Source organism: Labeo rohita, chromosome 11 (assembly GCF_022985175.1).
Source record: "Labeo rohita strain BAU-BD-2019 chromosome 11, IGBB_LRoh.1.0, whole genome shotgun sequence".
Lineage (NCBI taxonomy): Eukaryota > Metazoa > Chordata > Actinopteri > Cypriniformes > Cyprinidae > Labeo > Labeo rohita.
The window spans coordinates 9,540,610-9,612,698 of record NC_066879.1 but is presented as its reverse complement, the minus strand read 5'-3'; the positions used below and the strand labels follow the sequence as shown (position 1 = coordinate 9,612,698).

At 38.8% G+C, this 72,089-nt stretch overlaps 1 protein-coding gene across 2 annotated transcripts; it reads left to right on the top strand.

The window, feature by feature from the left end:
• The first annotated feature begins 26,638 nt into the window (after positions 1-26,638).
• Positions 26,639-69,639, top strand: col2a1b (collagen, type II, alpha 1b). Of its 2 annotated transcripts, XM_051122201.1 has the most exons (54): positions 26,640-26,961; positions 29,491-29,697; positions 32,484-32,500; positions 32,794-32,826; positions 33,084-33,116; positions 33,226-33,279; positions 33,852-33,953; positions 34,451-34,528; positions 38,117-38,161; positions 38,708-38,761; positions 39,102-39,155; positions 40,108-40,161; positions 40,366-40,419; positions 40,939-40,992; positions 41,093-41,137; positions 41,684-41,737; positions 42,323-42,367; positions 42,483-42,536; positions 42,727-42,825; positions 44,835-44,879; positions 45,103-45,201; positions 46,071-46,124; positions 46,553-46,660; positions 46,899-46,952; positions 47,424-47,522; positions 47,607-47,660; positions 48,345-48,443; positions 48,631-48,684; positions 51,285-51,338; positions 51,435-51,488; positions 52,956-53,009; positions 53,128-53,172; positions 53,262-53,360; positions 54,854-54,961; positions 55,237-55,290; positions 55,564-55,617; positions 55,698-55,751; positions 56,277-56,330; positions 57,370-57,477; positions 57,568-57,621; positions 57,697-57,750; positions 57,958-58,119; positions 58,332-58,439; positions 58,962-59,069; positions 60,194-60,247; positions 60,383-60,490; positions 64,023-64,076; positions 64,240-64,347; positions 64,456-64,509; positions 64,922-65,029; positions 65,505-65,793; positions 65,918-66,105; positions 66,219-66,461; positions 68,013-69,639. In XM_051122201.1, exons 1-54 carry the CDS (start codon positions 26,868-26,870, stop codon positions 68,157-68,159), a joined length of 4,473 nt encoding a protein of 1,490 aa, XP_050978158.1. In that variant the 5' UTR covers positions 26,640-26,867; the 3' UTR covers positions 68,160-69,639. The 2 variants fall into 2 exon arrangements, with proteins under 2 accessions (XP_050978159.1, XP_050978158.1); XM_051122202.1 differs by lacking the exon at positions 29,491-29,697 and having other exon boundaries at positions 26,639-26,961.
• The last annotated feature ends 2,450 nt before the right edge of the window (positions 69,640-72,089 follow it).

Sequence of the window (72,089 nt, the reverse complement as noted above, 5' to 3'; positions counted from 1 at the left end):
AATCTCCATCAGCTTCCCCCTTTGTGTTGATTTCTGTTGAATTCATGTTTATTACTGCCGCCTGACGGTAATGGACTATGAGCACAAGCGCAGCGTCAAACTTCCGCTGTCTCCAGAAGTCGGGATACCAGTTTCCGGTTTACTTAGCTGGAATGGCTTTTAGCTGCCACAGGCATGCCTAACAAAATCTGTGGTGATGCTGGAGCCAATTATTGTTGCATTTCAAATGAAAATTTTAAGAAAAAAGTGTGCAATACTAGAGTTTTATTTTATCGTCATCATCATTTATATACATATATAACATATAACATTTAATATTTAATTGTGGATTCCCTAATGTTTACATTTAGATTACTGTCATCTTCATATCATGTTAATTATAGTATCATGTTAGTATCATGATATATACTTTAAAGTTAGATTAAAAGTGAAAAGATCTTGTTCTTATCAATTTTAGAATTATACTAATTAATTAGTAATATCAAATAAAATTTTTGGAAGTAATTGTGAAATTACATATAAAGATGTACTTAAGTGGTTCAACAAAAGTGCACATTTTCATTTAATTATGATTAACATGCAATTAAGTGTCCAAAAGCATTACATGTAGTTTCACATAGGTATATTATTTTAAATGGTTTCCATGGTAAGTACTTTTAAATGGACTCGTAGCACAATGATCTGACAACGACTTCACCTGTGCCCTGATCTTTATTAGAAACTGAGAGAGGGAGAAGATTAATACAATTGATAATACAAATACCAGCAAAAAAAAAAAAAAAAAAACAAAAAAAACAAACAGTCTGCATTTACCATGAGCACATTGCTAACTATCTTAGCCGCTAGCTGCCTATCGGCACCACAAATTAGATTAAACTAATTCAGATAATAGTTTGAATCCCTTGTTCCACCTGCATGTTGGAGCAGGAGACCAGGCATCAACGATACGATGGACATCACGGATGCTTACTTAGACAGACGTCGGAGACATCTAGTAAATACTGACATTCTGGGCGACGCGAAAGTGATAATCTGGTATCCCGACTTCTGGGAAAAGTGGGAAACTGGTATCCCGACTTCTGGAGACAGGGGAGGTTCGATGCTGCACCAGTGCACATAGTCCATTCCACTGAAACATCGTTTCATCTTTTCCTATACGTATAGGTCCAATACAATCTAAAATACCTGTAATACATGTAACATGAACTCTAGTCAGCATTATTGATCAATCCACAACCGTTTTCATCTAAATATTTTAGGTAAACATGCTAGCAATTACAAACCTCCCGGTGGAGAGTTTCGCAGGCCTGGACAACACGGTAAACCATCTTTCGTCATTTTGCTTCTTGAAATAAACGTGTAGGGTGATTAAAAATGACAATGGTTTAGGAAAAAGCATTTAGGTAACTACAATGGTTTTACACAGTACCCTATGTGTAACGTGGGAGTCGTTAGACAAGTTGGGGATCCAAATGCAAGGCTTTATTAAAAAACATGGTCAAAACAGGCAGGGTCGAACACCAGCAAACAGTACAATCCAAGGCAGAGCCAAAAGAGTAATCCACAAACAGACAAGGGTCAGGGCAGCAAACGATGAAGAAACTAGGAAACAGTCCAGGGACAAAAACACTGGGTAAAAAGAAAAGAAAAACATGGGAACTAGGAACAAGGAAAGGCTATTCAATAATCAGCGATCTAAATGACAAAACCAACCTATGAGAACATGACACATGCAACCAAGGAACCAATAAAAACAAGACACACAGACGTAGGTTGCACATGACATAATCACATGCGGTCCAGAAAACAATGGCAAGAGTCTGGGGTAGAGTCTCTGTTTTTCATTTTGCCAGTGTTGGACCATGTTCGGTCATGTTCGACCCAGACCACCGCTGATGGACAGCCAGAGCCCGCTGCGACTGACGAGCCATTGCCTAGGATTGCGACAGAGCACCTGCTTCGTCTGACCCACCTTTTCTCCTCCTGTTTTCTCCTTGGCTCCTCCCTCTGTTGTCTCCACCCTGGACTCTGTTTGTCATCCTCCTCCTTCTGGGTGATCTGTCCTCCACCTGAACTTCACCTGTATTATTAGCGTGCCTTCCTGCCAGCCCCCTGCCCTCCCCTGTCACCATCCCACATCCACTCCTTTGCCCTCCTCCTAAGTCCCCTCCGTCCCTCCTTTTGTCTCTGTGGCACAAGGTCGCGCCTTCCGGAAGAGAGGTGAATTGTCACACCTATGGACCTGTTTTGTTGTGTTTTCCTGTTACACATTTGCACTTACACATACTATTCAGTTTGTTGTTACATGTGTGTAGTTACACAAGCATTAGAGCTGTAGATACTATGTATCAATGTGCACTTATACTGTGCTTACATACTAAGTACACATCTAGAAACCATGTAAGTTTACAGGGATTAGGGTCACTCAATATAATTGCGACTGAAAATTGTAAATAATGAGAGTACGACAACCAAAATATAAACTTTTAATAATCATAAAATAAATTCCAAATTCCATTGCCCATCTTCTCAGCATACCTGGAATCAGTCTTACAAGTGCCCCAGGCATATTGTTTTACCATTTTTGTAACCTAAACACCATTAAACCGATGTGAGTTTCAGATCTTCTAATGTTTCTCTATGACACTGAAGCCTAAAGATGTCCGAGTTCTGGTCCCCATGTAACTGATATTCAACTGCCATTGGCTCATCTGTGTTCAAGGGGAAGGGCTTACCGGTAGGTCAATTCAGAGCTCAGAGAGTTCATAAATGGTCTTCGTTACCGTGAGTTCAGAAAGTTCAGAAAGAGAGTTCAGAAAGTTCAGAAATGGCTTACGTGCCCATGATAGAAAGAGCAGAAATATTTGGAAGAGATAAAGCAGATGCCACTGTTTCAGGAAAAGCAGTGGCAGGCATTGTCTCCTCCACCAAAACAAACAAACAAACAAGACTGGCTAGTTTAAAATTTTGTAAGAGTTCTGTTGTTGTTTTTTACTTCATCCAAAAAAAACACTGACTTTTCTCAACATGTATGTTAAAACTGCTAGACGTACAGTAAATCAAAAGGCTTTAATCTGAAGCTCATCTGGTAATTTAAAAACATAATGATGATGTCAGACAGTGGATGTAAACTGTCAATCAAATATAGCTGAGGCTTCTGACGGGTTAAAAAAGATTAATTGTTAAAAACATAACGGTAACTTTACAATACATGCACATTATTTCATGCATTAATTCATGCTTAATTAATGCACAGATAATCACGAGTTAATGGATAATTAATTCATAAGAAACTAAACCTTTTATTAATGATTACTACATCAGCAACTATTGAATATTCTATATGATTCATAGATTAAGTAATCAATAAATTGTTATTAGTTAAATGTGTCATAATGTATTAATTCCCTAATAACTTATTTTATTAACTATTGATGTAAATTCATATGTTAATTACCACAGTAGTCAAAGCTATGTACTTCAACTTCCAGTTGTCTGCTTTCAATACTCATTAGCCAATGATTTGCAAATGTATCATTATGTTGTGACTTTAAAACACTTACCAACCAATTTACCAATTTATGTTTGAGGAACTGAATTTTTATTGCTCACAGTGCCAAAGCTAACCGATGACTTAGCCTACACAAGCTACTTAAACACACACTTTACATAAAAAAGCACTCACCTTTCTTGTATAAGAATGCTGTCATCCTCATTCATTGATAGATAGTTTTATGCAATTAAAAAAATAAAAATAAAAAAATAAAAATAAGCATTATACATTAATACAATAAAATAAATTACAGAATCACATGCTATTTCATGATTTATAGATAACATTTAACAAACTACACTTTAATGAAAACATTTGCAGTTGGTTAGAACAATGAAACCTTTTACAGAGTTTTCATTGCATTTATACTTTTATGACCAGCAGGTGTCTCCAGTGTGTGGTGTTTCAAGTGCTTCAAAACAGTAGATCATTTTGCAAAACAAGTGGCTCAATTGTGTCAGTTTTGAAAAGCTCAGTTTTCCCATGTACAGCCGTTTTTAATATTCCAAAGCAGAATAGCCTTTTGTTTCAAATTATTGTAGGTAAATATCATCTTCATCCAGTACTATGTTTGTTCTCTGCGTTCTTCTCAATAGCATTTTACTGACTGAGAAACCATTTCAAATGATTTTGTGAGAAAGCAGTTTAAACAACTTTACAACACAATCACAAACCACTTCACTAATGATGATTTTGTGCATTCATTGACATCGCCAGTTGTGATTTTAAAAAGAAATACCATGTCAAAACAGCTGAAAATGCAAAAATATTGTTTGTTTATAATTATTTGGGCCATTGGACCTCATTCACTACATTTTCATAAATATATAATTTGCATGTAAAACAGACCTTCATAAAAAATCTCCAGATTCACAAATGCATCGTAAGAGACTTCAGAATTGATACTTAAATGTGTGTATGGTAAAGACTTTCAATCAAGTGTACAACAACTGGCATAATCCCTGCCTGTGAACTGCAACTCTGTGAATTACATGTACAGGAATTATGTGACAGACTTAAACTTTACTGGGGAAATCAAAAGCATGTGACTTTTACATGACAAATGTTTATACAATGAATACAAAATGAATTCTTATGCAATGTTGTGTGTTTATTTTGTTATTGAGAAGAAAGCATCTTCAGTACAGTATTCTGTCAGTCAGGTAGCATTCTCACAGCACTGCCAAGTATAGTTCTTCACAGGTCCACCTGGATCCGAAAGTCCCTTTGGACACAGGTCGGGTTCAGTATTAGCGGCCTCGGGTAATTAAAATAAATGTTCTTTTTCTGAATGACCCCGATAAGACCCAAATTCTTTTAAACTATCCTGGATGCGTAGCCTACTTTTTCGTTCATATTAAGTTAATTTTTGAGAAACGCACATAGAAAAGGAAAATTCACTTGCTTCATTACGCTGCATGTTCATGCAGGGCTTTTCTTTTTTGTGTGCAAAAGCCTTTCACCAGAGATGAGGTAAATAATGTTGCAGACACACTAGCGAATGATTTAAGGCTGCCGATTAAATTTTGATCAAATATATCAAATCTACTGGTAACAACTGAAAGCCGAGCTCAGGAATAACATGTATCTGTCAGGCAGGCAAAAATATAAAGTAATAATAAATAAGTAAATAAATAAATGAAAGTAATGGTGCAGTGGCCAAATCAGTCAGCAGTACGGCATGATTTTTCCTGACTGAGTGTGGGGCTGCAGGCTGTCCATACATCAATGCCATTTATGTTCGGGTCCAGTCAGGTTCGAAAATAGCCTAAATGTCATTGGGGTGGACTCGGGACTTATTTTATCACGTCTATCTCGGGTTGGGTTTTTCATCAAAAAAATTAATGCACGTCGGGTTTGGGTAAGAAGTGATTCAGGTTGATTCGGATCAGGTATGGATTTTAGGACCAGAGAAGACCTCCACTGCCAAGTCCCACTTCAATAAGCTTGTTATGATCTGAAACATCTCTTACCAACTACACATGGCATTTAAAGCACAAATATGTGGTTGGGCACATAATCAGTTTTATTTGGCCATCTGTCTAGATTTTCTAACATTACATCCCCTGGTTGATGCAGACCTGCTGGCCACTTTCTGAAATGTGCTGTATGGAATGGCCTGTGACTCGTGAGAAGTTGCCAGATCCTCTATAACAACATGGGATGAGTTTAAATACGCTTTCCTTTCTGCTTTCCTCACTAAAGAATATAAAGATAATCTGGCTGATCAGGTCAAAACTAGAATCCAGGTAGAGAAGGAAACCATCAGGGATTCTGGGTACACGTATTTAGGTGGAAGCCTGCCCTAACAGAAAATGACACAGTAAAAATGATTCCTAAAAACATCAATTCCGACTTCGACAGCCAGCTACACAGGTAAGTAAGTTCTGTCAAGGAGCTAGTCAAGCTGGTTCATCAGCTGGAGAAGGATTATGCTCAACAACTACAATATAAGGGACATAAGGGTATTAAACCACCTACAGTGCAGCTAAGACCTAACTCTAGCCAACCTATAGAGAAGCCTCTCATACAGTACTGAAGGTGCAAAGGTTACTATTCACCTGGAAATTTCCCTCACTTTATTTTTGCTTTTTCCAATCAGGCATCTGAACACCATCAACCCACCAATAGCATGTGTTCCTTCCAACCTTTGAAGTCTGGTGGTCCACCTCGCCAGCCAACTACACCTTCTAGCAACACAGTGTCTGCAACAACTACACCCTGGTCACTTTCAGTATTGGAAGAAAGTGCTACCACTGGTTTCAATACCTCAAATCAGCCAACAGCTGTACCACAACAATTGGTGGTACTATGAGGATTGGTATCCGGAGAAAGCCATTATTGGAAGTTACCCTCTTCCTAGTCTCACATAGTCAGCTGAAGGTCTGAGAACTTTGTCCGCTTTTAATGGCCAAGACACGCCCAAGAGGCCATTTGACTGACAGGTAAAGCAACCAATTACGTTTCGTTTTGTGGCACATTATAGTTATTATTTATATATTACATTTAGGGGCGTGAAAATGATGCTACAATAACAGACCTGTGTGTAAAAATCTTGGACATATTTTTAAGATTCTATGCAGCGGAATTTAAATATTTCACATTTTTTTGAAAATCCAGAGTTTAGATGATACTGATAAGCGCTCGTTGTCACAGTTGTAAACACGACAGCTTTCTTCTTTGATGAGGGAGTTTGGCGTCACGGCACACGTCTCCCTGAAATCCTGTATAATTTAACCAATCCGATGACGACTTCAAAACTCCTGAAGTGTTTCCAGATAAGTGTGCCATATGCATCAGACATTTTGCCAACGTTCCGTGGCTGTGATGCCTGAGGCTGAGACTACCCTCTTCCATGAGAGCCTTTGGACTGAACTCAACCTACAAGACAACCTTCACCCTTGGACCCTTAGTCCTCTTTCTTTAGCTAATGGCAAAGCAGAAGCTTCATTAGGATAGATAAATCTGCCTATTATTCTCAAATAATAATTTCAAAATCATTGAGAAATAACTCTTAAATTAAATGTATTCTTATATCAAATGTATTCTTCTGAGAAAATTACAATGTTTTCTGACCTTAGATGCATTTAAGCCTGATGTAGGGTACTCCATCACAATATTAGGACACTTTTACCTGCTCTGTAAAGGCGGGTATTGTGGAACTGTCTCACCTGGTCTTGGCACCCCCTGTTGTCTTGGTTCCAAAAAAAATGGTAATAAGACATTGTGTGTTGATTACCAGAAGGTAATGCTATAACAGAGAGTGCTGCCTACCCTCTCCCTATCATCACAAAAATTCTTGAATCCCTCTCTGGTGCAGCCATCTTTTCTTCCATTGACCACAACAGCGGCTACTAGTAGGTGACAAACCCATAAATGCCTTTATCACTCCATCAGGGTGGCTATATCAGTTTAGAGGCATGCCTTTTAGGTTAAAAAATGCCCCAGCAACTTTCCAAAGACTAATGGAAACAGTTTTGGGAGAACCAGGGCTCAAGTTGAGGGGGGATGGCATCCCCCTCGTTGAAAAAAAAAATGACCTAAAGCATCCCCTCTGTAAAACCACCATCCCCCTTACCATCCCCTTTAGATGAATAACATTGCATATTATGTAAACTTATCGTGCAAATGAAATGTTAAAATTCTCTACAAATTATAGAACGGCGATTGACCAATAATGAAAATTCAAGTTTTTGTAATTTTTCACACAAAATGATTCAAGTGCAACTTTTTAAGTTCTTTAAAAAGAAGATAACAGAAGGCATGATGTTTCCTTAATAGAGTTGCAGAGAGAACATACTGTGAGATGACATTATTAAGTATGTCACTGACTCTGCAAAAACAAACAAAAACACGTCTTGAGAATCCAAAAGCATTCACTGCATGATGAAGTCCAGCTATAAGAATGCAGTTGAAATGCCCTTATAATTCAAGTAATAAAAGAAAACATAACCCTGTACCAGAGTTTTTATTTTTTATATTTATCACACAAGCAAGAGTGCTTTCCTGAATATCAGCACGTGTGCATGATCGCAAATGTGCTATTAATTTGATACAACAGTGCTGGGAACTGTTGTGAAATTGAACTTACTGTGTGTGGGAATCGTAGTGTTTTGTGACCTGTGCCTTAAAGTGCTATTCTGGGTGAAAACAGTAATATTCTTATTCTTACTTTTATTCTTATTCTTAATAATAGGTGCTGTTGGTTATATGTTTCGCGTGTTGTGCTTTTTTGAGTAGGTCATCCAATAACAGAAATTAGTGATTTACACCAATAATATGATGTGGCTGCTGGGCAATCAACCCAGGTTGTGGAAAAATTAAGACACTATGGCAAATATATTGAGATAATATAAACAAACCTTTCAAAAGCCAGTGAAGGCATATTGCCAGTTAGTATAGCTTGAGGCATATGTTTGGGCATGAGGTTGCAGGTTTGACAAGTTGGTATGATTCTTCAGGGTCTTAATGAAAAATCTATAATATACTTTGGTTAAAAATTCTCAATGGTTGTGTAAAACAACAGCCTTTTTACCTTGCCAAAATAAGCTCTGAAAAATCATCTCATTCTGGTCGAGGCTGCTTTAAATGCAAACGAGCTCTGCTCGCCCAGCCCCTCTCTTCTCTCTGTGGAGAGACGAGTCTGTTTACTTTAGTCTTAAGCCACTAAACTTGCTAACTAGCACATTATTAGTAAAGGCGACTGCAAAGATTCATAAAAAAAACCCTTATACTCACTTGCTGTAAGTGAAGCTGGATCATGAATGATTCCCGCAAACATAGACGGATATATGTAGATCGGGAAGTACATTCCCTTCACAAACAAACGTGATCTATTGCATCTTCAGCAGCTTAGATGTCGGGAGTAAATGACGACCACTATGCTCATTATTACATCCAGCAACACAACACCTCAATCGTTCAATCAGAGATATTCTTGTCTAACTTACATCCCTGCTCTGGCATTGAAACAAAGAGGACGGACTGTTACAGCTGATCTGAGGTAAAACGCTCAAGTCAATCAACTATTGTGGAAGAGGCCTCTGTCGGTGTAACGCCACAACGACAGGCATCTGAGAATGGCTCGATTGGAAAAAGGGAATATTATTTTTACAGATTAATTAAAAACCACTGCATGGATTTTTATCATTATAGGGTAGATTTGTACATGCACTGCTAACACACATTAATGTTCAAACAACATGTAAAAGTGAACTTTGCATCCGATGACCTCTTTAAAAATATTTATCTGTCTGGTCTTTCTGATGGACTTGACAATTTTTTTAAGAAAAATGCATTTTCTTCACCAGGTGCTTTGGTCTTCTACTATAATGACAGACTGTATAATGTGCTTGATATACTTGCACCTGAAAACTCAGATTGTTTATTTTACTCACTCAGCACCTTGGTTTACTGCTTGAAAATCAACAACTTAAAACTAAAGGACACCGGTTAGAATATTTAGGCTATACAACAAAACTTACTGTTCAAAAAGACGTATGAAGAGTTCAGATCCAAAACCAGCTAAAAGCCATCTCAGTCAAAAATGAGATAATGATACTGAGTGAATGCTCTCGACACATATTATACATTCATCAAATACTTTTTCTTCAAACTCGTTAAATACCAGCCTGATAAAAATGCATTTTTTAAAGAAAGACGTCAGATGGATTTAGCTGGTTTTGCATCTGAACTCTTCGTATACTGATCATATCATATTATAAGAATGCTCTTTTTAGTGGCTAAAACTGATTATTATTGTATGTAATCAGGTCAAATGAAGGGAATATAAGAGCTCTGTTTACTACAATAAATAACTGATTCTCTTCCCATTTACACACCAGATCTATGTTACAAATTTCTGATCTTTTTTAATACTAAAATTGACCATATTCACCACCAACCAAATTCTCAAAATAATATAACAAGTGATCAGTTGTATCTATTTTATGATTATCTCCTTCTTCCATTTTGTAGTTTTGAGCTTCCAGCTGTTGAGAAAATTGCCACATTGCTACCTTCGTTATCCAGTGTAATAACAGATATCATACACTCTTCCCTTGCCTGAGGTGTTGTTCATTTATCTTTCAAGACTGCTGTAATAAATTAAAGGCTTAAGAAATTTGGTGGTGACTGTAATAATTAAGCCACCTTTCATCAAAACTATTTTTCCTGGAGTGAGAAAATTAATGAAGTAAAGGATTTTAAACTATGCTTTCATTTTGATATACACATTTACTTTAAAGGGGTGCTATTATGCTTTTTCACTTTTTGAACTTTAGTCAGTGTGTGGTGTGTATCTTTGGGCATAAAAAAGATCTACAAAGTTCCAAATGTCAAAGTCCACTCCAAAAGGAAATATTTCATTTTTAAAAAAAATCCCTTTTCAAGAGCTACAATGAACGGTTCCTTTGGATTACAACCTTTGTTTTCCCCATGCAATGATGTCACAACGCAGTCCATTAGAATTAAATCATTAAATTAAATCACGCCCACGGAAATTCGAATTGTTGGAGGGAGGGTAGAGAGGGGTTGGGGGATTAGCCTAACTTTAGCATGCAAGGCGGAGAACCGCTTCAACGAGCCACAGCGTGGCGGGTATCAGCACAAGCATTGACTACTTCAGAGTGACCACTTCAGAGCTGTAACACGCCGCAGACGTGTGCAGTACAGAGAGGGAAACACATGCCAAAGCTGCGATCTACTCCGGTTGCCGTGTTGGAGCCGTAGCGTGCCGCAGACATGTGCAGTGTGCGGTAAGAGACTTATTCATCATACAGTGTAAATAGCTTCACTTATAACGCTGGTGTTTTTTTAATATGCATGAACTTGCACTAGAATAGGCTAGGCTAATCAGTGTTGATGTTCTTCGATAATCTTAGGCTGCTTTTAGTCTTATGCTGGAGCTGGTTTCGGGCAATGAAACTAAGTATGTAAATAATTAAATACATTAGCACAATAATATCATGTATTTGCAATCTCACAGGCTGATGATAAGACCCAACACTACTGTAGCGTATTATTTACTCACCCTCAATGCATCCTAGGTGTATATGACTTCTTTCTTCAGATGAATGCAATCGGAGTCATATTAAAATTTATCTTGGCACTCCCAAGCTTTAGAATGGCATAGATGGGTGTTTCTCTTCATCAGTCCAAAACAAGTCCAATAATATGCACCCATCCATAATAAAAAGTGCCTCGCATGGCTCCGGAGGGTTAATAAAGGCAAATCAATGCGTTTTTTAAAAGAAAAATATCCATATTTAAAACATAAGAATCACTTTAATCTAGCTTGCGCTAACAGTTGTACACAGAACTTGCTTCTTTGACAAGGGCGTGGCAGTACTGAAATACCATCTAAGCTGCTCGCCAATCATAACGCAGTGGGACAGCTAACCAGTCACAACACATTTTATTTTTTGGAAGGCTGGCCTTCATTAAACCCATAACTACCCGAGCCTTATGTGCCAGGCTGGGAGAAATTTATTGTAATAATGTATATTATGTTAAAAATAATGAGAACCACCAAGCATGAAAGCATGTTCTAGTACACCCCCAAAATAAAATAAAGACTTTATAAAAGACCATAATAGGACCCCTTTAAATATTCCATTCTGATTAATGGATATAAGCACTGAAATTACACAATGTCAATAATGTCAAAGTTAAAAATTATATGAATTTAGACATATTTGTAGTTGATGCTCTTATTCACTTTTCCTGTGGTACACTATGTTTTAATGATAGCAAGGAGTGCTGTAGGTGCACAATAATTCATCTTTAACCCTCCTATTATCCTTGGGGTCAATCTGACCCCATGCAATGTTTAACATCTGTAAATATATTATTAATAGGGATGTCACAATACTCAGTATAATATCAAACTGTTCGGTACAACATTTTGCATTTAAATAACTTCCTTGTTTTATTTCTCTCAAAATTTGCTGTGTGTGTGTGCCCGTGATTTCATGTGCTGAGATGAGGAAACGCCTCCCCGTTTATATTTGAAAAAGCAACACTTGCAGAGCATCTTTCCTTCTAATGAAATGCAATGATAAGCCTTTCTAAACTTGTTGTCCAACAAAAGAGAACATTATGACTTATTTTTTACTTCACAGCATCAGTCGAGTGACCGAGTTTCGAACCGAAAACCGTGGTTAAAAACCAAGGTACATATTGAACCATGGACTAACTGTATTGTTGCATCCCTAATGATTAACATAATTTTTTTTTGCTTCACATTACTTTTTCTAATTTAATGGGAACAACTCCGTAAACATAAAATTAACATCATGATATTTGATGATATGTCCTCTACCCATTTTGTCACATCGGTTTTCCGTAAACTGCAGATCTCATGTTATGAGAAAATATTTTTAGCGAGAACAATGATAAATGATTTGCACTTACTTCAATATTATGGCAGACACTGCTGGATTTGGTGGTCAAATGTCCATTGCCTGGTTTGAATAGGACCTGTGATAGCTTACTGTACAACTGCAACTACATGGAGGTGTTGGTGTCGTGGCATGTGAAGGTATCTCCACAACATTATGACAAAATACCATTGTATTTGAAGGATACAACTTCACAAAAGCAGTAAGATTTTCCTTTATAAAATACTTTTACAATTGTATTTACACAGCAATAAATATAGACCTATGTTTCAACTAAAAATAGCTAAAAAGATTTTTCAGCAAAACTGCATACATTTAATTTGATTTGAATTGTTTAAAACAATTGAAATACTATTTGGCCAGTGGAAAAGAATGAGATCAACTCTGTCCTAAAATATTTAACTGGAAACTATTTTAAACAGTTATGTTTTTATGGATATTTTGATATATTTATTCTAAAACATCACAAAGATACTGAATGATTTTTAGCAATAAAAAAATTATGCGTATGGAACAAATGGCATTTATAGTCTGTATCTCATATTTGAATATGCATGGAAATTTTCACTGCTATGCGGATTGCACCCAACTCTACTTGTCCTCTAAACCTAATCCTACTCTTCTTTCCTTTTCTCTTCTGTAATGTTAAGATGAAATCAAAGTTTGGTATTTACTGGAATTTCGTCCATTGAGCGCATCTCTCTTGTTCTTTATCATTTACACAAGCTTCCTGTTAAAGACAGTGTAGAGTTCAAAATTTGTGTAGAATACAAGATTTGTATTCCCACCCGCATTCTTAAATCTTCATCATGTGTTTTGCTTGTAATGCCTCCTGTTGGTTTAACCATGGTCCAAAGTGTTAAGCTGTTCTGCTCCTCACCTCTGGAAACTTTGCATGTGAAGCAATTTGTATGTGAAAGTGATTAGCTAAATGTACAAAAATAAAGCATCAACAGATGCAGCTTTTTCCCAACAACATATGAGTAATGACTTTATGAAGTTCACACTAACATACAATGAATAGAGTAATGTTTATGCATACTTGGCGTGCTGTCCCCTGCCCCTACAGGTTAGGACAAGAAGTTTTTTTGATTTGGGATCTCTTACCTAAAATTAAACTATTCCACCTTCTTAAGCTAAACAAAAAACTTACCTGAGTGGCTATTGAAATTGCTTCATGCATCAGGCCACATATGCTTTTCGATGTACACAGGTGTCAGAATCCAAATTAGACAAAAGGGTCTGGTAGAATCCAGACACTTTGTTCCAAACACAGTACACAAGACTCAATGGAAATGGAAACGAAGGCAATTCGTTGACACATAGAGAGAAGAATGTAGCAGTAGACACATGGCAGGACAATGCAAACAAAAGGCTTACACACATTGTTCTCATGTTCTCACACACAGTTATGAGAAGGGGACAAAACAAGTAAGAGACAACTCAGAGACCAGTCACCAATACCTAAAAATAATCTCACAAAAGCGACAGTAGTCAGTGAGTGCAGTTCTAATTTTGTACAAAAAGTACTACAAAATGAATTTCCTGCAAAAGCCTGTAACTTGCTCAGAACCCTTAGTTTATCTCTCAAAAGTAAATATTTATGTCAATGAACATATCAGTGGCATCAGAATCAGAAGTCTTTGTGTCATAGTTCACAAACAAGTCAACAAGTCAAAGATCAACAAGTCAAAATGTTTAGACGTTCTCAATATAACCATGCACTCTGATGGTATTTTCTGACGTGTGCTATGGCTGCAGTTTTGATGACAATGCACATTTAATGTATGACATACCTATGTATCAGTTTCAACATTACAAAGTTAAACATTACTGTAAGTGTGATATTGATTGCATAAGATTAAACCAGATTCACATTTACGCTTGTACTGATGGTCTGTCAGCAAATTACAGTACAATGTATTTGCAATACAGAAAAAAAGACAAAATATGTCAATGTGTGTTTAGATTTTACAGTATGTATCTGTATAGTGTATATTTACTGTATATTGTACAATGCAAGTGGACTACTGTATTATGAAGCATTACAGTAAGTAAACAGTATTACTGTCATGGTGTGGTTCTCAGAGGAAGACAGAAAGCAGGACTGCAGTAAATAAAACAACCTTTTAATAAAACAAAACAAAAGCAGGATTCCACTGTGAAAAGCAAATGAACAGCATGCTCTTAAGCACAAACAACACTAGACAAAGACAAACACAAGACCTTAAATATACTGTGACAAGGCTGGTGCAACACTAATCAATTAAACCATGATACAATAAATAATCATAGCAACAAAGGAAACAGGAACTGGAAACACAAGAACTAAAGGCAGGCAAAATAAAACCAAGAAATATCAAAGTAAGAGTTCAAGGACACAGACACAATACAGTGCATATTTTTGGATAACATAACTATTTTGTCTATGAAACGTTTGAAGACACAGTCATTCTTCCAACACTGAAACCACAGCCATTGTAAAGCCATGACTAAGAATGTGGTAAACAAAAGTGGCCTCTTTTACCTCTTCCTCTGTATTACCTCCCTACACTTCTACCACACTGGTGAAAAAACCAGCATATGCTGGTAGGCATGTTTTGATGCTGGGATGCTGGTTAGGTATGTTTTGATGCTGTTTTTTTTTCACCAGGGCACTCATCCTCATTCCACTTCTTCCTCCTAGCTGCTGACCCAGTTTGTTTCCTTATTATTCTTCCATTGTCAGAAATTGTAACGCTGTGTTGTGCTACCAAGAAAAAAAAATCACTACTGTTTATTACAAAAATAAATTTCTTCACGCTCAAAGGTGAGTTTATAATGATTTGTGAAGCGTTCAAGGGCCAGAAATGTAGTAAGGACATCAAAATCAAAACAATGTAACATAACTAGTTCAACTGTAATTTTCTGAAGCTACGAGAATACTTTCTGTGTGCAAAGAAAACAAAAATAATGACTTTATTTAACAGATTCTTGTCCTCCTTGTCAGTCTTCAACATGCGTTCATGAGAGTACCACGACGCATGTGTGTGGTGCTGCTGACACAGGAGCCAGCGATTTGTTTTACAAGGGTAAATGGAGTAATGTAATTTTACCACAGGACATCTGTAATATTAATGGCCAGTTCGCACGGGATAAGAAATATCAGTAAAACTACCAGAAGTGGGAAAGGTAACTCCCTGTTGTCATGTGCGTTCCACATTGCTTCCTGTGTGTACTATATAGATATAGTATGGTCTGGTCAAACGATTTATTGATTAAATTAATTAAATTCTGATTGTATTCTGTAGGTAATAGATACATACCTAAAGCTAACAGAAGGTCTGCCATACACTTGTTACACCGCCTAGAACACAATTAAATGTTTCTTGAAGCACCTCCATACTTGAAAAAACATGGAAAATGGCTCAGGTTACTTAACGTAACCTTGGTTCCCTGAAGGGAGGGAATGAGATATTGAGTCATCGCTAGAGGAAATCCCTTTCTCTGAACTTTCCTGAAGCCTCACTGAATCTTGGTATTACACCACAATAGTCAATGGCGTTTGAGCATTTGCCCAGTTGGCGGGCTCAACTCCAAGGCATCTCCCATCTCCAACTTACCATAGAATCTTTTGACTGAGTGGGAGCTTCCTGTAAATGCTGCTGGGATTTTTAACACACCAACTTACACAACATCTTGTTCCCGCGCTTCAGGGAACCAAAGTTGCGTTAAGTAACCTAAGCCATTACCTTTTAGGTTGGTCTCTCGACATTGCTCCATCACTAGGGGAACATGTAAAATGCCCACTGTGTAAAAAATCCTGTGGCATCCCTTAGCCCAGCCAATTTAACATGGAGAACACAAAATAAGTCACTATGGCTGGATATGGTGAGGCATGCTTGCCCTGCCCCCTCTAGGTCTGGCACCAGACCTGGTCGAAACACCCAGAGAAGCATCTGGCAAGCTGCCAAGATGGTGCCAGTGGCTAAACGCAGTCATTTATGGGGTCATAATAAAGCAGCAATCGAATTGGTTCATACAGTATTTGACCAGCTCACATGAGCAGGTTATATAGACATTGTTAAATAAGATGCAACATTGAAATGGTGCATATAGGGTGAAACACATGCCAGAGAGGGCCACATGCCAACTCAATCGTACAGTGGCTGCTCAGCCGTTTTCCCATGCACAGATAAAACATGCAGTGCTAAGGAGGAAATCTCCAAGTTACAAAGACATACTCCTCATGAAATGGGCTCAAACACCTGATTGGCCAGTCGACTCCTCTGGAGGCATAGGACAGGAAGCTTCCACTATCCAGAGCGACATTCTCTGCTTCGAAACTGGGTGGCCCTTCTTCGCGCCCACAAAGCAAAGCACATTGGGCCATTTTAGCGTTATCAGCAAGATGTTTGCTGTTATCAGTGAGTCATTTTCCTCCCTGATCTTCTGCAGCACTAGGTGTATTATCTAGATGAAGGAAATGCATATTTGCATCCCGCTAACTAGCAGTTCGACATCATATCCCCCATCAAGGGCACACTCTTCGGAGAAAAGAATAATGGGCAATGGGCATTCTCTACTGATGCAAAGAAGTCAATTTCTATTTCTACAAAGAGTTTCCAAATCAGACTTACCTTTTGGGGGTACAACCTCCACTCCCTTGGAACAATGTCCTCTCTGGACAGCAAGTCCATTCCACAGTTCAGCCTGTGGTACATGGACTGCCCAGACTGAAAGGAATACTTGATCTGCCCAAAGAAGCAGTCACCGTATCCCCCTCTGCAGGGCATGTGAGCAAGCTCCTACTTGATGGTTGATGTATGCCACCACCACTGGATTGTCTGTCCAGATGAGAATGTGGCAGTCTCTCATAAACATCAAGAATTCCTAAAGAGCCCGATGGGCAGCCTTGATCTCCAGGCAATTTGTCTGCCACCGTTTCTGGACGCTCATCCAAGAGCCATACGCTAGTGTGCCACTGCAAAGGGCTCCCCAGCCAGACAGCAACATCCGTAGTCATTACTTTCCATCTGACCACTCTGCCCATTATGACTCCCCACTTGCACATGCTTGTGTCGAGCCACACCACCGGCATGCTGATACATGTGTGTTACCACAATGCGCGCTGTCCCTGCTTTCCATGTGCCCTGTAGCATGCAGTCTTTTAACCAGATTTGTAATGGCTTCATATGCTGCAAACCAGACCAAGCAAGCTGCCATCAGACCAAGCAGTCGCTGGAACTATTTCAGAGGAATGGCCCTGCCTGACACAAATGAGGTCAAAGCATTAAGGATGGCCTAAACTCTCTTGTGTTTAGGGTCTTCTAGCACTCCCTGGGACTGAGCGATGATAAGACAGTCATTGATGTAGTTTAGCACCTGCATTTAGCGCTCTTTCATGCACTTCGTAAAAGTGTGGTGCCAAAGCCAGGGTGAATGGCAGGACTTGTATCTGATAAGCAATGCCCTAAAAAGAAATTCTTACAAAGCTGAGATGAGGGGCTATCCAGATATGAAAGTAGGCATCTTTTAGCTCTACCGCTATGAAGTAGTCCACAGGTGTATAGTGAGTGTATAACCATTCTTTACGGTATTGACAACCCACTCTGACATTGCTGGGAGTACCGCTCATGTGCTCAGCACTCTTTTTCTCCAAACAGAAGCATGCCTAACACGGTCTGCCTTTGTGCTATCACAAAGACGTCATCAGCAAGGAGTGGCCCGTGGTAAATTCAGGAATTATATTTACTTAATTGTTCTGTAAACTGATATGTTATTGTGAATATTATTGTTACTTTTTTATATCATTCATCGTTCAACAGTGTGTTATTCACAAGAATAAAAGTTCAGTTCTGCTACTTTTAGTTTTAAAAAAATTATGATAAACAAGACACTCAAAGTACTTGCTATTTAATCCCATTTGAAAGACATTTATCATCCATTTTTATTTTAATACAAACAAGTATTTTAGATTTTTTTTCTCACACAGATTGCACTTTTATAGTTTTTAGGATTATTTGTGGATAATTTAAACACATAATCACATGATATTAGATAAAAAATAAACTATTTTAGAAGAGAATGCAACATCACTGTTGTTTGAACCAGTGAGTTTTAAGGTGTGTCCTCAACCCAGTCTCATTGCAATTCGTGACATAGTCACAAAAATGTAATCTATTGATTCGTCTTCACAGACACAAATTTCTCCTTTTTTCGTGCCACTTAGCATGATTTTCAATATAATGTATTTCAATAGGGAATCATTTTTGTGCCTGCAACACGTTTTTCTTTCTGCCACTGCAACACGTTCTGTGATTTCGGTTTAATCATCCACCATATAACGTTATTATTTACATTTTATTTACACAATTTAGACGTATTTGAGCACCTAATACAACCCCACCCCTAAACCTACCCATTTGTATATTATATGAAACACAAGATATAACAGACACACATGACAACAAACTCTGTTTATTTAAAAGTAAAAAAAAAAAAACAATCATCATCTCCATCAATTTTTGCAATAAATACATTTGCTTGTACTTACATTTGCCTGTGTTTATGTAGTTGATCGGTTCTGTGCAAATTTTGCTAATCTCAAAAGAGCCTAATGTCTTCAGACTCACTAGAAACTTTCAAGTGTGTTAGAGCTAAACTCTATAGGATGCTGGCCCTCCAGGAGTAGGATGGCATAATGATAATATATGAAACAGTGGACAGTTATACATAATCAGTTACCATGAATTTACCAAAATGATGTGACTAGAGCAGTGGTTCTTACTTCCAGTCCTCGTATACCACCACAAGAAATCCGTTGAAGTTTATTTCACTTTGCAACATTCATTCATGGATTCATGACAAAACGTACTAGAGAATTGTTTAGTGTGTGACATAATATACCTCTGTAAATAAATACAATTTAAATTCACGTCTCGCACGCTTTAATGCCCACTGAATGGAACATATACTCTCCTTTCGAACTGGAATCATGGTGGAATATCTTGTGATGATCCACTTCACAGTGCACTTAGAGTTGAATACAACAAACATCTGAAGTGATAGGAGATACATACAAAATGATTGGTTATCAGTCAGCAAGGGTGGAATCCTTGCTTTAACACCAAATACAGTTTTTTCTCTTTCTGTTAATGTCATACAGTAGAAAATGTGTCTTCAATTTTTAATGACTTGATGGAACTTAATGGCTCATGTTTCCATCTCTGAATATAACTTTCCCACATTTCTTTTAATGATAAGAAATGCTTCTGAGCAAACAACGAAAATGAAGTAGCACCTTCTCCTTAAGATGTGATCAGAGACACTTGAAGAGCAGATGTGAGACAGATGGTGGAACATCACAAAGAGGACAGGTTAAGTATTCAAAACGCTCATCTTGCATTATCCTCACATATACCCTGGATGAGGTCAGCCAGATTAGTACTTGTACATTCACAAATTCATAGGTTATGGATACTTCAGTGGCAAAAACACACCTTGCTAGCATATTTGAAATCATGAATATAGAGAAAAATGCAAGGCAGTCAACTCTCTGGAGACTGTATAGCTCAAAACTATTTCAGCACATGCAACAGCACACACATTTTCCATTCCCCTCTCCTTCTGTCTTTCTCTCTTTGAGGCTGTACTACTGTAGCTGGTGGACTAACAATAACATGTGCTTGAGCTGCTGAAACCTAAGCTTGCCAGCGATTCTGGCTGTTTTGTTAAAGGCCCCACTCCCATCTACAACCATGGAAATACATAGTCGCAGCCCAAAGACAAGCAGTGCTAAGCAGTATGTGTATGTGCACACATATTTTTATTTTTTATCCTAAGATCATAAGAATCCCTGAATAATTATAAAAATATCAATAATATAAAGTATCAGTACTGATACTCTTGTGCTGGGAAGTCATCACAGATTCCGTAAATGGGTGTTAGCTATACTCATAATGTGAGCTAAACAAATGAGAACACCCTACCTGACAGAGTATGCTGTTCAGCTTCAAACTCATCCTAAAGGCCTACTGCATCCTTCCAGCTTAAACAGTGCAGTGCCCACGTCACACCTCTTTTAATTACACACAACTGACTTCCTGTAGCCTTATGCATATACCTGTTTATGTACATGCCCTGCTCTAGTATCAGTGCAAAGCACTGACAAAGATGTCAATTACTTTTGACCTTTGCAGTAACGCACTGCAGTAGCTCACTGTCCAATCCTGCTCCTGGAGGGCTACTTGCCTGCAGGTTTAGGCTCAACACATCTGCCTGAAGCTTCTTTTGATCCTGATTCTGGTGTGTTTGGGTTGTAACTGAACTATGCTGGATAGTGGACCTCCAGGAGTTGGACTGGTCACACCTGAGCTAAAGGATCGACTCTTATGTTTTTGGGGCTTAATTAATGAAAACATTCTCAATTCTTTCTAATGCTCTGCACCTATGTTGCACACATCTCATACCTCTGCTGAAAAACGTGATGTTAGTTATTGTGCGACTATCTGACTGGGAAAAAATGGATAAAAATGAAAAAAATTTTGTCAGATAAAGACAAAGATCCAAAAAAGAAAATTACAATTGCTGTGAATGGAAGTGTTACCATGACCTACTGTGCAGATGGCAACATAAACTGTCAGGTTAGTGGTACTGTAGCAATACAATTCTATACATGTGGACAAGAGGACAACAAAAAATAATACACAATATGCAGACAATAAACGCACATACATTAAGCATTGGGTAATTTGGCTAAGCTGGCCCAGACAGTTAACAAGTTGCTTTCAGTGTATGAGAAAGAATGGCACAATGTCTCCTTCTGAGTTTTGCAAATAAAGTTATTAAGGTTTGGAATGGCGTTGAGAGTCAGTATGATGATAGAACTGTCACGTCTGTTCTTTTTGCTTTGTTTTTTCTATAAACAAGTCTCAGTATAAATGAGCCTTTTCAACCAACTTCAGACAACTTATAACTTAGAAAACTTATCCAAAATGAGGGCTACTCAATATTGGTCTGTTAGCTACAGCCATATCACCTTGTAGCCCAAGACTGGTTGCCCACTGAAGCCAAGCAGGGTTGAGCCTGATCAAAACTAGGTTCCTGCTGGAAGAGGTAATAGTGAGACCAGCAGGGGGTGCTTACCCTGAAGAGAGAGAGATAAAGATCTATAGAAACAAACATAGCTGTACAAAAATGTACAAAAAGAACTCACTGCTGTTCAGCACTTCCTGCAGTAGGCTACTTTTTACAGAATCCAAAAAACTCACAAGAAAACTGTTTTTGGGTGCAGGTAGACTGTCTCGCTTTTATCTCCTCCAATGTGATTTTGTGTGCCATCTTTTTCTTCTTTTATTTATTTATTTATTTTCTGTTTAATGATAACTGACAGTCAGCATTGAAGTGAAATAACACCACTTTGTTGGAGTGTCAACCAGATTATCATGTGTACTATTAACATGTTATCATTATTTTCTTTTTTACAATATTTTAAAGCTAACTGCTTGATTTAATGTAGTATTTATTATTATAATTTATTATTATCTGTTATTATTAAAAATAATTATTATAAGTATTAATTATAATTATACTCATTTAATTTTTTTAAATAGCTTTTTATTTTCAAAAAGCTAAATGTAATAGTTCAAATATTTTAGTTCATGGTACTGAAACTGATCATCATTAATGTTCCTCATCTAAGATCTATCATTCTGCAAGTTAAACTTGGAGCACTTGCTACATGAATGTTATGTAGTTTCCTGTAAGATGTAGTTTACAAACTTATGTTCCCACCACATACTAGTCCTGCTAACAGGTGTCTAATCCTGCTCATGGAGAGCCACCTAGTTCCCATTCTCCTGCCTGAGTTTCTAGTGATCCTAGACATTGATTAGCTGGTTCAGGTGTTTAATTAGGACTGGAGTTAAAAAGTAATGCTTTACTTTAAGCCTTTATATATAATGCATTATGAAAGTAGTTATAAATTTTATAAAGTAGGCTAGTTATAAAGTACATTATAAATTTTATGTTAAATCAAATAAAATATTTCTTTCTAAAGCTCCGATTTGTAATGTCTTGATACTTTCTCATTTAACACAAAAATAGCTTTAAATAATCTTTTGGGGGTATTCTCACAGTCAAATTTATGTTCTGATTAATTAGATTACACATCAAGTAATTAATTAGATAAAAATTGTTAATCGACTGACAACCGTAATATACAGTGCACAGTATAAATGAGTACATCCCCCTCTGAATAAACATAAAAGTTGTATTTTCTTGTATTTCCATAATTCATGGAAAGATGGCAAAAATGAAATATATTAAACATATACTTAATAATAACAACAAAATATATGCCAATATTTTCTGTAAAATAACTAAATTAGCCAATTTTGTTTAAATGACAGATTGCAGAAATGAGTACACCCTAGATTTAATTCAGCAAATTTATAATATTCTAGTACTTAGTATGACTTCCAGGAATTTAAGTATACTGCTCCAGTGTTCAAATTGTGTCAAAGCTCTTGGGGGTCCCCCTAACCAGACCACCCAACCAAAAAAATAAATAAATAAACCATATATAAATATGATTTTTGTCTTGTCCTTGTTATCATTGAGAAAACCTTATGTTAAGATTAAAGCTTATTTTATTAAGTAAATATCTAGCCGAGGAAATTAATATTTTCAAACAAGTTTGAAGTGATTTTTACCTTTTATGGGCATTATCTTTTGCGTCAAATTCTTATATTTAATCAATAAAGTCACTTAGAATAATCAAACATTTTAGGCTGTTACCACACAAATAAAATTATTATCAACAAAATTCATCTTTTCAATATAGAGGAAACACAAACGCTGCATCTGAATTGGCATTTAGATGTATTTACCCACTGTTTAATGCAGGATATGAATGCATTTAACCTGCAGTTACAAATGCAAGAATAATGTTTTGATATTTTAATCCCAAAACGTTGAATGCTGATATTTGAAATTATTTTAATAAAAAAGAAAAGGTACTTTAAGGGTGGAATTAAAATCGCCAGTAGGCAGCAAGGCAATGTTAATAAGCGAGTTATTGTGATTGAACTGAATCATTTAAACGTTTAATTTTGGAACAAAACACCATCATGTTACTCTAAGATGCAAAACAGTGCTGTGGCTGCGTTTGGAATTATTTTTGTTGGCGAAATTGAGCAAAAACAGGAAATACGCTGTCTAAAACGTAAGTCTCTTCATATTAACTTCTTGTTTATTGAACTTTTGTGTAAAATCAAAATCACATTTGTGGTTTTTGCAAAAAATAGCGCTTTTTGTGTGATATTGATTAACTATGAAATTATATAAATATACATTTTCTGCCCCCATATCCTGAATTTTGAGAAAATGCATTTTTTAGACTGAATCACGCAGTGAAAGAATGCATTCTAAATGAGCACAGTCAGTCTCGCTAGTGTTTAAGCACTCATAACTCCTCTTATAATCAGTTAAGCTGTCCATATACTGTATGGTAAATTAATCTCTTGCTTACATAGTTTGTACATTTGCACGTTGTTGCTTATAATGAGGGAATTCGTGAGTTTGAGTCAAAACAAAACTCCAGGTTTCAGCAATGACTTTTCTGAACGCCTCTGGATTGGTTGCTGCATTCTGAACTCAACGGAGTCTTGTGTAATTGGTTATAATGCGTAACGCTGTAAAAAAATTAAATATGATTTAACATGAGCAGGTCTAAATTTAATACAGCAATTGAATCTTTTCATTTTATTTTCACTAGTTTCTTTTTTTAGTTTTAAGTATTATAGTTTTTATTGAAAAACCAGGGGACCCCCCAATTATTTTTTTTGGGGTGTTATGGGGTGTCCCTTATTGCTTATGGGAGGTCCGGAACTCCCCTAGCCCCCCCCTCAATTCGAACACTTGCCCTTCTTGGCACTGAGTGTACAAGTTCATGACAAATTTTCACATCTGTCCTATTTAACTCCTGGAGGATGACCTCCTTAAATGCCTTGGTCTTTAATGGGAGTTTTGCTCAGCTAGTCTCTACAGAATCCCTCCAGCCACTCAAGAGTGTTAAGACTGAGTGAAATACAAGTCCACTGAAGGATTTTCACCTTAGGAGAATGAATGTCTTTATTGTCATGCTGAAAAAAATGCCCAATAATGCAGGGAATGAGGAGAGGGTGGCATCTTCAGTTTCAGTTTTTTTGTATTACATCACACAGTGGTGAGTGAATTCATGACAGCATCGATAAAGCACAACTCCCTCACACCTTCTGTACTCATAGATCCCTATATAAGAGCTTTACTACCACTGAACGTCACTGTGGGAGCCAGGCACTTCTCACTGTACTCCTCCTCTAGCAACACCAGAACATTTTGGATGCTTTTAGATCCAAAATGATTGACTTGGTCTCTTGAGACCAGAGTATGGATTCCCAGAAGTTTTGTAAATATGGGCCTTGAAAGAGGTTAAATGAGTTTATTGTGCTTTGGCTACAGTATGTAATTCTAGTGGTGACAACAACCATGCATGTCACTTCTGCAGGCTGCATCATACTCTGTGAGATAAAGTGTCACTCTGTTCATAGCTTTTGTCGGCTCTGAGACACTTGCATGTTATTTCTACAGCTCTATTTCTAGCAAAAATTCACTCATCACTAAATGAAAATTTAAAGTGAAGACCTGATTATTTCAGGAGCCTTGTCACAAGTCCATTGTTTTTGAATATTAGTGCTACTTCTGCTATATTTTCACACTTAAAACAATAATTTATGCTAAGAAATAAATGACCTGGCATTGATGACAGCATTAAATGCACTGTTTAATTAGCATGTAATGTTTGGATCAAGTGATTGCTGTCTTAAGGCTGAATGCAGCTTTATCATGTCTGACACAAGGATCTAGTGATAACACCTGGCCAGATGACTTTACAAGATCAGCATCAACATTTTCCAACCTTGTCAGGCCATTCATAACCAAAAAAAATTCTTTTGCTGCACTTTGACCTTTTAACACCCTAACCCTGCATCTCTACAATATCTCTAACCTACACACAACACACACACATTGGGTTTCCATGTTTTTAATGGGTTCATTCCATAGACATAATTGTTTTTGTTTTTTTCTATACAAACTGTATTTTCTATCCCCTTGGCCTAAACCTACCCCTCACACAAAACTTACTTCATTTGTAGATTTTCAAAAAACATATATATAATTCTGTATGACAAAACATTTTCCCACAATGCCAAAATTTACTGTTATTACTGTCCTTGTGGAGACATTTGTTCCCCATAATGTAGGGAATACCACAACACACACACCTTTCACTTTATTGCAGGTTCCCTCTGTTATCTAAAAGTAATAATCCAGTGTTGGGGAAAGTTACTTTTAAAAGTAATGGATTACAATACTAAGTTACTCCCTGAAAAACTAACTAATGGGACAAAATACATAAAGGATATTTGTATTTAACATATATTCTGAGTTGAATTTCACTGTTTTTATTCATTTTGAGGAATACTGAATCTGTGAATACTGAATAGTGAGATGAATTAATGCGTGTTCACATTTATTCTAGAACTAACATATTACTTCGGATTTCTCTCAACATGGGGACAGGAGAACTTTTAATCAATAAATGGGGGAAAAGTAACTGGCGTTACTTATTTGAAAAAAGTAACAGATATTTTCCTCTGAATTGCACATCTTCTATACAATTTAACAAAAACAAAAAAAAATCATTCTAATAAAATCAGCATTGTGATATTACTGGAGGGATATGTGTGCTCAGAGAAATACCCTGGATAAGCATCATGGATCTGCAATAAGAAGGTCTGCATTAAACGTTCTGTTTAATGTGAAAGCTTAAGGCTTGTCTAACTTCAGTTGTTAAAAGATTCTAGATTTTTAGATTTAGACTTAAAATCAAGAAAACGTAATAAACATGCTAACAATGTCTTTATGAAAATGTAGAACTGTAATATTAATATCCACTTTAAAACACTTATGCCTTTTTTTATAAGTTTTGCTTAAGAATGACTGTAATGCGTAAAACGTGAATAATTGCACTTAAAAGACTGTTTTCTTGGCAGAGGTTTATTGGGCTCCTGTCTCTCAGCTGCACGTGAAAGGAGGGCTCTTAAAGAATGGGTGCGAGAGAGGAGAGCAGGGCAAAGGTTCTCCGATTTCAGCTTCATGGGGGGTAAAAGGGGTGGATTTTTATATCCGAATGCACGCTCTCCATTCAGAGCTGCATGGACTCAAATTTGCGGGCCCCTGGATTAGTCCGCACGGAGTTTCTGCAGGAGTCTCGAGCTTCACCGTCCACCATTCTGGACTAAATGCTTCATGCCCGTCACTAGGAGAAAACACTAAATTCAAGCGCTTTCTCTTCTGCTCCTGAAACGCCGCATGTCTGCAGTTTAGACATGATCCTGTCGGCGGATTCAAGGACTTTACTGCTATTTGTGGCAACACTAGTCGCATTTTTGGCCGTTGTCAAATGCCAAGAGGAGGATGACCGTGAGTTTGCCCACCATTTTCTTATTTTACGCTCAAAAGTTTCAGCAACGTTTCGGTTTAATGCACTTTTGCTTTTAGGCTTGTTAAATCTCTTTAAACGGCAATGCTTAAATATATTGCGTAAATAGTAATGAAAGATAATACTTTGCGCTCTGCCAGGTTGAAAGTCGCGGGGCAAAGGTATTGGGAATAATATATGCGTATTTGAAATGACAATACTTTTACTGGAAAACAAAGAAAATAAGCACGACTAAATAAATATTTCTGTTTAAAAAAATGTTTTTTTTAAAAAATAGGAAAAGTAAAAGGAAAATGGAAAAGAAAGAAAGAAAAAGAAAGAAAGAAAAAGAAATGAGAGAAAATTGGGAATAAACAAATTTTATTTATTTAGTCTAGGGCATCTCTTAAGTGGATTCATAGTGCCTGGTCAGAATGTGTTTATATTGAAGCGCAAAGTCTAACGAACAGCATTAAGCGGCAGTCTGAAGGTATTCAGGGTATTTCATCCATTAGGACACCTGCGGGACATTCCCAAGTCCTTTAAACACACAAGCACACAGCGCTGATTTATTCTTTTTATCATTGTGTTTTTTTTATTATTGATTTATTTATTCATAGCTGGCTGAAGCCCTCTTGATGGCCTGGAGGCTCAGCTGGTCAGGCCCTGTAAAAGAGCGCATTCCACTGCTGTCAGGGGGCACCAGGGCGAATCCAGGCTTGCTTGAAAGGCAGATGCTCCAAACGCCTTCGAATTATGAGAATTTTAAGCTGGAGGGATTCAGAAAGCACTGCTTTTCTATTTGGCTCATCCAGAGTTCTGACTAATTGTGAAAGGTTCAGAGGTGTATCAGCAGTTGAAGCAGTGGTGGGCCTCAGCCAGAGTTACTGTTCCATACAGTTAAAGTGCTTCCATCTGTTTTCTAAATTACCCAGGGGCTACGATAGTCCGGGGAAAGCAGGAAAGACTGTCTGGCAAAAAGCTATTGGAAAAACATGAAAAGGACAGAGGCAGCTTTTATAATTCAGCAAGCCACATTCCTTTGACGGTATTTTGGAAATGTAGGAGTAATAAGCTCACCAGTAAACAAGTTAAAAGATATTTCACAGTGAGTTTTAAAATGGCAGTAAAAAGAACAATAAAATACATTTGAAAAGAAGCAATTAGGCAGGGGAGAGAGAGAGACTGAAAAAAAAACTGAGCAAAAGCTAACAATTGGGTTATTGTAGCAGAGAAGCGTATGAGTGTTTCCTTAGAGCTCCCAGTAGTGAGCGGGGTCATGGATCGGCTCGTCTGGGTCGGCAGCTCAAAGGCCATTTGTTAACCTATCAGTCATGGCATCATTTTACGTACTGCAGAGGCATCCAAACTGACCTATAGACATCCTAACTTGCTAACATTAACTTAAACAGAAATTTAAACGAGAGAAAGGAAAGACCCAATCCGAAACCAGAGACCTCCCCTCACCTGTGTCCAATTTGGAGTTTTCCTCCATTTTCCACTTCAAAAAAGAAAAGGAGCTCATGGTTCCTGTAGCTAAGACAGTAGAGCAACAGATTTAGAAATAGAATGGAAGGAAGACTGATTAAGACTGAAGGCCTGAAGCGTGTGTGTGGAGTGAAAGCTGTCCGTTCTGCGCTCTCTCTGGCATGTTTGAACTGGCAGCGTACAGACACACACTTCCTGAGCCGTGTGTTTAGATTAGTCAAAAGCTTGTGAATTGCTCAGTCTTTACTTTTCAGAAAGGCGCCATTCATCACCATATGGGGTCTGTTGGAATTTACAGAAAATAAACAGGCCTGTAAGGTAAACAAACATAGTGCTTATTTGGTTGCCCCTCAATCTCTCTCCACTGCCCCATTTTTCCTGTGAATTCATGAGCTCAAATAACCTGCTACTCACTGAAGGAAAAGTCATTTAAGTATATAACGAGTTTTGTGTTTAAACTGATTCAGATGATATTGAACAGACCGCAGCTCATCTTTTAGTCACAGTGTTTCATGTGGTATCAGTAATCATGGCAGGCTGTGTGTCTTAAACATCTTGGAAGTGTTACGGCTGAGGGCAGAAGTAAATGAGGCCAATGTTGTGAGATCTGAACTGCACTTTGAAATGATTGTTAATTAGTTTGATTCTTTGTTGGATCAGTTTTGTGCTGCCATCTTGTGGTGTGCATTTGAATGAGCGTGACAATGCTAAAACCCTTTGACAGCAAAGACAAAAGCGCCAAATGGATTATGCACTGATCAGGTGGTTCCTGTGCATTGAAATCTGAATTGATGCACTTTTTAATGCTTTATACTGTACGCATTCCACTAATATGATTTACCTGAAACATGTTATACTAATTATGAAGCTTCTATGGTTTGGGATTTCAAATCCAAAGCATGGATATAATGGCCTTTTAATGTCATTTTGACAGTGATTCCTATGTTTTACCTGAAGCGCTGTGCTTTAACTCTCCACCCACTCACCCAGCCACCTCCTGCTTCTTCCTCCTCCTCCTCTTCCTCTGCTCACGCTCCTCACAGAAGACCCAGGCAGCTGTACGCAGGACGGCCAGTTCTATAGGGACAAGGACGTGTGGAAACCAGAGCCGTGTCGCATTTGCGTTTGCGACACCGGTGCGGTCCTGTGCGACGAAATCATCTGCGAGGAGCTGAAAGATTGTCCCAAACCCGAGATCCCATTTGGGGAGTGCTGTCCAGTCTGTGCCGCTGACCAGCCTTCTTCCCCTGGTCGTAATTTATTTATTTCTCACTTTTATAAATAAATTACATTTGTATTCATATTTGTTTGATGGATTTGGGTTTTTAAAAAAAAGCACCTTAACAATTTATGGATGCCTTTTTTTAAATGAACCCAAAACAACCTGACAAACAATTTGAAATGAGAAAAGACTAACCCGAATGAGACACAGTGTTGGCTTTGTCTGGAATGGATATCACTGGCAGCAGGAGTGTGATGGACACATATGGGAATCATTTAGGGACAGCCTCACTTGAACAGACATGGTATAGAGTTTCATCTCTGACTTGGTGTCATGGAAGGAACTTTATATTTTGAGTAATTTCTCTTGGTCACCTTTACAAAAGTTCCTTATTTCTTCACAAAGAAAGAAAACAACAAAACAAATCTGGCATGAGCGTGCATTTGTCTCATCAGCCTTTAAATGTGTTAGCAGACAGACCTGGGGCCAGTTGCGTAAACATAGCCTCTATGTTAAGACTGTGAAAAAAAAAAATGTTTTAATGGTAAAAGACTACAATAATACAACGGTCAAAACCTGTTAATTGGTTAACAAAGTTTTCTATACTATATATGACAAATAAGTGTAATTTTAACTGTAATCAAACCTTTTTTTAAAACTTTTTTGGGGGGGGCTTTTAATTGCAATAGGACAGTAGAGAGATGACAGGAAACAGCAGAGCAGGACAGGCAAAGGACCTTGAGACAGGAATTGAACTCAGGTCGCCGTGAGCACAGTTGTGCTCTATATCAACGCACTAACCACAAGGCTATTGGCACCAACTGAAACTTACGTTTAATGTAATTTTACAGTAAAAAACTGTTAACAGTTGACTGTTTTTCAAAGTGTAAAAGAATAAGTCATTTTGTAAGGGAAACCATAAATTGACATTCCCAGAATTCCCTGAAATACACTTTACATTTGATGTGCATTAGGGTTTTGCATTAGGGTTTTGTTTTACATCTAATGCTGTTAAATGAATGTTTATTGCATTGTTTTAGTGTCATGGTGGTGTTTTGTATTTGTGCGTATGACACATATAGAAGCTCTGGCAACCACAGGTGCTGTTTTTTTTTTATTATTTCACAGATTTATTTACTTACTTACTTGCTTACGTATTCGTTTATTTAACCAACTAGCAGTTTACAAAGGGGTAAAGAGTCTTATTTCTGAATTTAAATGAGACCAATCCAAGTTTTCTTTGTAACTGACTTTAAAAATTAATAAATAGTTTAGAAGAAAAAAAAAGTAGGTGACTAACTTGTGAAACTGGTCTAAGCATTTCATGCATCCCACCATTGGGCAGCGTTTCCTGAATTTATCATAGCTTAAGTAGATCATGGAGACCATTGGTGCACATGAGAAATTGCAGCTCTGATCTCGTCTCTGAATACACAATCTGGCGATTTGAATAAGCGGAGCCGGTGCATCAGCCTCCTGCCACTGACATCTGCTTCAGATCAAAGCCCTTGCTCAGAGTTTCTCTGTGTTTGCTATCATGTCCTGCGGTCAGATGTGAACGGCACACCAATCTCTGTCTGTCACGTTAGTGGCAGGTTGTAGCTTGCCCTCAGTTCATGTATGAGTAAACTGTGATCTTTTTTATTATCTCTCAAACTCTTAAGCATTATAATGTCAAATTTATTGTTTACATTTCAATGCAGACATCGGCATGTACTTTGAAAGAGTGGTCCGGTGCCTGGTAGTGTCAATCCGGCCCTTACCACTCATTTACTCTGAAGCATTAACAGTTGTTAGGAGTGTCCAAACCTGTTCCTGGAGGCCCACTGTCCTGCAGAGTTTAGCTCCAGCCCTAATTAAGCACACCTGAACCAGCTAATCAAGGACTTTAGACTTACTAGAAACGTCTAGGCAGGTGTATCTGCAGGATGTCGACCCTTCAGGAGCAAGATTGAACATCCCTGATTTATCTGCGTACTATCAGCAGCTCCTTTTCTCAGCATTCATTACATTCTTGTGCCATGCAGACAAACAATTCAACTTAATCATATAATTTTGATTAGCCAGTAATTCTTGAAGCTAGAATACAGGTAACCTAAAAGTGCTTCATGACATTCATGAGCATCACTAAATGGACAAAACTAAGTGTATAACTAATCTTTAACTTATGCACAAAAAGTAACAATCTTTTTTTGTTAATAGTCCACGTGATGTTTTGATCTTGGTTTGTGGCAGATTCACAAAAGCTGAAATGCAAACAATAGCATTATAACTGGGACTGCCAGAAGATTATGTAACAGTTGTGTGTTATGTAACACACTGAGTGACTTGCTTTAATCAGTTCTTTTTATCTCATTACAGTATAGTTATTTGTGGAAACCATCTTCTCACTGAAAAGCCATAGATTTGTGCACGTCTGAACATGTATGTCACTGGTAAACAGAGAACCGTCTCAGATAGTAGACAGAAGTTTTATTGCCTGTGGGAAACATCTAAATGAACAGGTTAAAGTTAAATCATTAGTTTTATAAAGATTATGAAGTGTCTGAATACATACATTGGTTGCAGCTGCACTGTTTACTGTGAAATACAGTCTGATAAAGCTCTGACAGTGTGCTGCAGGTAATAGTCTTCAAGACTCAGACTATGATGGTGGAACCTGAACTGGCTGAAATGAATGCAGTGGATATGGTTGCTTCTTTCTTTGACCTATAAAGTCATTTTGACTCTGACAAAAAACACAGAGCTTAGGATTGCTTTTATATGATGCTCTTTTAACACTGTTTTTTGTCTTTCATGCCGTGATAATAACAGGCTTGCCAGGTGCTAAGGTGAGTCTGTGTTTAATGTCTGTTTGAAAGTGTTGTAGGTTATGATTAAGTCTCAGGATCATCCTGTCTAGAGATGCTGTGTTTGGTCTGAAATGTTAGTTAATGTGTGCATGTATGACGTAGAAGTCAATCTCTTAGGCCATGCTGTCTGTGCACTGTTTTGAATCTAAATAATGCCATTTAAGATGCGACTCAATAGCGTAGTGATTTTGAATAGGTCCTAATTTCTTGCTTTTTTAAGGAAATATTTTCTCTAATGTGGCTAATGTCATCATTTCCCCATTGTGCGACAGGGACAAAAAGGGGAACCAGGAGACATAACAGATGTAAGCTTCAGACTTTTGTCATTGATGTGTGTGTGTGTGTGTGTGCTGTCAGTGGATTTACAGTGGCAGACACAGTTGAGGTGTGTGTCAGCTATTTCACCCTGAAACTGCCGCAGTGGTCTGTCAACACAGCACTAATGAAGTCTGCCAGATTTTTGAGTGGATTCTGTGGATTTTTATCTTCTTTTCATGTTTGTTTGAAATGGAAAAGCCTCTCCCAGTAATTAACACTGACGTACTGTTGATTTTTCCCCCAGGTTGTGGGACCAAGGGGACCAGCTGGTCCTATGGTACGAATACTTCTGGCATTCTTGGGATTCTCTGAGTTTGCTTTAGCAGTGGTGTTGCAGCATGCTCAGAAAAACACACACCATTAACTTTCTCTCCTTTACCAAACAGGGACCACCAGGAGAACAAGGGCCGCGAGGAGATAGAGGAGAGAAGGGGGAGAAGGTGGGCTTGACTTCCTGTCAGACTTTCTGTTGCGCTTCAGGCTCCTCTTGTGATTTTCTCTAGACGGGCAAATATATCTAACACAAATTAAATAGACATACTACGCCAGTACACACAGACAAGAAGACTCTTTTATAAGAGAGGAGCATATTTGTAATGAAGGTCATTTTCATTAATTATTCTCAGGATCACAGTCTTTGTTATGTTCAAGACATTTATGGGAGTCCATGCTCTTTAAAGAGTCCTGCTATAAGTTTACTTTGAGCTGTAAATTAGGTAAATGGAGCTTTTCCATTCAAATGCCTAAATATTTTGAATACTTGCAAACATGGTAAAAAAGTAGACCATTTTACCTGAAATCACCTTCATTATAGTCCTAAAAATAACAGTACACTACGGTATCATTTGACAGGCTATTGAGCTAATGGGCTGTGGCTTCATTATTATTGCTGTTTTAGCGTTCAGTGTTCAGTTTTACTCTGCAACTGTATGGCAATGAAAAACACAAACCGCACTGGGGGTGATATCTGTTTTTTAAGTTATTCATTGCATTTCTCTGTTTCTGTCTTTAGGGAAGTCCAGGTCCCCGTGGGAGAGATGGTGAGCCTGGGACCCCTGGAAACCCCGGCCCTCCTGGTCCGCCCGGGCCAAACGGACCTCCAGGCCTTGGTGGAGTAAGTATTTGTGAGCTTTATAGACACAGTCAGTCTCCATGACTGTATCCAAAATAAGACCTAAACCTAACCTAGACCTAAATAAGAAGATACTTAACTATTTAAATGCAATGAAATATAAAATACGTTGTCAGCTGATTGTGTCAGGAGTGAGCAAATGCAGACAGATTGAGGGCGAGAGAAATAGGATGAAAAAGAATAGAGGGAGTTTGACAGCTGCCAAATGTCCTTTACCTGCATTCAGGAGAGACTTTGACAGCAGTGAAAGCAGAGGTCAATGAGAAAAGACTCCCAGATGCACCACACAAAACATTTCACTTACATCTCTGCTTCTGTTGTATATTAATACAACTTTGTTATTGAAGTAGTCCAAGGAGAATGTAGAGCTCAAGCAGCCAGCAAGCCACATATGTTTATCAGTGGATTGTATTTTAGGAATATGTGGACTTATTTACATTGTACATTTTGATGATACTGAATGATTTTGCTCTTTTTAGAACTTTGCTGCTCAGATGTCTGGTGGATTTGATGACAAAGCTGGAGGTGCACAGATGGGAGTGATGCAAGGACCAATGGTGAGTGCTCATACATGATGGTTTGCAATGGCATCGCTTTATAGTCATGTAATTTTTTTTTAAGCATTAATGATGTTTGATTTTATTTTTGTTTTGTGGTCGTTGTCATTGAGAAAACCTAATAACCTAGTGATTGTTTGTCGGTTCTAAGATAAAAGCTTATTCAATATCAGTTAATTAGGTGTACCAGACAGTCATTAAGCCCAGAAGAATTACATATATTACCCACAAGCCAGAGGGTGAACCAACTGCAGCATAAGGCTAAAAGTAGCTTAATGTTAGTGTAATCTGTTAACTACACACTTCATAATAAACCTGTCTGTTTAGACAAGTACCAGATATGGTGTCATAAAACATTTTAATATGACTGAGTTTGTATTTAAAGTTACTAATTATAATAGTTTAATTTCCACAGTTATTCAAACAGAGAGTAAATTATGGAGAAAGCGGGCAAAGAACATTCACAAATAACGACTCAAGTTTAAGGACTCAAAACTTATTTTATTATCATTGAAGATGTCCATACACTGTATGATAAATTAATCGTACTTACATCGCATGTACATCCGCACTTTGTTGCTTATGATGAGAGAATTCGTGAGTTTCAGTCAGAGTTCATTCAGCAAAAAACTACAGAGTTTCAGTGATAATCTCAACGCCTCTGATTGGCCATTGCATTCTTAAGCTCAACAGAAGCGTATGTGATTGGTTGTAATGCGTAGCACTGTAATGCTGATGATACACAGGGCAATTTTTTGAGCAGTGTTGCTTGGGCACTTTCCCATTGAGTAATTTTTCATTTCATTTATTATTATAGTTTCATTGACAGACCAGCCACAAACTAAAGTGTGACCTTGACGATGTCATAGATCTAATCAGCTGCATTTCCACTAATGCACAGATCTGTTTTGATAATAGTGTATCAGATATTTTGTCTCATTTGTTTACAGCTGAACCATCACTATATGTATTTGCATTACCTTTTTATCATTAAAGCATTTTGAGACTTGCATGTAACCACTTTAGACAGCATAAATGATGCATTTTGAATGAATGCTCAAACACCTCCAAGTGCAGCACCAAGCAAAAGTCTTCTACAAGTCATATCCTGTGCAATGAAGCCTGCAATTGCCCTAGTAATTCACTTTGTCCTCTCTGAACTATATAGAAGTTTAGATAATTGTGTGAGGTTTGTGTGTGTGTGGAATTGGCAGAAAGCAGATGAGTTGAAACATGAGCTAAAAAATTTAATTTATGGATAATTTCTGAAATTCTTAAGAATTGATTCAGAATTGCTGAAAGAACCTCAATGCATTGGAGATTTTTCTTTTCTTTTCCCCACACAACTGTGTGAGGTTCTAAGCCACTGGGCACAAAATTTAAAACAACATCCCACTCTACCTGTATTGACCCTATTGGCCCATTGAGCTACAGGAAACATGAACCTAAAGATGTGTTCACTCTGCCAGTGATTCACCGTGATGTGACATGGCAACCTTATTTTCTGTAACAGCTGATTTCTTTGGTGTCATAAGCAGCTTATGGCCTAATGGTTAGAGAGTTGGCTTTGTAACCCTGAGGTTGTGGGGTTGAGTCTTAGCTCTGGCAGGGATTGTAGGTGGGGAGAGTGAATTACTTGACTCTCAATACCATGACTAAGGTGAGACCCTTGAGCAAGGCACTGAACCCCCAGCTGCTCCCTGGGTGCTGCAGCATTGGCTGCCCACTGCTCTGGGGGTGTGTGTGTTTGTTCACTGCTCACTGCTGTGTGTGTGCACTTGGAGTTAAATGCAGAGCACAAATTCCAAGTATGGGTCACCATACTTGGCCTCACATCATTTCCTTTCCTTTATGTTGGTGATGCAGGTTCGAGTCCAGCCTGCAATTTTCCTGCCTCTGTTTTATTATCTATCCAATAATAGATAATGACCCAGAGAGGATTTTCTTTTTCCTAAAAAATTCTATTTAATCTTAAATTCGCTGACTTTGCTCACACAGGGTATAAAAAGGATTAGTAGTATTTTATTTTTTATCTTATTTTATTATTTTTTATTTTTTTGTACATTTTTGGGTTTCCCCTTATGATTTACTTTCTTTTTTCCTTTCTTATATTAACTTTCTTTCAGTTAGCACAGATTTTATATTTGTTTTTGGAAGTGATTAATCATAGGCCTCATTGATCTGAGCTGATGTACCTCAGTCTTTGAATGAACATTGCCAAAATAATCCACTAATAATGTTTTTTAACTCAAATCACAAGCTCGGATCAAAGAGGCCAAAGATCAGTCCGTTCCAAAATGAAATACAAAACCTGCGCTAATTAAAAGTAAACAAGTCTACAAGAAGATTGAATTCTGTATTTGGAGATTGTATAGCAAGAAATTTACAAGCAAGTTTTAAAAGTCTTGTCATTTTTTGACAAGGAATATCAAATAAGGAGGATTTTCTTCACAGCACAAGAGTTAAAGCATTCCATCCAGTTGACAGCCAGATATATCCAGAAAACTAGTCCCAGTGGTGGTTTCACATGAAGCATGCTAGCAGCTCAATGTATGTTGTAAACTAGAATGCTGTTGTTATGACCAGTTATATGAGGACTCTATAACTTTGCAGCTGTCAGGGTTTTTTTTGTTTGTTTGTTTTTTGATGTTTTGATAGACTTCAGCTAAACTCGATGTCTCCCAAAATGTATTTTCTTTTTCTCTCAGCATGCAAACATATGAAGGTATATTTGTGTGTACTTTACTGTTTATCCTGACTGGTATAAAGAGATTCCATGAGCTCCACATTCACCCTACAACCTTCAGACGCCCAGTGATGTGATGTGCAGGAACACAGAGTGTTTTAATCATTCCAGGAAACTCCCACTGCGTTCACTTATATATCCGTCTCTTTAAACACTAAGAGCCATTCAGAAGCTCAGCCCCATTTCAGTATGTGTGGATGGAGATTTTTTTGTGGTTTCAGGAGAAGCTACCTAAATATCCTATGTTTTCTTCAGTTGCCACTCAGAAGTTTTGTTAGTAATGTTAGTAAATATTAGTGAATGCAGAAGTCAGCGAAGTTTAAAAGTCAAACAACATTACAAATACTCAAATGCAAAAGTACCTCAATAAGAAAAGCTGTATAATATGGAAAGTCACTCAGTTCAGAACCATTGTGATTTTTACCTGTTTGAACATGGTTCGTGTTTTTTCTCAGTTTTTTCTCAGATTCAGTGTGTACTGATTATCACTTTTCATCATGTCAGTGGTAAAAAAAAAAAATCTGAAACATTTAATTGGTCATAAGTCACAAGGGTTCAAAGCACTTAAGCTGATTTCCTGCGTGTGAAGGTGGAGTGACTGTGTGGAATTCTCCTAAGTGTTTCTGCTTCAGCAAGTTGCTTTGTTGTCCTGAGGGCACTGCTGGCTACCGTTTCGCATGAACACAGGCAGAGACCAAACTCTGTAGATCGCACAAAAAAAGGACAGCATAAGGACAGCACAGCTACAAAGCAACTGCTTGATGGCAGTGACATTGTGTCTCCTCATACTGTATGACTGATCACATTCATTGATTTCTCTTGTTATTCTGTTTGTTCTTCAGGGTCCGATGGGTCCACGAGGACCACCAGGCCCCAACGGAGCTCCTGTGAGTGCATTTCCTCCATAAACACCTCATCCATTTGACATATGCGAAAATAAGTAATGACACGGGTGTAAAATACAGTGTGTTTTTCCCTTTGAAAGATGTGCAAAAATAGTGTGTAATGATACTCTGCTTCCCAAAGATAATAATAACATCACAAACACACACACACACACACACAGGTTAGCACTGGTAACTTTCATTCTCTCAGTAAGCCGTAGGGCTTTTTCCTCATTCTATCATCATGCAAACAGATAATTCATTTCATCTCTTTCCTGTACACAGAGAATGTGTTTTTGATTTTTTTTCTTTGTTTTTTTGTTATGATTTATACTGTTTATATCAACAGATACATGAAAACCAAGTTATAATCTTGTAGAAAATTTATATACACAGACTCATCCTGTGTTCCAGGCAGAAGCAGCTTTTGCTCCAGCAGTCTAATAATACTTCGTCTAACTGTACACATACTGATCATATAAATATTGTTTCTGGCATGAGATTCAACACACAGTCTGTGATGTGAATTCGGTCTCATTTTTGCTGCAGGGCCCACAAGGATTTCAAGGCAACCCTGGAGAAGCAGGAGAGCCTGGATCAGCCGTACGTATCCGAAAGTCCTGAAACACCCTTCATAAAATACCTCATTACTGACGATTACAGTCAACCTCCCAGTGGGCAAATGCCACTTCATTTAGCCGTGATAATTCTAATTGTAATAAGCCTCTAGATCGTGTGTTTAGGTCAGTGAGCCGCACATGGCTCGCTGGACTCGTTTGTGTATTTTTGTAATACACAGACTACAAAATTAGCACTGAGTCCACTTCAGCATTGTTCTTACCAAGCATGGAGTTTGAAAGCGCAGTGTTTTCACTCATATCTCAAATCATTCACATGTCCCAATCTCTATAATCTTAGATTCATTTTTGTTTTCTCTCAATAGGGCCCATTGGGTCCTCGTGGCCCCCCTGGTCCCCCAGGAAAACCAGGAGATGATGTAAGTACTCTCACATCAACATCCAGAGGCACTTTTATAAGCCGCCTCATTATTGACCTACGTATACCGTTATCTGATTCGTCCTCATAGTGTTCAGGATAAAAGAATGTGTTCTGTAAAGACAAACGACCAAATCACCTACCGAACAGTGTTGCAAGTTACGTTTATAGTACTGTGAACTTTCTCATCGGTCGCTCTCGAAACAAGCGCCAAGGTGTTTTTCTCTGCACTAGCGTCTCCAGCTGTTCTTCTCTTCAGACTCCATTCCTTCCATTTCTCTTGCCCACATCACACATGACGCACACATCGTGCTGCAAAATTTTTGTGTCAAGTCACTGGTGTCAGTACAGCAGCAATTGTCTTTTGAATTAAGTTTAAACGATAATCAATAATCAGCTATATTATTGGTTTAGTGGCATTGACACTATTGGATGAGAACAAAATTTAAACTGAATCAGGATATTTAACTAAAATTAAAACTATTAAAAAAACATTTTTGGTACTTGAAATAAAATCCTTGTTGACTGAAATGTTAAAATGTTAACTAATTCAAAATATTAATAAAAACTTTAATAGTATCTCAGTGGTAGTGAATAAACATTGAATTGACCTGAATATTTCGTAACTGATTCATTTTACATTACTACTGTTATGTTGCTGTTTATCACTGCAAAGCTCCTTTGACAATCTATTGTATAAAGCACAATAGAAATAGATAAATGTGAGAAATGCATTAAAATTATTGGTTTTCTAAGTGTTTGTTCACAGCCAACTGCAGCTGTGATGTAGAATAATGAATGCATATCTTTCATTTCCTGTTGAGTTTGTAGTTACACTTTTCTGCCACAAGATGACATTTGAGCACAGTAACGCTCACTCAAACAAACGTCTGTCCTAAGTAGCTGCTGCTACTTTTTAAGATTCATGTATGAAATTACTGTTTTTCTTTTAGGGTGAAGCAGGCAAACCTGGAAAGGGTGGTGAACGTGGACCTCCTGGGCCTCAGGTGAACCATTTTAAATTGAAACAGCGTTAAAGTGTTTGATCCCTGTGAGAAGAGCAGCAAAGCAGTGGCTGCTGCCCGCAGCACTCAAGCTTTTGCCCAGATGTGAGACGCTGCTGTGGCTGCAGGCCAGAGAAAGAAAGAAGAGACGTCTGAATACTTCCATTCACCTCATACCTCTCTCCCTCTCTCGCTCTCTCAACACAGGGAGCTCGTGGATTCCCAGGAACACCAGGTCTACCTGGAATCAAGGGACACAGAGTTAGTGCATTTTTTCATCATGTGATCTTTTGTGGTCAATCTCTTAAGGCCAAATACTACAGATGAATAGAGTAAACATTCTTAACTCTAGACTTCCCAAAGGTGATTAATCACAGTACATTAAGACTTAGAAATATTACAAAACTTTGCACAAGATTTTGGGGAGAAAAAATAGTATAAATCAAATGTTATATGAACAAACCCATTAGCAAAACCCTTCAGAATATATACAGGAAAAAGTTTGGCGTATGTAAGTGCTGAAGTGAAAAACTCATAAAGATATGTACTGGAATTGAAATCTACAGATGCAAAAATACAAAGTATGATAATAAACACTTAAATGTGTATTTTGGATGTTTCATAAAAGAAGACCTGTTAAGAAAGCAAAATCTGAACAATGCATGAAAAAGCAATGCTTTTGCCTGTAGGGTCTCACCTCAAGGCTTTAGTAATTTCATTACTTTGCATCACCGTGATGACAGTATCACTGAAATATGTTGATCTTTGGTGTGTTTGTAGGGTTATCCAGGTCTTGATGGTGCTAAAGGAGAGGCTGGAGCCACCGGGGCAAAAGTATGACTTTCACAAATCACATTTCCACCATTAAATATATGGGTAGTTCAGGTTTTGACTCTTGGTACGACCCATCTGTTTCTCTGTCTGTCTCTGTCAGGGTGAGGGCGGGTCTCCTGGAGAAAGTGGTGCTCCTGGACCAATGGTAGGTGTAGCAGTAATCAGCTGTCCTGTACAAATGACCACAGTTAACCTCAGTTATTTCTCTTAAATAATGTTTCATATAACACCTGAACCTAAGTCTGATTCAGCCAACATCAGTACACACATAGTAAACATTTAATTTCTCCTAGCAGCGTGTCAGAGTCAGACTGTCTCACCATGAGCATCTCAAGCTCTCAGACGCCATGAGTTCACATTCATCAGCATATATGAGACAAGAAAGTGAATAAATATGGCAATACATAAATTGCAACCAGATTTGCCCCATAGGAAAGAGCAAATACACATGAGATCTCTTGACAACTCATTACTGTTCGTCACAGACAGTAATGAGATCAAAAGGAGACTCAGTGTCTCAAACTGTGCTGAGATCTCAATATGAACATGATCTTTGCTCAACTGACCTGAGCTGCTCTCTACATCCCACTATTTACTAATTTTTATTTCTCCAAAAGAATCTTTTGAGAAAACATCTGAGACTTTATATTTATTTGATAAATGATTTATTTGTTTGTGTGTTTTTCTTCAGGGTCCACGTGGTTTACCTGGTGAAAGAGGACGTCCAGGACCATCTGGAGCTGCTGTAAGAATCATTTACTTCTCCAGCCTTCTTCATTAATCTTCTTTCTTTTGTAGAACACTGACAAAAAAAATATATTTTATAAATTGATTTCTATATCTGTCTCAGTAGCTAATAAGTTAGTGTCTGTGTCACTACTTGAGGATGGGGCCCTTATGTTACATTTCCCACCTAGAATTTCCATTACCACACTGTTTTTTTCTTTTTTCTTTTTTTATCAGACGTGGGAAGTGAGCAATATAACATACTACTTTTTGTGTTTACATTTCTGGCCAGTGAAGATAAATGGCCAGAATCTGTCACACAACAACAGTAGCATGATATGTTATTTTGAGTTGAAATATACAGTGTCTACAGTTACAGCAATAAAGTAATTGATTAGAGATTAATGTTTAGTCCTCTTCTCGCTTTGGCTTTTGACATGCTAGTGTCTTCCTCTCTCATTCATAGTCCCACAGATCTATATGCTGTGTTTCTGACAATGATAATAATATGATAACCAGTATCACATGATGTAGTGTTTCACCAAGATGCTTGTGGATTTTGTGAGGATGTTGATTAGTTGAAATTTCTGTTGTGTTTGATTAGGGTGCTCGTGGGAATGATGGTTCACCCGGCGCTGCTGGTCCTCCTGTAGGTTTGAGGCTTCATCATCTGTTGCAGTAGCTCTACATGAGTGTTCATTTTATTTGAGGATTGTTTGAGTAACAGAAGCATTGTGTACATCGCATGTTGTTTGTCTTAACAGGGTCCAGTCGGTACGGCCGGAGCTCCTGGTTTCCCAGGATCCCCTGGTGCTAAGGTGTGACCTCCCTTAATTCCTCCTTTCTCTGTCGCAAATTAGATGTTTACATTGCCTTTATTATCGGGCACCTGTCATATATGTTGTAGATTTAATTCATATAGTAAACACAGACACAGCTCTGTTTATCCAGTGCAAACTGATGTAAGCAGAGCACAAACCATTTCACATCAGACTTTCATCTTCATAGGGTGAAGCAGGACCTACTGGTGCTCGTGGACCGGAGGGAGCACAAGGACCCCGTGGAGAGTCTGGCGTCCCCGGATCTTCAGGACCTTCTGGAATCTCTGTGAGTAACCAGTAGAAAAATTACTATTGTATTACTGCAATAGAAAATGACTAAAAATTACTATATTATTCGATTATTATCCTTGAACAAGGCCAGAAAGCCCTCAGGTTACTCCTGAGGAGTCATAAGTCACTTTGGATAATAGAACCTAAAACATTCTGCCGTTGATATGGGCAATGAAATTAAGTTATGCCCTGCAGATGCAGTATGACTCTGACAAGTGTCGTTGATTCAAGTGTCGTTCAAGAGTTTAGCTCTATGTATGTTTAGACATACCTGAACCAGCTAATCAATCTCTTACTAGGCATACAAGAAACTTTCCAGCAGGTGTGTTAAGGTTGGAGCTAAATGCTGTAAGACACCGGCCCTCCAGGACTGAGTCTGGGCATGCCAGGCATAAATGGAAGATTTGAAATGCTACAAAGATCAAAATTTGGTTTTCTGGCATGCTAAGCTGATATAGCCTAACCAGATGATTAGTGCCCAAAACCCAACCAAACCAGTGGAAACCAGTGGGCGGGTTTTACTTACAGTCTCAGTCTTGCATTAAGTCCTTTTGGAAGTGGACATTACCTTTCCACCAGCTGATGGTTTAAATAAGAAATATATGTCATTGATGGCACAGCTCAGGATGGATGGCAGTGAATGGTTTGGGACAGTGTTTCCGTCCATGTTTATGCCGTAATTTTCTCACAACTCCAGAGTGGTTAGTCAAATAACATTTAGAGCTAAGATGGTTGGCTCTGAGCCAATCTGAGTAGTGAATGTGAATGTAATGGATAGATTGCTACAGGTATTATATTGTATGCCTTGATTGGACTAGACCAGGGGTGCCCAAACTTGGTCCTGGGGGGGCCTGTGTCCTGCAGAGTTTAGCTCCAACCCCAATTAGACATACCTGAACCAGCTAATCAAGCCCTTATGTCGTGTTCAAGTCCTCCTGGGACATTCGTACATATGAGTTAAGCCGTCATTACGAGGTCAGGTGCGTTCAAGTCACTTTGGTCGGAATAAGATGGCAATTTACCTTTTCTACATAACATTCAACGTTTTTTTTAAACTCTGCATCTACAAAATGACAAATTAAGAGTGTGCGTCACTGTGTTTTTTCTTTTTTCTGTTTTTATTTAATTTATGAAGGTGATGTAAACTGCATCATTATATATTCTATAGTAATTATACAATAATATAATATTTTGTAATATATTTAACTTATATAGTTTTACTGTACATTACAAAAAATAATCATTTTATTAATTTCAACAAATTTACTGTCAGTACAGACGCTGCATATCTATTGTCTTTAGCTACGTCCATTGCATCCGACACATTTTTTCATTGACATGCCCCCAACTCGGAAACACGGGGCTTGAAGAGAATTTTGAGTTTCCTACTCGTAATAATGACTTTGTGGTGGCGTTCATGTGCGTTCAGCTTGTAAATACGATCTATCCAACATGACTTGAACACACTATAACTAGGCATGCTAGAAACTTCCAGGAAGGGGTATTGAGGCAGTTTGGAGCAAAACTCTGCAGGACATCTGCCCTCCAGGACCAAATTTGGTCACCCTTGGACTAAACAATCAGTAAATACTTGAAGACTTATTAGAGCCAATCAGCAGAAGACAAGAACAGAAAATCTGATTCAGAATAAAAGCACACAGTAAACACAACAAAACATAGTGAGCCCCAGTGGTTGATGGGAGACAATTGGTTCATTTTGTCTATCATCTCAGAAAAAGCAAGCGATGTAGCAGTTTGGATTCCTCCTGAAGTCAGCAGTGAGGAAGTGCTCTGGTGTTGTCCTGTTGGCAAAATGCAAGGAATTGTGTTTCTGAATTCAATATTTTGACTTGGTAATTCTACATTTAGGCTGGAGTTTTGCTGAGAAGAGACTTGAGGCAAAAAATATTGCTGCCTAGACTGTTGTTGGATGTGTAGGATAAAACACTTGTGTTTTATTATTCACTGTGACTCTCTGACTGTGTGTTCTTGCTCTATCTGCAGGGTAACCCTGGTAGTGATGGCCTCCCTGGAGCCAAAGGATCAGTGGTATGTACATGAGCTTGTAAAGGACTGTAAGTCTTTGTTATTTGTGATCCACTGTGAATGAGCTTTTTTTTATATATACATTTGGTTCATCTGAGCATTATTCCTGTTTTAAAATTTGTGAGAATCACTTGCAATTATTTGATTCTCTCAAAGCAACACACTAGATAATATAAGGCAGGTTCTTTGTGAACCTGTTTTCACACTCATCTATGTCGTCTTATAGGGTGCTCCAGGTATAGCTGGTGCTCCTGGTTTCCCAGGCCCTCGCGGCCCTCCTGGACCTCAGGGAGCGACTGGACCTCTGGGGCCGAAGGGACAGTCTGTGAGTTTCTGTGTTCATTTTAAATTTTTACCAGTAATCTTCAGTCAACCAGTCACCCCTCTAAAATAAAACCAAACAGGCCAATCAGGACCTGACACAGGTTTATTTAGCAAAAATATCTGGTTAGCTGTACATTGAACTGTGAGCCCTTGTGTTTTATACACCATACACAAATGACAAAAGTAAGCACAAAACAATTTCATTATTAGAGACTCATGATATTTGTATTTGAGTGTGTAGTTGGAGCTAAACTCTTCAGCTTTAAATATATATAAAATAAAAAAAAATACCCATTCTTGTCTTAGGACAACTTTGATGAACCTTTTTGATCCACTTCAAATGTTGACTACTATATATATATATATATATATATACTATATATATTTTGGATCAAAAAAGTTCATCAAAGTTGTCCTAAGATAAGAATTGGGAATTGTTTTGGTTTCAGGACAACTTTGATGAAAGGTTTTGATCCATATAGGTTTTGATGCTATAAAAGTTTTTGATGCTATATCGTTTATAACACAACATGTAAATGTATTTGTGCAGCTGTCAGTGATCAGGACTACCTAAAGTTTTTGACAGGTTAGATGCATTAGATCACTGAAAAAAATAAGAATGGGACTTCTTTGACATTGAAAAGTGTAAATTGTAAATGAAAGCATAATAAGCCAAGAAAAAAACCTGTTGGAAAAAAACCTATACATCTTTATAATTAAAAAAAAAATGCTTCTAACCCTAGTCCCCTCAATCCCACCAGCAAACTTCATTCAGAATATTTTCTGCTCCATTTCTGATAATGTTATTAATAGATGAGATCACGACAATAAATCTACTCATATGTCTGACTCTGATGTGTGTTTCTTTAGGGTGATCCTGGTCTCGCAGGGTTCAAGGGTGAGGCTGGTCCCAAAGGAGAAATTGTAAGTTCTGTTCCTTACATTCACGCTAGAAGTTATTCATAGTCATTTAACTTTATAAACAATAACTTCATAATCTTCAGCACTGTATTCTACAAACAAAGCTGAAATACATGGAGTGAATGGACTTCTTTCATGAAGAATGTTTGTATAAGCACATAAAGCAATGTCAAATGTTACTTTTTATTCATTTTAATTAAAAGTAACTAATCTATACATTTTACAGCTGCATAGATGTAAGTGAAAAGTTAGCGTATAGTATTTAAACCTACTATCAGTGTGTTTTTATCCTGTGTATGTGAATCTGTCAGAGAATGTGGTGTAGGTAAGTTCAGCAGCTGGCTAGTGTTTTATGTGAGTTAAATGTGTTGCCTTACAGCTGTCATGGTTAAATGAAAATGAGGATTTTAAATAAAGGATGGTTTGTTTAGGGTAACGCTGGGCCTCAAGGTGCCCCTGGCCCTGCCGGAGAGGAGGGTAAGCGAGGACCCAGAGGAGAGCCTGGTGCTCCTGGACCCATCGGGCCAACTGGAGAGAGAGTAAGAAACTGTTTCTTCAAATCAGATCTTTAACAATATGTAAGAACTTAATCTGCTTTTCTTGAGACTTTTGTACCTTCTATATGTGACCCATATGAGGACATACACAGGGGTGTTATTCAGCTCTCTCAAGGACTGACCCAACATTTAGATGGGGCTGTTGTAGCTCTTTAAGATGAAGCTTTATACTGCATCATGTTATAAATAATATTTAACAAGGATGACATGCTGTCTGCAGGGATCTCCTGGTAATCGAGGTTTTCCTGGACAAGATGGTCTGGCTGGTCCAAAGGTGAGACGCCTCACATATTCAAAATGCGTAACATACACAGACTTTCAGGAAAATTATAGGAATTTTACTGTTCAGAGATCATGTGTGAACAGGACCTGTTAAGAAATTCTGGTAAATCAGTTCTGGCAATTTGCCTGGAAAAGAAGTAAGGTTACCAGTAAATTACTGACAAAGTAAAGTTTTTACAGCTGAAGAAAATGCAGTTTAAAGGTCATTGTCATGATCGATATTACAGAGTTTAGTGGTATTTTGATTTGGATGTGTGAATGGGATCTTAACATTTGGCAGAAATTACAATTTTACAGCAGTTTACAGAGTTAATATGTGAAGGATATTGTTTTTCGGCATCCATCGCTCTAGACTGCACTTTACCACATTGCAAACCAAGTATTAGTTATCATATGGTTATGAAAGCATGTTTTACTTGATTACAACATGAATTCAGTTTTTGCCATTGTGTTTGTGTCGTAGGGTGCTCCGGGTGAGCGCGGAGGTCCGGGAGTATCAGGACCAAAGGGAGCCAGTGGCGATCCTGGCCGGCCTGGAGAACCAGGTCTGCCTGGTGCAAGGGTAAATCAGTCAATTCGTCTGCAGTGTAAACTCAAAATGGTTTGATACTGATTTTAAAGGCTTGTCATAATTTTCGTTATGCAGGGTCTGACTGGACGTCCAGGTGATGCTGGTCCACAGGGCAAAGTTGGTCCATCTGTGAGTAGACGCTGTTATGCATTACTATTTTTTACTACATTTTTGGCCATTACCATTATAATTTCTAATTATAATTTTGGCCACTCTGCTCTTTAGATATCAGCCTTAGCCATCACAATGTCGATGGGAAAAAAGAATTGGTGCAGAAACTGTTTTTATTCAGAAATTGCTTGTGAAACTTACAAATAATTACAAAGTGGCAAGTGACACTTTGAATTAAACATGAAACTCTGAAGCAGAAAGTCTAAAATAGTCTTTTCTTCTAAATGCGTACTCCAGTAGTCTTTGTTTTATTCACAACTTGGAAAAGTAGCATGGTGAAATGGAAAAGTGTGTTCTGTGTGAACCAGCCCTTAGTCTGTTAAAAGCATAAAGTCTATTGGTTCCACACCAAAAACAGTCTTGAAGAGTCTCTGCGTGTTAATAATCCACTCAAATACAATCTACTATAATATAAAAGAGTGAATGCAATGTCCTGATTCTTTTTAAAATCTCAAGCCCCAGTCATAGGCCATGCTGCTTCTTATATACATAATATAGAAGGTCCTTCACTTCACTTCCTGTCATGTGATCTCTAACAAAAAGACTCTTATAAACGAAACACATGCTTAACAGGGGTTGAAATCTGAGCTGTAAGCATGTGTTTGGAACCTGAATAACTGTAGTGTTCTGTTGAGGATGTAGGGCGCTGCTGGTGAAGATGGTCGTCCGGGACCCCCAGGCCCTCAGGGTGCTCGTGGTCAGCCTGGAGTGATGGGATTCCCTGGACCCAAGGGTGGCAATGTAAACAATAAAACTCTTTTCAATACATGTCAATTTGTTTGTGTTACAGTAATCCGAAATGTGTACATCACTGTTCTTTTAAGTTATAAATTGTATTAAGTATTATGTAAACACTTTTGCATGTATTATTGCTCTGCAATAAAGTAAACAGCGGCAGTTCATATCAGGTATCTTCCTCTTGCTGTAGGGTGAGGCTGGGAAGTCAGGAGAGAAGGGACTTGCTGGAGCTCCTGGTTTGCGTGTAAGTTGCTCACACTGCTTTCTATTATCCTCAACACATCTACACTGCAAAATATAGTGGGCACAAAACAGCTTGAGTAATCTTCAAAGCGACTGAGCTTTGGGTAGAATCGCTGGTCCTTGTCATTAGCAGTGCCGAGCTCTCTTGGCAGGGTTTCTTGGCAGTTTCCTTCTTCCAGAGCTAAAACGGTGACTTGTTTTAAAGAATACTGAACATTTAATCTTGTATATTTCAGTCAACTTTATGATTTTTCTAAACATACATTTGAGTAAATGGTAATTTACAAAGTGGAAAATAGTAAGTGTGATATTATAAAGAAAACATGCTGTTTCCTAAACTAGTGATTGCCTTTCATTTCAAGTCAAGTCAAAGCGTTATGGTCATGTGCATAGAGAACAGTGGACCATGTACATAACTTCATGCCAGCTGTTTGCCTTTGAAGGTTGTCAGGGATGTAACTTGTAAATGTGCCAAAGTTTCAGTGTCAAATCTTTGAAATAATTAAGAGTTTTGTTTGACACTAAGTGTGTCATACGGTGCCCGGGAAAGAGAAAAAAAAAGAAAACGTGTCTGAAATTCCATCTGTTTAACAAATTGTGCCCACGGATTAATAAACCATACCCACGAATTTCCAATCTGTGCACTCAGATTTTGTAAATCTTTTAAGAAACTATTAATAATAATTATTTTATAATAAACATTTTACTGTCTTAAGTGCACTCATTTATTTAGCCTATAATAAAATAATAAAAATAATTGTTGTTGTTATTATTATTATTGTTGTTGTTATTATTATTATTTTATTAATATTTTTATGATTAGCCTACTATATTATCAGGTTACATATATATTTAGGAGAAGCTTGTATCAAAAACTACTTACAAAAGAGAAACAAATTAGTCAAAAGTCAGTCATAACGCAATGCCAGGTTTATTAGCCTATACAATAATAAATGCTAAGATTATCACAAATAAATACAAGACGCACATCTTTCCTATTAAATTGTTGTATTCCACCTCATACCAGCTACAGCTGATAGAGAATCACTTAAGACAATTTGATGTAGGCCTGTTCCACATAATAATATGCAATAAAACAATATATAATATAATTCGTTAACACGTAGGCTAGGAGCTTGCTGTTCTTCGAAAATGAATCCGTGAGTACAGTTTACAAACCTGTGGCAACGGATTGCGAAAGCATGCACACAGATTATGAATTTGTGGGTATGGATAAAAAAACGAAGGTACGCTTTACAAAATCTGAGCACACGGATTGAAAATTTGTATGGTTTATTAATCCATGGGCACGATTTGTTAAACCCAGGGAACAATTCAAGAATTCATGAGTATGGTTTATAAACTGAGGGGACACAGATTATTTTTTTTCTCCCACAGGTGACTTCCCGGGCTCCGTAGTTTCATTATGTGTTGAACACTGGTCTGATGTTGTCCTAGCATTCATTTTAAAACACATTTATTGGCCTGCTTGTGTAAAATTTTACATTTTGGTTGGATTCCTATAGAGGGCCTCTTTGACACTCATTAGTTGATTCTCATTAATGACTCACCTCATTAGTTGTCATTCATACTGAAGTGCGCTTTTTATTTTGTCTTTAATTGTTTGATGGGTAAATCAAATGGAGATCATCTTCACTCGCTGTCTATCTGTTATAGTAAACTGGATGCGTTTTCCACATTTCATCACTCAACTTGTGGCTTCAGTTGTGGATGGATAGAGAAGATACTGGTACTTATTCTGGTCCACAACTAATAAATGTCACTTAATAGTTAAGCATCCAAAGTAACAGAGAAACACTTCCAGTTAAGTAGAATAGTTCAACACATTGCATGATTACCTGGAGAACTGAAAACACAGACCCTTTGGTGTTCTGACTCTTGATTCAGCTCAAATGTGTTGAGCATTACTATTCTGGAGACTGAGAGGATCTTCATGAGGGGAAAGTGTTTGAACCATATGATGCACCTGGACTTGCGAAAGGACGTTTCATGCTTGGCTTTGGATGAAAGCTAAAGAGCAAATACCACAGCCATGGATAAACTTTTTTTTTTCCCCAAGTCATTTATGATTTAGTGCTGTGTCCTTATTCTGCTACCATGAACCAGTTTTGATTGGTAAATGATTATTCCTTGTGAAGTAGGAAGCTTTTTTTAGAAATATGCATCATTTGACAATGGCATTTTTGATCTGGACAGGAGGCAAAAAACACACGAGAGCATCATAAATCATCAGAGTCTGGCATAAGTGACCTGCAGCACTACGATGACACACCTGTATCACTTTTAGAACTATTTCTGAAGAAAATACTGCCACAGTAGTAAATATAAGAGGATAATCATACAGTGAACAGCTGTGGCCAAGCTCACCAAAAGGCATTTTGCCAGTCAACTCTGCTGTCTGTCTGATCCTGTGATTAGGGCGGCATTACAACATGTAGACAACAAGCAGTGACACTAAAGCACTTTTCAAGAAACAGCCATCTCTGACACAAACAAGCACCTTTCATACCTCACCTTCAGCTCTCATAATACAACACTCTGCACTGTTGTGTTGGAGTGACTGATCTCTGTCCTCTACAGGGTCTGCCTGGTAAAGATGGTGAGACGGGTGCTGCCGGACCCCCTGGACCTGCCGTAAGTGTGTCTGCACTTTGACCCACCTGCACACGCGTGTGTTCACATTACATGTTTATGAATGAGAGACTGATGATGATGCTGTGATGTTGACAGGGTCCTGCTGGAGAGAGAGGAGAGCAGGGTCAGCCTGGACCCTCTGGCTTCCAGGTAAGTGTGCAGATCACTGGACAAACGTTAACTGTTGCCATACTAGTCTTATTTAAGTTCGTTCGAGTATTAAACATCACTGATTCAACAAGCAAAAGCGCAGCGTGTTTCCAGCACTTCTTACAGTTATTGTAAATTCACTGTCGCAGCTCATTACTTAACAGTTAACATTAACAATTCCAGCAACAGCAATATGATGAGATATTTATTTATAAAAATGATTCTGTAGACAGCAAAATATTTCCATCTGTCTGGATGACTGTTAGTGTTTATCTGTGTATTCCTGTTGATGGTAAATGATTTTAATGGTTTGCATCTGTTTAAACCCCAGTATGAGCTTGTTCTTAAAAATAAATTAATTGTGAGAAGATTCATGATTTGTCTATGCACTTAACAATTTATTTAGTTTATTTATCATAACTGAAGAAATGTAAACAATATTGAATGTAAAGTACTTACTCTTCGACCCTTTTCAGATGTAAATTATTTCTCAGGAGGTCATGAGATCATTTCGCAATTTACAATTGTTGATCAGTGATTTATTTCTGCCCAGAAATTAGAAATGTCCATAATTTTCTTCCACTAACCTGAAAAAGATTCCCAGCTGATTTTCTTCTTTCTGAATTTCATCACAGTTAATGATCATGTTTTATGATCTTTTACAGACATCATTTTTTTACAGTTGTTTTGTGCCATTTCGTGACTGTTTATTTTGGTCAGGACACTTCTGAAAAAGATTTTATATCACACACTAAAAATAAGCTCACGTACAATAGGGGTTATGCACAAAAGACTTCCGTATTCTGCTAACCAGGTCTCATGTTTTGCATATGCCTCGTTAAATATGAAGCTGTTTTACTCAAGATGCCTTCAAAGTAGACATTAAGATAATCATAACCAATGTTCATCACATATGTGGATTGATATATAAATGGTTTTTTTTTTTTATTCTTTTCACTAACATTTATATATAAAAGTCAAATAAAACATCAACAATAAAAACAGCTAGCTAATTTAACTGATTACCTGAGTCCACTGATATCGCCATTATTTAATACTGCTATTAATACATTCTCCGACAAGCGGAAGTGATGAGACCTGTTTTCCAGGTTTGGTCGGGTGACGTTTGATATAAAACCTATAAGTGCCCTCCCAATAGGCCTGAACCCATTAGTCCATATCATGTCTTTCCACATTATTATATGGAACCTGTAACGATATTATTATATGACATAATAAACAAATCAGTGACACAATTAACTGCTAACTGCTAAGTCTTCCTGAACTACCACTTAAGCTTCTGTTTGTTTTAGAGAATCATCCAGGATCTGGAATAATACTAAGATTTATAGAGGTTACAAAGAACAACCTTAAATAGTTCTACAGCTAAAATAATGAACAGTTTAGTTTAACAACATGTTTGCATGTCATTGCATTGTGAACAAACAATGTTTTTGATGTTTATAGGGTCTACCCGGACCTCCTGGCCCCCCTGGTGAGGGTGGAAAACCTGGTGATCAGGTGAGAGTACCAGAATGTGGCTGCTTTTAAGATGAAGAGGAAACTTTACTTTACACGTTATTCTGCTGGCTGCACATAGATGCGTAATACAGTCTTGTGTCTGTCGTTGCTCATTCAGGGTGTTCCAGGAGAGGCTGGTGCCTCAGGGGCGACCGGACCACGTGTGAGTCTCAACTAAATGCTTTCTTTTTGGTTTGTAAGTACTTAGTATTCTCATGCATTAAAAGTCCCTGTGCCACTTTTCCTCCTCAGGGTGAACGTGGTTTCCCAGGAGAGAGAGGAGGTGTAGGGCCACAGGGGCTCCAGGGGCCTCGAGGTCTTCCGGGAACTCCAGGAACCGACGGACCCAAGGTGAGCAGATCAATCAGTCCAGTACAGAGATCATCATTATCACAATACAGCAAAATATACCATACTGCGATCTCAAATACTGACTCTGGCTCACATGTTTTATGATAACACATGCAACAGCATTCACTTAAAGGGCACCTATTATGCAAATCTACTTTTAGAAGGTGTTTGGGCAGAATTGTGCTAAAAAAACAAGCACTTTGGAGACTGTCCACAAAATATGTTATATTTTAGTAGCCCCGCCCACCGCTATTGACTGACAGGTGCGTATTACCATATCCTCAGACGTTTTGTCTGTGTGCGATCTGCTGTGTCAAAAGCAGAGTCCCGTCAAGAACACCCTTGCTCTGTTTTATGATCATAAAACATTCAAGGATGTTTTGCTGTAAATGTCTATTGAGGCTTTTTAGGAGTTTTAGTAAATTTTCTATAAGTCTATGCACAACTACGATTTGGTTTTACAAATGTTTGTAAGAGTTTATTTATATATTTTGCAAAGTTTATTGATATTTTTCTATACCTGTAAATAAAGGAAAGTATTACATTATGCAAGTTTTCATGGATTTCCTGATGAATATAACAAAAACAGTAAGGCACAGAGTTTATCTTGCTCATTGACTGTTTATACATTTATTGGGTTTAACTAGGAAAACGTGAAGCTAAAAGTTTTGTAAGATCATCTAACAGGTTACTGCAGTTATATTCTATTCTTTGACACTCACTAGGTGTGTTTACAAAGAGCATTGTAATCGGTTTCAAAGTCCAAATAGTCTAAATAAAAAAAAATGCTCCATATAAACACCTCAATTGGAATAAAAATGAATTAAATTGTAATCGATTTGAGAGGAGAGGGATAAACTTTTTTATAAATGAACAAAGTTAACATTCTGCCATGTAAACACATTAAACAGATTTCTTTGCATCTACATCAAGCAGGACAGGTGTTGCGCCAAAATTGGGAGCATTCGCTGGCCGTGTCCCCCTGTCCATCCTCTCCCCTTTTTGCTAAACGTGATAGATTTCGAAAGCGAAAGTGAAACCGGTAAGCACGCATAAGAAGGCCACTGCACACTTTAGGGATCGTCAGCAACTACACACGATCACAGATTGCATGCTCTGATTCATTGTTCAGCAACACTTGGTAAGAAACTGTGTATTTGTTCCATTTAAGTACAGTAAAAATACCGGTCCTCTCACTCTCGTTAATGTTGCTTCTCCACTCTGTTTATTGACATACGCAAAAACAAATTTTCATGTAAAGGAACACACCCCTGAAACAGCACCCGCCCCAAAAACAACACTTTTCAACACATTATAATAAATGATCTGTATTATATTTGGATCTGAAACTTCACAAGCACATTCAGGAGATCCATAAAATTAATATTACATCTTGTAAAAAGTGACATAATAGGTGCCGTTTAATGTGTTTTTTGAAATGCACTGAGCTTAAGGCAAAATGTGATGAAGCTTAATGATCTGGTCATCCATAGGGTGCCATCGGCCCAGGGGGAGCTTCTGGTGCTCAGGGACCTCCGGGACTACAGGGAATGCCTGGAGAGAGAGGGGCATCTGGAATTCCTGGACCAAAGGGTGACAGAGTACGTGCAATGGCAAAACACCTCTCTATAAGACTAGGCCTGTGTCTTTTTGAAATGATGAAATATGTGGGAAAACTTAAGTTTATGAAAATCTCTTGATCCATTACCTACTGCTTGATTATGAATGTGAAAATGTTAGAAAATGTTATTAAATAAATGTTAAAAAAAGAAAAGCACTATTAAAGCACTATTGCCCATTTACTGCTGAGAAACATTTGTGATAAAGGTACTGTAATGGATATCAGTCATAAGATTTGATGGTTTGTGTATCGCAGGGTGACAATGGTGAGAAAGGACCTGAAGGAGCTCCTGGGAAAGATGGCGCAAGAGTAAGAAGAATTAAATACATGAACCATACTACATGAATCATGTATAGCATGTGCATGTTGCAATGTGACTGTACACACGAGACATGGGCTGTATGAATATGCCAGTATGAGTACAATGCTGGATTAATGCATTTGTGAATTCCTATGTGTGTGTCATTTCAGCAGCAGAGCCAAACTGCTATTCTGTAGCGATGTTAATAAGAGTCTTTTTAAATCATACAACTGAAGTTCATGAACAGGAGTGGATGAGGATGTTGTTTTCTATTTTTACAGGGTTTAACGGGTCCAATTGGTCCTACTGGCCCGGCGGGACCCAACGGTGAAAAGGTAATAAAGTTATCAGTTTATTATCATTTTGTTAATGTCTTGAATGTCTAATATTAATCACTACCCTCTGCATTCCTCAGGGAGAATCTGGACCTGCAGGACCGTCTGGAGCTGCTGGTACTCGCGGTGTTCCTGTGAGTCTCTCACAAACTACAGCAGTATTCAAAGACCTGTGTTCATAATAGTGGCATTTCTACTTTCCATACATTCTACAGTGAAGTCAATCTATTTTTGCAACTTGCGTATACAACAACATGAATTGAAACATTCTACCAACCTGTGAATTTACATACTGAAAAGTTTTATCTGTCATACAGTTTTTGTCATACCGTATCTTGCTTAATACACCAGACATGATATGACACACACCAGATTTTCTGACCTCTGGCTAATCTGGATTTTCAAACATGTTTGTTGATAAAAATCTAGTAATGTTCATTCTTATGTTCACTGCAAAGGGCAGATTTTTGATACCAGAAACCACAATCAATACAATACTGCAACAGGGTCAAATTGTCAACAATCCACATACAAAGTTTATAAATATGTGTTAAAAAATAAAAAAAAAAGAAGTAAAATTATATATATTGTTATTGAGCACACAGTATAAGAATGTACTAGTATGATATAATGAAACTGAGGCTTCATGTTTTTGACAGGGTGACAGAGGAGAGACTGGTCCTTTTGGTCCTGCTGGTTTTGCTGGTCCACCTGTAAGTAAAGCAATTCCAAGCTTAATATCTGCACCTCATCTTTATTTTTTCTTTATTTCTGGCTAACAGTAAAAGTTTCAGACAATCCCATAGGCCTAGACTAATGCAGTCTGACCATCAAGCTACTTAAAACACTGTTTGTAGCAGTGCACAAATGAAATCCACAAATAAAAATGGCTTTGGCCTAGTGATTAACCAACTAATGGTGAAACCAGCCATCTAAGTGGTTAAATAAACAGGAAAATAAAATGAAGATGAGGTACAAAAAAAATAATGTGTGCTGCAGCCAAAATTACATGTTGCTCTGGGTGATGAAACAGCAAACTCATCTGCCTTTTTTTATACTGAACACTGAGATGTTAGGGTTAGGGTTAGGTAAGCTTATCTCTCCATATCTTCATCTTTTTTAAAAATTATTATTATTTTTTTTTATGCACATTTAAAGCTGTTACTGCACACCAGTAATGGCAGCGAGCTCTGCTGTAGCTACAGAGACAAACTACAACATTATAATGTCAACTTTCAAGATTTTGGAAGAGTGTTTATGTGCAGTTAAAGTCTCTGTAAAGCAGGGGTGCCCAGACTTGGTCCTGAAGGGATGGTGTCTACAGAGTTTAGCTCCAACTTGCCTCAACACACCTGCTTGGAAGTTTCTAGTATGCCTAGTAAGAGCTTGATTGGTTCAGGTGTTTCTAATTGGGGTTGGAGCTAAAGTGCAGGACGGATGCCCTCCAGGACTGAGTTTGGGCACCCCTGCTCTAAAGGATCTTCAGTGGTGAAGCTGATTCAGAAGCTTGAGGAGCATATGTAGTGGAGGAACAAGCAGGAAGCAGTTTTATAAAAATTCAAAATCAAGAACTGAAGTTTGTACAATCATAAATTTTACAACAAAGCTGAAATTAACAGACCTGAAAACTGATAATAAAGATGCATAAACTGCCACTGCATCTTGATTAATGGCATAAAAAATAGGAGTGATGGACAGCACTGACAGCTGACATTGTTACTGATTGTTAACTGATTTATCTAAATGTGTTAGGGTGCAGATGGACAGCCTGGTGCTAAAGGAGAGCAGGGTGAAGGTGGGCAGAAGGGTGATGCTGGTGCACCGGGTCCTCAGGGGCCTTCTGGAGCTCCAGGTCCTCAGGTAACATCAGCCAATTTAATTTGCTTTTCTGTCTCGAGACAACGTTTGCCCTGTAGTTCTTCATATTGTGCATTCCTGCTTTGGTTATAGGGACCAACTGGTGTGTCTGGACCAAAAGGGGCTCGTGGTGCTCAAGGACCACCTGTAAGTACAAACAAAAAGATATTCTTTGTAAATGTAGATTATGAAACTGAATGTTTATTTTCATGAATTTTGTAGGGTGCCACAGGTTTCCCTGGAGCCGCTGGTAGAGTAGGACCTCCTGGCCCTAATGTAAGTAAAGCAATAGACCTGTTCTCTACGGCAAAGATTTATGGAATAGCTGAGTAGTATAAAAATATAATCATTAGTGTAGTGTAAAACATTGTGTACATCAGTCAAAATTACTAATGGTCAGCTAAAGCTTCTAGGTGCATAAATGTCCACCACACTTCACCATTTTCATTCATACTAATGTGCTTTGGTTGACGTCATTCTCAGGGTAACCCTGGTCCTGCTGGTCCTGCTGGTCCTCCTGGTAAAGATGGTCCAAAGGGTGTGCGTGGCGATGGAGGTCCTCCTGGAAGACCTGGTGATGCTGGATTGCGTGGGCCAGCTGGGACTCCTGGCGAGAAGGGAGATCCTGGAGAAGATGGTCCTCCCGTATGTAGTTCTACTGGATCTCATTTAGTATTTCCACCTCAACACATAGGGAAGATAGTCACACTTAGAGCTTTTAAATGCAAAGTCCACTGATTCAGTTCATCCAGACTCATTTTGTGATGAGAGTCTCATATTATAGAACATTTTTTGGTTCTATTGTTGGAGAATAATATGATTTTGTCACTGTGGCTTTTACTTCTGTCCTGTTCCAGGGTCCAGATGGGCCAGCAGGTCCTCAGGGTCTGGCTGGGCAGCGTGGTATTGTTGGACTTCCTGGACAGCGTGGTGAAAGAGGTTTCCCTGGTCTGCCTGGACCCTCTGTAAGTCTTCATCCTCCCATATAAACACACTGACATTTAGGATAGTAATAATGATAGTGACAGGAGACAGGAGTTTTAGTCATAAGGTTTTTATCAGATTTTCCCTTAAAGTGAACTTTATGTTGTCCTACTTTGCCAGCTTTTCAGTTTCCAGTGAATATATAAGTAAACAAAAGGAATAGAATGTTTTTCCACATTTAGGAATCAACTGCCCTTGCCAATGAGACACTTTGCTGTGAATGCATTATTTAAAAAAAGAACACAATTGCAAAATATAAAGGCACTTTTCCTTTGTTAGCCTCATGCACCATTAACCACAGAGGCAAGCAGCTTTCACAGTGTCACCAAAAATCACAATAGCATGACTCCAAATCAAATCTAAATATGGGATTGCTCATTTCTCAAACAGCACTTACAGTTAAGAAATAGCAAAAGACAAAGAGTTTTATACAACTAAATGCAAGGCTAATACAGGTGGATGTAACTGCTTAATCACATTCAGTTGATGAATCCCCATCACAGGGTGAGCCCGGTAAACAAGGAGCTCCTGGTGGACCTGGAGACCGTGGACCTCCTGGACCCGTGGGAGCACCTGGTCTGACAGGACCTGCTGGGGAATCAGGAAGAGAGGTATGTTACAACCAACCATGGTCCTGGTGATTTACTCCAGCACAACCCGTAAAAACAACCAGCAGTCAAACCAAAGAAAATACGCGAACTGCACACTGTGTGGAGTTCAAGTTGCACCTAAATTGTTTAACTCATTACATTCTTACATTCTCACGCTTGCATGTGATAAAAAAAACTGTGACTTATATTCCAGAAATTACTGTGACACAGTGGTTTCCAATCCTGGCCCTGGAGTTCCCAGCACTGGACATTTTAGACGTCTCCTCAGTCAAACATACCTGAATCTAAGTAAAGACCTCAAATGGGTGTGTCAGATAAAAGAGAAATCAAAATTTTTCAGTGCCAAAAACTCTAGAAATAGGATTGGGAAATACTGTGCTAGTGGAGACTGAATATTTGACAGAAAAAGTAGTACTTGCTCACACAAGTCATTGAGTGGCGATGACAGGCAGCAGACTTCGATGTGCAGAGGCAGCTGTTTGTAAAGTGCTCCCATTTCCAATCCCAAAACTGCCGTTTAGAGCCTGTGCTTTGATCAGGTTGAGAAATTTCACAGCTTCATGAAGATCATTTGGCATTTTCTTGTTTAGGCTTGCCTGTGTATTGTACAGTGGTTCCACATGGCTTTCAGAGCTTCCTCTTTAACCTTCGCAATGTGACAGCTGATTTTGTACCATCGTTGCATTTTACCAGTTCATAATGTTCTATCATGAAAATTGTTCAAAAATTGGTTGAAAACTGACTATTTTGTCCTCTACTTCAGCCTAAAGTAAGGCTGAATTTACAGGATTTTCAAGGCTGAGTAGTAAAATCCATTTAGAGGATTTTACTGAGGCTGTAATACAAAGAAGTGTAGATACAAAGAAGAGTCTTGTACCATAAAGCTTGTAGAACAAGCTCAGTGTTACAGGTCTAGTTTTAAATTGACAAAACCAAAACCAATATTAAGAATCCCAATCAACAAATTAGAAAAAAATGGTATAAAGAAAACAACAGATAGAGATTAGATGCTTTCATTGTACACAATTCCTTGTTGTCTTCAAACTTAATTTAATCAATACATACATACATGCTGTATATACATAAAGAGCTTACAACAAGTTTAATATTATACTTTTTTGCAGGGCAATCCTGGGTCTGATGGTCCTCCTGGCCGAGATGGTTCTGCAGGAATAAAGGTGAGCGTCACAGAGGATTGTGTATATCTCCTTTCTTATTAAAAGGCCTTCATAGACATGGTTCCACTAAACTGTTTTCATTGTTGTATGGTCTAAGTTATGCTTGCTGACCCACTGCATCACTGTTCTGTTCAGGGTGACAGAGGTGACACCGGTTCAGTTGGCGCTCCAGGTGCTCCAGGTGGTACTGGTGCTCCTGGTCCAGTCGGACCCACTGGCAAACAGGGAGACAGAGGAGAGGCGGTAAGTACAGATTCCTAGAGATCTGTAAAATGCATTAAAGAATGACCAAATGTTAGTTATTAGTCTGTAACATTGTGTCAGGAAAATGGTATTTATTATTCACATTATTAAATGTATTATTTAAATGATTTTTTACCACAGATTTTCTCAGTTTAAAATAAAGCTATTTAAATAAATGAATACGTACTGTCACGGGGGCGGAGCAAAGCGACAGACACAGTGGGCGTGACGTCAGGCCTCGGAGAGGCTTTTATTAAACAATAAAACAAAGTGTCCAAAAAGGGGGAAAAAGTGTCCAAAACAAAAGGGGGGGATCTGGTGTCCTCGAAGTGACGGGGTTCCGTGAAGGAGGGGTAGTGTTCCAAAAGGGAAGGGTCCAGGTAAGGGGCGGAGTCCGGCGGCCGCACGCGCTCCCCGCTCAGGTCCGGGGTGCGAGGGGCGGCGGCTTCTCTAGCGGCATCGTCCTCCTCCACCTACGCGGCGCTTCTGGGGGATAACACGGCCCGGCATCCTGGCCCGTCAGCCGTTACGGGTGCGGTCCTCATCCGGACCCGCGGGGTCCGGCAACTCGTCCTGCGGCGCTGGTTCCCTCTTCACCCCTTCCTGGACCCACGAGGACACCAGCGTGCATGCACGGGAAGAGACCGGTCTCCTGAGGAGAGGCGCGCTCGGCATTTTAACAGCGGCGGTGATGAGGCTTCATTCACATCAGGTGTGCCTCATCACACGCCGCCAGACCTGGATGTTTCGGCGCCCCTCCTCCTCCCACACGCCCACTCCCGTCGGGAGCCTGGTGAAGGGCGGCGATTACCGAAAGGGGGAGGCAGTCGACTCGTCACATCCCCCCCCCAAGCGACATCCCCGTCATCCGGTCGCCGCCCACGCAGGAGTGCTACCTTCCTCAACCAGGCTCCAGCGGTCGGAGTGGCGGGGATTCCTCTCCGGGCGACTCCCTCTCGCAACGCCACCGGACCGGGACAGAGAAACCGGAATTTAGTCGACAGCCTCAACCAACCGCAGGGTAAGTGATATTAAATGAAACAAGTCACTTACCCCTTTAGCGGCTGGGAGGCCGTCACCGTCGTCTCTCCGTCCTCCGGGTCCGAATCTCCATTGACTTCTTTTGCGAGCGAGAGGGGATGACGTCACCAGGTGATTCCCACTGCGCTGCCTAAGCTCCGCCCACGCCTGCATTCTCCACCACTTGTCACGGGGGCGGAGCAAAGCGACAGACACAGTGGGCGTGACGTCAGGCCTCGGAGAGGCTTTTATTAAACAATAAAACAAAGTGTCCAAAAAGGGGGAAAAAGTGTCCAAAACAAAAGGGGGATCTGGTGTCCTCGAAGTGACGGGGTTCCGTGAAGGAGGGGTAGTGTTCCAAAAGGGAAGGGTCCAGGTAAGGGGCGGAGTCCGGCGGCCGCACGCGCTCCCCGCTCAGGTCCGGGGTGCGAGGGGCGGCGGCTTCTCTAGCGGCATCGTCCTCCTCCACCTACGCGGCGCTTCTGGGGGATAACACGGCCCGGCATCCTGGCCCGTCAGCCGTTACGGGTGCGGTCCTCATCCGGACCCGCGGGGTCCGGCAACTCGTCCTGCGGCGCTGGTTCCCTCTTCACCCCTTCCTGGACCCACGAGGACACCAGCGTGCATGCACGGGGAAGAGACCGGTCTCCTGAGAGGAGAGGCGCGCTCGGCATTTTAACAGCGGCGGTGATGAGGCTTCATTCACATCAGGTGTGCCTCATCACACGCCGCCAGACCTGGATGTTTCGGCGCCCCTCCTCCTCCCACACGCCCACTCCCGTCGGGAGCCTGGTGAAGGGCGGCGATTACCGACGGGGTGCAGCTGACAATAAGGGGGGGAGGCAGTCGACTCGTCACAGTACATACAGTGAGGAAAAAAATTATTTGATCCACTGTTGATATTGTACATTTGCCCACTGGCAACGAAATTATATAATTTTATAATTTTAAAGGTAGGTTAATAAGAACAATGAGAGACAGAATATCAACAAAAAATGCATTTCAAAAAAAATTAAAGAGTGAAACAATTATTTGACCCCTTTGCAAAACATAACTTAGTACTTGGTGGCAAAACCCTTGTTGGCAATCACAGAGGTCAGACGTTTCTTGTAGGTGACCACCAGCTTTGCACACATCTCAGGAAGGATTTTGTCCCACTTCTCTTTGCAGATCCTCTCCAAGTCTTTAAGGTTTCAATCTTCAGCTTCTTCCACAGTTTTTCTGTGGGATTACAGTCTGGAGACTGGCTAGGCCACTCCAGGACCTTAATATGCTTCTTCTTGAGCCACTTCTTTGTTGCCTTGGCCGTGTGTTTTGGGTCTTTGTCATGCTGGAATACCCATCCATGACTCATTTTCAATGCCCTGGCTGAGGTTTTCACCCAAGATTGGACGGTACATGGCCCTGTTCATCATCCCTTTGAATCGGTGCAGTTGTCCTGTCCCCTTAGCAGAAAAACACCCCCAAAGCATAATGTTTCCATCTCCATGTTTGACGGTGGGGATGGTGTTCTTGGGGTCATAGGCAGCTTTCCTCCTCCTCAAAACACGGCGAGTCGATGCGAAAGAGCTCGATTTTGGTCTCATGGCCATTCCAGCCTTGTGTAGGTCTACAATCCTGGCCCTGACATCCTTGGACAGCTCTTCAATCTTGGCCATGGTGGAGAGTTTGGAATCTGATTGATTGATTGATTGATTGATTGCTTCTGTGGACAGGTGTCTTTTATACAGGTAACAAACTGAGATTAGGGGCATTCCTTTTAAGAGTGTGCTCCTAATCTCAGCTCTTTACCTGTATAAAAGACACCTGGGAGCCAGAAATCTTGCTGATTGATAAGGGATCACATACTTATTTCACTCATTGAAAAATGCAAATCAATTAATACATTTTCTTTAAATGCGTTTTTCTGGATTTTTTTGTTGTTATTCTGTCTCTCACTATTCAAATAAACCTACCATTAAAATTATAGACTAATAATTTCTTTGTCAGTGGGCAAACGTACAAAATCAGCAGGGGATCAAAACATGTTTTTCTTCACTGTACATACATATACAAACCAGTTCACAGGCTGAAAAATTTGTCAACGAAATTGACTATGTATCAGTGATTTTGTGATATTACACAAGTTTAATGTTTGACCCGTGAATGTCTATTCAGTATGGATATTTATGTCGTTTTTCTCAACATGGTGGAATGTGTACGAGTGACTTTAATGCACTACAAATGCTATAAAAACATCAATCAAAATGGTTGTTGGAACATTCCAAGCTTTCTTTGTTGAATTCCTCTTTAAATGTGATGTTGCATCTGGAAAAGTGTACAGCTGGATGGGATGCCGTCTTAAAGCTGCTACTAATACATAGTAAAAGCATGGAAAGTATAGGACTTTCCAAAAATTCACTACTAAAAATGACAAGAAAAAATTATTTATGATTTACAAAAAATGACTTCAAGCCAAAAGATGACATTTTACAAAGAACGCACTTAACACACTCATTACTTTTAACTGCAGGGACCCAAAGGACCTGCTGGACCTTCAGGGCCCGCTGGAGCTCGGGGAATGCCTGTGAGTACTTTTTTTGCCACGCATGAATAACAGCCTGGTCTTTTTCTTGATTCATTTACTTAATTATGCTTTCAGTAGTCAGTGTGTCAATGTATGCACAACAGTTCAGTGTAGCCTTATAGACTTAATGTATAGTTGCAATGCTCATGTCCATTAATCACAGGGCCCACAAGGCCCGCACGGAGATAAGGGAGAGGCTGGCGATTCAGGTGAGAGAGGACAGAAAGGACACAGAGGTTTCACGGGTCTTCAGGGTCTACCTGGGCCTCCTGTAAGTTGCTATTTCTTTGTGACATATTCAGCTAAAGCATTCCATATACAAATACTGTGGTCAGAATTAATGTGATAATATAACAACATCTGTACACTCCACACACAGGGGCAACCTGGTGACCAAGGTGCTTCTGGACCTGCTGGACCTGGTGGAGCAAGAGTATGTAGCCAGGAACATTATTTTTACATCTGTATTTACATTGACATTGCAGAGTTTAGCCCCAACCTAATCAAACTCCAGGGGTCCCATTTATAAAATGTTTTCTTAGAGTGTGTATACGCCAAATCCATGACAACGTTTATATTTATAAAAGTGGTCTTTCACATGGAATAGCACCACATCAGGGTTTAAGCAGATGTACACACTTTTCCTTTTGGGTATCTAGGATGGTTTCCATGCAACATTTTATAAGGCCCAAAGTTCTGAATATTTCTTGAAAGCATGGTGGAGTGCTGGAGCAGGTTGGAACTAAACTCTGGAGGCCGGCAGACCTGCAGGAGCAGGATTAGACACCCTTGGATTATGCAAACAGGTGATGTGTGTTGAGACTCAGACTTCTGACTCTTTTCAGGGACCCCCAGGCCCTGTTGGCCCAGCTGGAAAAGATGGAGCAAATGGTTTGCCTGGACCCATCGGACCCCCTGGACCTCGTGGTCGTTCTGGAGAGACTGGGCCAGCTGTAAGTAGCAAAGCAAAGACTAGATTTATACACCAGTGTCCCCAGCACTTACCATTTTGTATAGACGATTTCATCAGATGTAAACATACTGGTCCCGATACACTTCCTGTTTCTTTTTTTTAACTTTACACAAACATCACAAAAAAATACAACCAACATAACATTTGACTGGATGAAAATGTTACATTAGCACCTTTAAGATGTATTTGTATATGTGAAATAAAATAAAAGGAAGGAAGTGCTTCTGGACCAGTGTTGTTTACATCTAGCGAAATGGTCTATATCCCTGTAGTTAAACACCTGAATCAACTCATTAGCCGGTAAGTATAGACTCCAAGACCTGAAATGGGCATGTCAAATAAAGGAGACATTTAAAATGTGTACTTTTGAGGGTACTCAACAGTAAAAATCCTGAATTAAAAAAGTCTGGCTGTTTGTTTAACAGTAATTTGGTTCATACACTGCTTCTCCTCAGGGTCCCCCAGGAAATCCTGGTCCCCCTGGTCTTCCTGGACCACCAGGTCCTGGCATCGACATGTCTGCCTTCGCTGGTCTGTCTCATCCTGAAAAAGCTTCTGATCCCTTGGGGTACATGAGGGCAGACCAAGCCGCCGAAGGTAACCGTCAAAATGATGCAGAGGTTGATGCCACTCTGAAATCCCTGAACAACCAGATTGAGAACATCCGCAGTCCTGATGGTACTAAAAAGAGCCCAGCCCGGACCTGCAGAGACCTGAAACACTGCCACCCAGACTGGAAGAGCGGTGAGTTTGCCCTGCAAGTATGTTTACTTAGAAATTTTGAGCAGGACTAATGTGGGAGGGTTGGCTTCTGCCTTGATAAAGTATAGGGAATATGTGTGGTAAATAAGGATTTGTCTCTATGTAGGTGAATACTGGATTGATCCTAACCAGGGCTGCACCGTTGATGCTATGAAGGTGTTCTGCAACATGGAGACCGGCGAGACCTGCGTTTATCCAAAACCCGCCAATATCCCACGCAAGAACTGGTGGACTACCAAGGGTGCTGAGCGTAAACATGTTTGGTTTGGAGAAGCCATGAATGGTGGATTCCATGTGAGTCTCTCACTTTCTGGTCTTGTTGACCCTTGAGTTGATTTTAGGACTACACAGAACTGTTCTTTACGATTTAGATCACCTTCATCTAATGAACTTTCTTCCATCTACAGTTTAACTATGGAGATGACAATCTGGCACCTAATACAGCAAGTATTCAGATGACTTTCCTAAGACTGCTGTCCACAGAGGCCTCACAGAACCTCACCTACCACTGCAAGAACAGCGTTGCCTATATGGATGAGACCACTGGTAACCTGAAGAAAGCTCTGCTGCTGCAGGGATCCAATAATGTGGAAATCAAAGCTGAGGGCAACAGCCGCTTCACGTATAGTGTTCTGGAGGATGGTTGCAAGGTGAGGACACATTTTTGACCAGGCGTGGGAATCAAGAATTTAATAATAATAATAATAACGGGGGTGAATATACCATAATAGTTCTAGACCTGTTTTAGTGCAGCAAAATACAAAAAAAAAGGCAGTGTTTACACCTAGTGTTAAGATGCATTTTGGTCAATCAGATCGAGGGAGACACATTACCATACACACCAGGTGTTTTAATCCATCTTTTCTGTCTACTCTCTTTTGAGGGGAGTGTCTATGGGCCATTTTATGTGGGCTTTTTCTGGTCTTTCAATCTAAGGTCCTGTTTACACTAGTGTGTTTTTGTTTTAAAAAAGGCGTTTTTAAATTATCCTCGTCTACACTGGCATTTTCACTGCATTTCAGAAACGATATCCGTCTACACTACACAACTGAAAACGCATGTCACGTGACCATTCATGCAGGTACCACCATAGATATGTATAGCTAGATTCCCTATTATTTAGATGGCGGAAGCGTCTATGTGCTAGAAGCGGTCAGATGGGGAATCTACCTATACATATCTATGGGTAAAACGATGAGCATGATGTTATTATTTACACGGTCGTCAAGAATACGCAGAGCGAATGTGGGCAGCCACGCCATCGTTTTTAAAAGTCTCTGTTTTGGTCCGTTTACACTGAAATGCAATCCCAGAGTTTTCAAGCTAAAATGGGGTCTACAGCATTTTCGAAAGTCTCCATTTTCGAGGGTTGAAAACACTGGAGTAGTATAAATGATAGGCGTAACCGTAGCAAAAGTTATGCATTTTAAAACGAATATGCACTAGTGTAAACTTGCCTAATATTGTAAAGCTTGCGCAATTTACATATCAACCAAATGCTATTTTTTTGTTTGTTTTTTCAAAGGTATGAACCATTTACTGCATGGATAAAAAATCTGCTACACATTTTAATCAGAATTGTCCTGAGGAGAAAAAATAGTCACCTATAAGTTGTCAGCAAATCCTTTAAATTTTACCACTATTCAGAACAGAATTCCTTCTTTCCTTTTTTTGTTTTGTTTTGTTTACTTATCTATTTAACTGAAACATATTTTATGTAGGCCTATTTATTTTATTCCTATCAAATGTTATTTTATTCTGTCTTTCTCCACTTTGTTTGTTGTTTGCCTTTCAAAAATTAACTAAGGTTTAAACGTGTATTAACCATGTTTTTTTGGTGTATTGGTTACCATTTGTATAATCAGTTTTAGTACAAATACCATAGCTAAACTATGGTTATTGTAGCAAAACCATGGTTAATTTTTGGTAACCACATTTAAATCCCAGGTTTAAATGGGGCAAGAGAGCAAAGAGAGCAAGTAGACAACAGTGCCATTGTGTTTTTGTCCTTACCGGTTGTATTCAGCAGCAAACATACAGTGCTACCAGTATAGAGTAATTCACAACTCAGGAAATATTGTTACACAGCTTTCTAAAAAAAAGTGCTGCTCACATTTACATATAAAAAGACAAGCAGTTCATTAGGAAAAACTTGATCTGTGTAAACTGGCTCCTTACAGCTGAGTTTTTTGTCTTTACAGAAACACACAGGACAATGGAGCAAGACGGTCATTGAGTACAAATCACAGCAGACTTCACGTCTTCCCATACTGGACATTGCACCTATGGATATTGGAGGAGCAAATCAGGAGTTTGGAGTGGACGTGGGTGCCGTCTGTTTCTTGTAAAGACAGAGGAACAGATGAAACCTGGATACAGAAAAATTAAGAGAGACAACACACACTCGAGAGCGAGGAATAACAAAAGAGAGAAACTAAAGAACTAGACATTTTTAAGTGGGACATCTTTATGACTAGACAAAAAAGTGCTTCCGAAAGTATTTTTTAGGATATGCACTGATGGACACTAGCAGTACTCATCTGTGACTGACCTGCCATTCCTTGACTGGCAGACACTCTCCCATCTACAGCGTCTCGTCACACACCCTCAGCACTCTGGGAACATCTCACAATCCAACGGAACGGTACATAAGGGAGTATGCCAGAGAAAAAGACAGAAGTAGAAATGTGTCTTGGTTTTATTTATTTATTGTTAAGGTGCTATTTCCCCCCCTGTGCATTCGAATCAAGAGTTGTACATCAGTGAGTCCCACACTAAGTATTTTAGCATTTTCATCTATAATTATTGGACTCACATGCATTTTACAACAGCCTGAATCACATGCAAGTGTTCGTCTTTCTTATCACCACAGTGTATGTAAATTGCTGTGCATTAAAACATAATCAATGGTGCTTTAAAACACCCTGCATTTTTTTCCAACGATGATATAATAGGCATCTAATTGTTTATTTGTGCATATGTGTGCCACACCATTCAATGTACTTTTAAAAGAGCCCTTTCACATATGTGGTCTGTAGCCTAGTTTTGAATTTTCTTTTTTAAGCTACCTCATGCTATAAAAAAACATCACAGAAAAAGTACAACCCTACTAATTATTAAAGTCAGCATTATGCCAGACTGTGCTCTGGACAAAATTCAAAAGATAAATTTAGTTCTGTTTCCTACTCCATGCCCTAAACAAATTTAGTCAAATTACCTTCAATTGGTCTCACATCCTGTCCTATGTATATTATAGTGGAGAAGCTAAAAGCTGTCTTATTGTTTTTATTTTGTTTTTAATGAATGCAAATTTTAAAAATGTACAACCTAGAGATTGCTTTTATCCCCTTTTCCCCCTTCCATTTTTTTTTTAAGTTTTAGATGCATTCTTAGACATATAGGGTAAGAGCCAGCTTCTTAAGGGTAAGAGCGCATCAACCCATCTTGCTTGCTTGTATGTGTGTTGTGTTGCTTTTTAAATTTGTCGATTTTTTTTTTTTGCTAAAATAAAAGGATAGAACATCTTTGTTCAGTTACATAGTATTGGGTTCCCGAGGTGGGTTGATTTACTTTGTCTTTGTTTTCTTGGAAAATAAAGAAAAAATATAGCATCACAGCTTAAAATAGTAAAATAGTTCATTATGACAGTCAATACACCTGTGTACAAATAATACATTGTGCAGTAGTTTACATAGTATGATCTGTCTGTCTGGTTAGTGTATTTATGTTTAGTAAATTTCAACATTTGTGCTCTGTTTGTCTATGACTTTTTACCGTAGCAGCAACACATAGAATCATTTCTATTAAATAAATACAGTAATGTTGGTATATCTTCGATGGTTCTTCTTATGATTATGATTTTATAGCATGCCCTCAGGAGTCAATGAGGATATTAGAGTGACAAGTAATGTGACACAGATAACACACTGTATAATTCTAACTGAAGCTTGAACTATGATGTACAGAAAGAACAGAACCAGAGGACAAAAATATCTTTGTTCCAATGTGTGAGAAAGACTGAAGCAAATAGTTTGAGATCCACAGTGATCATCACTCTTACCTGGTACTCTCCTCATCCCTGGTCTAAAGTTCCCTGGACCTTATACACCACAATGTTCTCTGGTTGACTATAGTCTTTGCCCATTTATCACAAGGATTCAGTGTGACTCCAAAAATATTGATACTCTACTGGAACACTGCTTGTCAGATCTGGATCATCTCTTCCACCTTCTTTGAGCGTTCACTTCAGTTATCTTCACTGTAGTTCACAATTAAACACAAATATTGCTCAGAGTTGAAGGACTGACAACTCTCCAGATGCTGGCCTTATCAACATTTATCAGATTACTTTGAACTTTGAGTATGGTTAACTTTGTAGTCAGGCGGTCAGTTAAGACGGCATCAAACCACTGCTATACCACTTTGCTATTCAAAGATGGATAAAAAACCTTACTGTAGCTCTTCATGTTTGGCAACTTCCACCATCAACATCAAAGAGTGAATACAGATTCCTTCCGGACAACAAATTTACCTCGGTGCAGACTACAGCCAACAACAAGACCTTTTACTACACGCAGGACGTTATGAGACACTGCTGCTATTCAATCATCTGAGCTTTGCCTGAAGTTCTCATCAGGCTCCACCAAACTCAAGGATCTAAACATCATCTTCCTGATTTCCTGAAGGTGTGGTTGCACAGCCAAACAATGTTGAGCATCTCCTGACAGGGTGCCAGGGTTGCATTCACAGATGTCCCTGATGCATTTTGACCACCGTAGTGGACAGTTTGTGCCTTCATACAGTAGGAAGGTTGTTTCATCTTTCTTGATGTGAACCAATAGGGGGACTAGCAAATTTTTATCATCGTGGGTTACAATGTCAGGTCACAGAACATTTTCAGCATACACCTTGATATAAAATTACCACTTTTCTCAAAAGTGTATATACATAAATATTCCCAATACTTGTTACATTTTTTCTAAAATAAATGTGAGTCTCTCTATACAGTACATTGTCTGGTTATATTTCATGGTGGCAGCAGACTTTAGCAATGGCCAGCATGAGTCCTGAGACTGAAGTAAAATGCAAATAAGCTGCAGGTTGGAAGTGTTAATAGACGATCTTGAGTACTAATTGAAGGCCCAGTCCAGACACATATGTGGGTTTAGAAAAGAGTTTGTTATAGATGTTGTTTATTCCACTAGCAGTATAGTACCCAAAATTAACTTACCAGAGGATGAACAGGTCTTACTCTAACCTAAATTACTCCTAGAGAATAATATATATATATACACATATATAACATCAGGAAAAATAAGCCTGAAAAAAAAAAAAGCTTGATACTTGTCCATTACTGATACAGGCAAGAGAAATCCTGACACCTTGTGGAATTTCTTTGAAAGTCAGTTCAAAGTGACATTTCAGAATCCATAGGCTCCATGTGATGGGAGTACAGACGAAACCCATGTTAGAGCATAGGTCAGGGGTGGCGAATGTCGTTCCTGAAAAGCCGCAGTCCTGCGGTTGTGGCTAGAAGGGATACAGCTCTGACCGGAAACTAAAAATGAAATTTTCTACCTATTAGATTGTGTTTTTACTAATGTCTACACCTACCCCAAGCCTAAACCTACCCCTAACTATAATACTAAAACAGTATTATTGTTGTACAGTGTGATAAAATTATGCTAGATTGATGTGCACGTGCCCAGTAGCCACATCTGTATAACATCTAGCGTTATCCCAATCCTGCAGAGTTTAGCTCCAACCTGGTTAAGGCCAGATAGTATACAGATGTGGCTACTAGGCATGCACATATCATAATATTTGTCACATTGTACAATTACTGTTTTTGCATTATTGTAAGGGGTAGGTTTAGGGTTGGAGTGTAAACGTTAATAAAACACAATATAGCAGGTAGAAAATGTAATTTTAGTGTTAGTTTCTGGCCTGAGCTGTACCCCTTCTGGTCACAACCAACCCTAATAAAAACTCACCTGCCTGTAGTTTCATTCGCCCTGTCTCAAATGAAACACTTAATGTGCACTTTCGGACTTGCGGACTTACAATGGCAGCCGTGTGTGTGTGTCCGTTAAGTCCACGAGACCGTAGGGTGTCCCATTGGTCATTTTAGCGTTTAGAAGAGTGCTCGCGAGCACCCCCTTTGCGGGCGCTATGCGAGCTCCGCAGTAGACTTCTACCCGACAGTCAAAGCGGCATTACATCACAAAAGTGCCGACTCAGAGGAAAACCATGAGGGTTTAGGGTGCAATTTAGGACAG

Coding starts and splice junctions, on each gene's coding strand:
- col2a1b (XM_051122201.1), top strand. CDS start 26,868: ATGATCCTGTCGGCGGATTCAAGGACTTTACTGCTATTTGTGGCAACA. Junction 33,280..33,851: donor GAGGAGAGAAGGGGGAGAAG/GTGGGCTTGACT, acceptor TTCTGTCTTTAG/GGAAGTCCAGGTCCCCGTGG. Junction 57,751..57,957: donor TAGGACCTCCTGGCCCTAAT/GTAAGTAAAGCA, acceptor CGTCATTCTCAG/GGTAACCCTGGTCCTGCTGG.